This window comes from Pseudoliparis swirei, chromosome 10, assembly GCF_029220125.1.
Source record: "Pseudoliparis swirei isolate HS2019 ecotype Mariana Trench chromosome 10, NWPU_hadal_v1, whole genome shotgun sequence".
In the NCBI taxonomy this organism is placed as follows: Eukaryota; Metazoa; Chordata; class Actinopteri; order Perciformes; family Liparidae; genus Pseudoliparis; species Pseudoliparis swirei.
In genome coordinates this window covers 10,448,922-10,518,690 of record NC_079397.1, presented here as the reverse complement: position 1 = coordinate 10,518,690, position 69,769 = coordinate 10,448,922, and the positions used below count along the sequence as shown (strand labels likewise).

The 69,769-nt window shown below is 46.7% G+C and overlaps 4 protein-coding genes across 6 annotated transcripts; 2 read left to right on the top strand and 2 right to left on the bottom strand.

Annotated features, from left to right (window-relative positions):
• Positions 1-33,250: 33,250 nt before the first annotated feature.
• creld2 (cysteine-rich with EGF-like domains 2) lies at positions 33,251-37,005 on the bottom strand. The gene is made up of 10 exons (XM_056424883.1): positions 36,634-37,005; positions 36,389-36,471; positions 35,979-36,089; positions 35,798-35,889; positions 35,510-35,686; positions 35,283-35,381; positions 35,079-35,162; positions 34,857-34,952; positions 33,911-34,051; positions 33,251-33,638 (listed from the first exon to the last, which is right to left on the bottom strand). Exons 1-10 carry the CDS (start codon positions 36,775-36,777, stop codon positions 33,577-33,579), a joined length of 1,089 nt encoding a protein of 362 aa, XP_056280858.1. The 5' UTR covers positions 36,778-37,005; the 3' UTR covers positions 33,251-33,576.
• Positions 37,006-37,330: 325 nt separating this feature from the next.
• On the top strand, positions 37,331-41,675 carry alg12 (ALG12 alpha-1,6-mannosyltransferase). Its single transcript, XM_056425466.1, has 9 exons — positions 37,331-37,477; positions 37,883-38,015; positions 38,092-38,265; positions 39,114-39,308; positions 39,745-39,849; positions 39,953-40,175; positions 40,439-40,608; positions 40,929-41,004; positions 41,116-41,675. Exons 1-9 carry the CDS (start codon positions 37,331-37,333, stop codon positions 41,372-41,374), a joined length of 1,482 nt encoding a protein of 493 aa, XP_056281441.1. The 3' UTR covers positions 41,375-41,675.
• A 58-nt stretch (positions 41,676-41,733) lies between these two features.
• On the bottom strand, positions 41,734-49,401 carry zbed4 (zinc finger, BED-type containing 4). Of its 2 annotated transcripts, XM_056424397.1 has the most exons (3): positions 48,583-49,400; positions 46,286-46,527; positions 41,734-46,078 (listed from the first exon to the last, which is right to left on the bottom strand). In XM_056424397.1, exons 2-3 carry the CDS (start codon positions 46,325-46,327, stop codon positions 42,566-42,568), a joined length of 3,555 nt encoding a protein of 1,184 aa, XP_056280372.1. In that variant the 5' UTR covers positions 46,328-46,527; positions 48,583-49,400; the 3' UTR covers positions 41,734-42,565. The 2 variants fall into 2 exon arrangements, with proteins under 2 accessions (XP_056280372.1, XP_056280371.1); XM_056424396.1 differs by having other exon boundaries at positions 41,734-46,527; positions 48,583-49,401.
• A 67-nt stretch (positions 49,402-49,468) lies between these two features.
• Positions 49,469-62,532, top strand: LOC130200265 (bromodomain-containing protein 1-like). Of its 2 annotated transcripts, none has more exons than XM_056424395.1 (13): positions 49,469-49,908; positions 50,646-52,065; positions 52,529-52,685; positions 53,054-53,185; positions 53,279-53,407; positions 54,516-54,828; positions 54,922-55,278; positions 56,734-57,333; positions 57,661-57,802; positions 58,271-58,404; positions 58,938-59,047; positions 59,516-59,670; positions 60,704-62,532. In XM_056424395.1, exons 2-13 carry the CDS (start codon positions 50,663-50,665, stop codon positions 60,885-60,887), a joined length of 3,816 nt encoding a protein of 1,271 aa, XP_056280370.1. In that variant the 5' UTR covers positions 49,469-49,908; positions 50,646-50,662; the 3' UTR covers positions 60,888-62,532. The 2 variants fall into 2 exon arrangements, with proteins under 2 accessions (XP_056280370.1, XP_056280369.1); XM_056424394.1 differs by having other exon boundaries at positions 52,529-52,697.
• Positions 62,533-69,769: the final 7,237 nt, after the last annotated feature.

Here is a 69,769-nt window from a genome sequence, read left to right as displayed (position 1 = left end):
ATCACTCTGTAACTGTGTTTTAAAGGAGCTTGCATTTAAAATGTAGCTTGTTTCCAACTACATTTAAGATCAAAATTCACATCTTATGCATACTATGAATGTCAATTTAAATGTTGCTTTCAAGGAACATTAATACACTTGTTTATTTTTGTCTGGACTTCCATGAGGAGATCGTTAGCTCTCTCTTATCTGAATATGTATGTTCTACGATAGCCTCCTCTAATCAATCTCAAACTCATCATTCTTAGAAGCACCCCTGCGCCCCCCTTGAATGAAACAGAGCTATAAATGATTGTTGGTGTCGGCCGCGGTGCGTTGACAGCTACGTCCCCCGCTAATCCTCCATTGTCTTTGTGTCTCCGGGCTCTTTAACATGCAAATAACCGGCAACTTGTCTCCATCAGAATCCCTTCTGCTCAGAACCGAAGGTCTCATCCTCTCTCACCGTGACATCCCCATTAAAAACGGAGCGAGGCGAACCTCCACGCTGTTGTCTCTTTGAGTTGGAGTCTGATCCCACGTGGCTGGTTAACATCATCCATCACTGGCATTTCAGTCCGACCCCGTGAATGTGCCCCCCGCCCCCCCCACCCCACCCCCCTCTGTCGTGAAACTATTCTGAATCTAAAGATCAAAGACGGCCTCAAAGGAAACTTCCTGACTTTAAATTGATCGGAACATCTTAAACTGTGTTCATTTTGCTGTCATTTATATTTCAGCTCACTGGAAAACTATTTTTGTAATTGTTATTTAGTTACTTATTTGACTTTTTTTTCTGTGTGGAGCTAACCAACATTTAACGCAACAGCTATCGAGTCTGCACACTAAAAATAAAAGCTTGCCTCCTTTAAAATATAAAATCTACCTATCTGCATCTCTAAAACTCACTCGTTAACGCGTCGTATTTATATTTGTTGAAATCATACGAGGCCGCCTGTTTCCAGTGTGCATCCTAATCCAAGCCGATCAGCTGTTGCACTATTAACTCCAATTGGGACCGATTCCTTTGCTCACTAGTCCACAGAGTACATATTGGACCCGTTTCTCATAAGCCACACATCTTCTGAACATTTTTATTTCTTTGAACATACAAATCAGGAATAAATGGACTTTGTTGGAGGTCATTTTCAGTCTCAGCTGCACACTCTGACAACATCTGGCAACTAACTTTGGGCAACGCCTTCGCTAACCGATTATTGTAACGCTGAATATGACCGCCAGCTGTGTAAATATCTAACGTCAGCAAAAAAATAAAGATATTACGCAAATACAACACAATTAGTTTATAATTCAATTCAATTCAATTCAGTTTATTTGTATAGCCCAATTTCACAAATTACAAATTTGTCTCGGAGTGCTTTACAATCTGTACACATAGACATCCCTGCCCCAAAACCTCACATCGGACCAGGAAAAACTCCCAAATAACCCTTCAGGGGAAAAAGGAAGAAACCTGGAGGAGAGCAACAGAGGAGGATCCCTCTCCTAGGATGGACAGATGCAATAGATGTAATGTGTACAGAAGGACAGATTTAGAGTTAAAATACATTCAATGAATATGACAGAGTGTATGAATAGTTCATAGTAGGCATATTCCACGATGGAGACCTCCACGATCCATCAGGCAGATGGCGGTGGGGAGGAGGAGGGCGGAGTCTCAACAGGACAGTGGCGTAGTCATGAGCAGGAATTCCACGACCCAGACGATCCATCAGGCAGATAGGATCTATGCCGTCTCATAGGGTCCGATGACCCCATGAGACGTAAAGTCAAAAGGACTTCCGGGAGAAAGCAGAGTTAGTAGCGTGTGATCGAGCGATGAAAAATCACCCTTAAGGAGAGAAAAAGAGGAGATAGGTACTCAGTGCATCCTAAACGTCCCCGGCAGCTATAAGCCTATAGCAGCATATCAAGGGGCTGGACCAGGGCAAACCTGATTCAGCCCTAACTATAAGCTCTGTCAAAGAGGAAGGTCTTAAGTCTACTCTTAAACGAGGTGACTGTGTCTGCCTCCCGGACTGAAATTGGAAGCTGGTTCCATAAAAGAGGAGCTTGATAACCAAAGGCTCTGGCTCCCATTCTACTTTTAAGACTCTAGGAACTACAAGTAGTCCCGCATTTAGTGAGCGTAGCTCTCTAGTGGGGCAATATGGTACGACAAGCTCCTTAAGATATGATGGAGCATCACCAATCAAGGCTTTGTAGGTTAAGAGAAGAATTTTAAAAGTGATTCTTGATTTTACTGGGAGCCAGTGCAGAGCAGCTAGTGCAGGAGTGATGTGATCTCTTTTCTTAGTTTTAGTGAGAACACGAGCTGCAGCATTCTGGATCAACTGGAGGGACCTAAGAGATTTATTAGAGCAGCCTGCTAATAAGGAGTTACAGTAATCCAGTCTCAAGTCGAACGACAGCGTGAACCAATTTTTCTGCATCTTTTGAGACAAGATGTGCCTGATTTTGAAATATTACGTAGATGAAAGAATGCAGTCCTTGAGATTTGCTTTACGTGGGAGTTAAAGGACAAGTCCCGATCAAAGATAACGCCAAGATTCTTTACAGTGGTGTTGGATGCCAGGGCAATGCCGTCTACAGAATCCACATCACCAGATAATTGATCTCTGAGGTGCTCAGGGCCGATTAAAATTACTTCGGTTTTGTCTGAGTTTAACATCAAGAAGTTGCAGGTCATCCATGTTTTTATGTCTTTAAGACATGCTTGAATTTTACAGAGTTGGTTGCTCTCCTCTGGTTTTATCGATAAATATAGTTGAGTGTCATCTGCATAACAATGAAAGTTTATGGAGTGTTTCCTGATAATATTGCCCAAAGGAAGCATGTATAAGGTAAATAAAATTGGTCCAAGCACAGAACCTTGTGGAACTCCGTGATTAACGTTAGTGGTTATCGGCGTCATCGTTTACAAATACAAACTGAGATCGATCTGATAAATAGGATTTAAACCAAATTAGTGCCGTGCCTGAAATGCCAATCGACTGCTCCAGTCTCTGTAACAGGATGTCATGGTCAATGGTGTCGAATGCAGCACTAAGGTCTAACAAGACCAGGACAGAGAGGAGTCCTTTATCTGCTGCCATTAAGAGGTCATTTGTAATTTTCACCAGTGCCGCTCGGTGCTGTGGTGTTTTCTAAATCCTGATTGAAATTTCTCAAATAAACTATTATGATGTAGAAAGTCGCACAACTGATTTGCGACCACTTTCTCAAGGATCTTGGAGAGGAAGGGAGGTTAGAGATCGGTCTGTAGTTAGCCAATACCTCTGGATCCAGAGTGGGCTTCTTCAGGAGAGGTTTAATAACAGCCACCTTGAAGGAGTGTGGTACGTGGCCTGTTAGCAGAGACACATTGATAATATCTAATAGAGAGCCGCCAATTAAAGGCAAAACGTCTTTAAGCAGCCTCGTCGGGATGGGGTCCAAGAGACAGGTAGGCGTGTTCAAGTAGAAACCGTTGAAAATAATTGGTCACGGTTGATAGGAGAAGAACCCTCCAAATATACACCAGGGCATACAGCGGTTTCCAAGGCCATTCCACTTAAGGACAGATTGGCACTGGTTATGGGCAAGAGATTATTAATCTTGTCCCTAATAGTTAAAATCTTTTCATTAAAGAAGTTCATAAAGTCATTACCACTAAGGTTTATAGGAATGCTCGGCCCACAGAGCTGTGACTCTCTGTCAGCCTGGCTACAGTGCTGAAGGGAAACCTGCGGTTGATATTATATTTTTCTATTATTGATGAGTAATAGGCTGCTCTGGCATTACGGAGGGCCTTCTTATATGTTTTAAGACTATCTCGCCAAACTAAGCGGGATTCTTCGAGATTAGTTGAACGCCATATGCGTTCAAGCTTTCGTGACGTTTGCTTCAGTTTGCGGGTCTGAGGGTTATACCAGGGAGCAAACCTCCTCTTCCTCACTGTCTTCTTCTTCAGAGGATCTATCGAGTCCAGTGTCATTCTCAGAGAGCCTATGGCACTGTCAACAAGATGATCAATCTGGGACGGACTAAAGTTAGACCAGGAGTCCTCTGTTATATTGAGACGTGGTATCGAATCAAATACAGAAGGAATCGCTTTTTTAAATTTAGCTACAGCACTATCAGTTAGACATCTAGTGTAGAAACTTTTGACTAACGGAGTACACTCCGGTAGTATAAATTCAAAAGTTATGAGGTTGTGGTCTGACAGAAGAGGATTCTGTGGGAAGACGTTCAAATGCTCAATGTCAACGCCATAAGTAAGAACAAGATCAAGCGTGTGGCCAAAGCTGTGAGTGGGTTTCTGTACTCTCTGACAGAAGCCAATCGAGTCCAACAAGGAGATGAATGCAGCACTAAGGCAATCATTATCAACATCCACATGGATATTAAAATCTCCAACAATAATAACTTTATCGGTTTTAAGAACCAAACTTGATATAAATTCTGAGAATTCAGATATAAACTCTGAATATGGACCTGGTGGCGGTACAGAATCACAAATTGAATTGGCTGTAGTGTTTTCCAGGTTGGATGTGAAAGACTAAGAACAAGGCTTTCAAATGAGGTGTAGTGTAATTTTGGTTGAGGATTAATTAATAGGCTCGATTCAAAGATGGCTGCTACTCCACCTCCTCGACCGGTGCCTCGAGGAATGTGAGTATTAATATGACTTGGAGGAGTCGATTCATTCAGGCAGACATATTCTTCATGGCTCAGCCAGGTTTCAGTTAGGCAACATAAATCAATGTGATTATCTGATATTAAATCATTCAGTAACACAGCTTTAGATGACAGAGATCGAATATTTAGGAGACCACATTTAATAGACCTATTTTGTTGCACTGCTGAAATAATTGTGTTAACTTGTATAAGGTTATTGTGTACTCCTCTTCTGCTTACTTTTGATTTATTTAATTGAAGTGGCCGGGACAGACACAGTCTCTACTCTAAAGTCAAGGGTGGGTAACTGCTCGAATGGAAGAGCAGAGAAGGGTGTTAAACTACAACTCTGCTCGGTTCCTGATCTGAACCCTGGGTTGTCATAGATTAAGTCCGTGATCAACTTGGTCATATTCGCAGAAATGAGACGCTCCGTCCAACGTGGGATGAATGCCGCCTCCTCATCAGATCAGGTTTTCCCAGAAAGTCTTCCAGTTGTCTCGAGCCACATTATTCGCTGGGCACCACCTCGACAGCCAGCGGTTGAAAGCCGACATTCGGCTATACGATTCGTCTGTCTGCAAATTTGGGAGAGGCCAGAGAAAATTACGGTGTCCGACAACGTCTTGGCATAAGCACACGATTCCACATTAATTTTAGTGAGTTCCGGGCGGGCTCGGCGTCATTACCACCGGCGTGTATTACAATCTGACTGTATCTCCGCTTATCCTTAGCCAGCAGCTTCAAACAAGACTCCACGTCGCCCGCTCTGGCCCCGGGAGGCACCGACGGTGGTCCGTGGCTTCGCTATTTTCACGTTCCTGACTATAGAGCTCCCGATAACCAGGGTGTGTTCCTCAGCGGGTGTGTCGCTGAGCAGGGAAAACTGGTTAAACGTGAAGTGGTTGGTGCACAGCGGGCTTCTGTGTAGACTTACGACTCCTGCGAACAGTTACCCAACCATCCGCTGCACGGTTACCGCCGGGGCACAGCTAACAGCTGACTGTAGCTCCGCGCCGGCTACGGGAGAGGGCGGGCTAACTAGCATAGCTGTCTGAGCTTCGATAGCGCGGAGCCGTGCATCTAACCCACTTAGACCTGCCTCCAACCTAGCAAATAAACTACACTTGTTGCATGTATCGTTATCATTAAGGGAGGCAGGGGGATAACTATACATGAGACACACTGAGCAAGAGGGAGCGGGAGGGAGAGAAGAAGAAGTCATGCTCGCTGTTGAGCTGGCAACCAAAGCTTACCGGAAGAGTGAGATGATGCGTTCAGGAGCAGCTGGGAAAATCAGACAATCTGAGGAGGTCTGAGGAGAAGTCTGACCACGCCCACTTAGAAGACAGGAAGTGCAAACCGTTTAAAACTATTTGGGGAGCTCGTCACGAGTCCTCTTTGTTAAAGAGACTTTTTTTGTGGCATCCATCATCTAATCCGAGTCTTTGCAAGAAAACAAAGCGTGTTTCCCATGAAGCAAAACTTTTTCTTAAACATACATCCAGTCCCAGTGTAATTATGCAGCCTCTTTAAAATGTGTATCTGTGAAACCAGCATCAGTGGTGCGAGACTGTTCTGGTGAGGTGGCAAGTTGGAGGCGTAAGGAAACAACTCGGTCGGAGGTAGTTGTTACTTTGAGGAGTTGGGGGGGGGGGGGCGGGGCTTGCGATTTGCGTGCATTTTGAACGTAAACCCCTCGGCTGAAGGTCCAGAGCTTCTCCTCTCCCGGTGTTCTCTGAACTAAAAGCGCTGGAACGTCGCGGCCTGTCGGAGGTGACAGCTCGACAGACACAGAGGAAGATGCCAGATGGACTCTGGGGCTCGAGGGCCCCCAACGGGCACAGATGGGTGGGTGGTGGCACCCACACAGGCGGCACAGGCGCCAGCACCGAGACACGGAAACGAAGAGAGAGAGAGAGACAGAGAGACATCACACCACCAGCGATACTACACTTCGCACAACTTCAGTGTGTGTCTGTGTGTGTGTCCAATGTGTCTGACCCTTTGAAGACGGATATTGATATGCATGAGTTTGCATAAGGGCACGCTGAGGCATTCGCTGGTGTACACGCAGAGGGCTGCATGTCTCTGGGCTCTCAAACCAAAATACACTGCAGAAAACAAATGTATATACAGGACTGTCTCAGAAAATTAGAATATTGTGATAAAGTTCTTTATTTTCTGTAATGCAATTAAAAAAACAAAAATGTCATGCATTCTGGATTCATTACAAATCAACTGAAATATTGCAAGCCTTTTATTCTTTTAATATTGCTGATTATGTCTTACAGCTTAAGAAAACTCTAAAATCCTATCTCATAAAATTTGAATATTTCCTCAGACCAAGTAAAAAAAAGATTTATAACAGCAAAACAAAATCAAACATTTGAAAATGTGTTTCCAGGTGTTTCGAGTTAATTAGACGATTCAAGTGATTTGTTTAATACCCTACTAGTATACTTTTTCATGATATTCTAATATTTAGAGATAGGATATTTGAGTTTTCTTAAGCTGTAAGCCATAATCAGCAATATTAAAAGAATAAAAGGCTTGCAATATTTCAGTTGATTTGTAATGAATCCAGAATGCATGACATTTTTGTTTTTTTAATTGCATTACAGAAAATAAAGAACTTTATCACAATATTCTAATTTTCTGAGACAGTCCTGTATAATGAAATATATGTCAATGTGTTTCTCTCCATCAGCGCAGAGTCTCGGCTTTGCCGTGACTGTTTTTCACTTACTTCTTGTATCGTTGCTTGAGTAGAAAACTTGATTCATATCTTTATATTGTATCGCGAAGTATCTTTTTCTCTGCTAAAGAAGCAGGATTTGTCTCGTTAGCCGTTGCTTAACTGCACATCAAACGTTTTTTCATTAATATGGTGATTTTTCTAAATTATGGCTTCTTTTTGATTGGTGATAAAAGTGTAACTCGCGTAGATGTCCCACGTTGTTTTCAGGTGCGGTGAAACATCAACAGTAGTAGAGCCTGCAGGAGTCCTTCGCCTTCAGCAAAATGTTTACGCGCTTGCTGTTGCGTCGGTGTCTTTGTTGTTAGCCCTCGGGGGGGTTGCGGGATGCCTGACTGCCCACTCCGGAGGCCTCCTGCGCTCTGTTACCCAGAGCAGAGCCTCCGCCGGGACTTTCCACTGGCCTGGCTCAGCGTTCATTAAACACCGCGCCGCTGCCAGAGAGGAGAAGGCTACCTGTCTGCCGTCACCGAGCCGCCGTGAAGGAACCCATTGTTCTGTGTTCGGTGGCACACACACACACACACACACGCACACACACACACACACACACACTGTGTACGTGAGGGCAAGAGTGCGTTTCAGGATACTCAGAAATAAGCATGCGCAGGAAAATATACATAAGGTTGTACAAGGACATGACACACACACACACACATACACACACACACACACACACACACTGTGTACGTGAGGGCAAGAGTGCGTTTCAGGATACTCAGAAAGAAGCATGCGCAGGAAAATATACATAAGGTTGTACCAGGACATGACACACACACACACACACACAAAGTGTGGGGAGCATGAGTGCAGAGAGGAAAGAGATTGTAATCGTTACCGTCTCTTTAAGAGCTTGGAACGCGATCAAAGGCGTCGTCGACCTGTTATCTGTTCCTCCTGCGTTAAGACAACAGCATGTTGTGTAAATATTAGTCCAAACGCAACATCTCCCGGAGCACAACACACGGGTTGTTCTCCGTTCTCCGTTCGGCCGTTTGATCCGTTACGAGACACGTCCACGCTGAAATGGAGTCGACCAGAAAGAAACGATGTAATGAGAAAAGACCTTTTTCTTTTTCAGTTTGAGAGATGCTCTGTTCTCCCGACGAGAGCAACACTCGGAGGTATCGTCCAACGCCATTTCTGTCGTCTTCCCTTTCTGAGGATTTTTAATGTGGAATCAACCCACGAGCCTTTTTCGTCATGTTTCACTTGCTGTTTATGAAGATATTGATATATGTGTAGAGTACCGCCCTGGATCTGCTGTGTGGCTAAGATCTGAGAGCGACGTCTTTCCACGGGGTCGCTCTTCACGTCAAGGACTGAACGTCAGGTGACAACCCCTTTGAGGTCCCTGTCATGTGCACAGATTGTAAAGCACTCCGAGACAAATTTGTAATTTGTGAAATTGGGCGATACAAATAAACTGAATTGAATTGAATGTCAGTGGATGGTGTGTTTTAATATCTGCTGTTTTTAAACCTTTTGGATGGATCGCCATGACAGTCTGTCCAGTCGTGGTTCCCTCACATCTGCTCCGCTTTCATTCAATTTCAATTCTAGTCTATTTTGTTTGGCCCAATATCACAAATTACAAATGTGCCTCAGAGGGCTTAACAATCTGCACACATACGACATCCCTGACCTTTGACCTCACATCGGATCAGGAAAAACTCCCAAGAAATAGAAAAAAAACCTTTTCAGCCTTGAGCTTGCTCCGTTCGCCAATTTGATCCGATCTCTACATTCCGCCGTTCATCTGTGTGTCACCTCGGGTCCTTTCAAAAGCTTCGAGAGGGTTCAACGAGCTCAACGATGTCACACGCCGACGCACCGAGAGAGAAATGCTGCAGTGTGAACACGAACGTTATTGGAACCGTGGAGTTCGCCCGCGTTCACACGGTGACACTGATATGTTGTGCTAGTGAGAAGGCCTCGGCGTCTCGGTGGTTAACGCTGCGGACGCGCGGCGAGATGTTCACTCGCTGCTCGGGTTTCTGTCCCACAACCCAGAGACAGCCAGGTGAAGTGCAGCGGAGCGACGGCGGGGTGGCCGAGCAGACCGGTCCTCACCGCGCGGTGGGCTCGGCTCCGAGCCCCCCCGCGCCCTCATAACAAACAGGTGGAAGAGAGAGGAAGACCGAAGGTTCTCATGCGGTCGGGAGCGCTGCAGGACTCCCTGTCAGGCCGGCTCGGTTACAGGACCTTCGGCTCTCAAGCGCTTTCCTTGAAATCGAGTCCAAAAGCGAGTCGCTGGAGAGAAATGAATGAGTGACTTTTTACTCCAAGGTGTCCTTTTCGCTCCTCCGTGGGTCTCCGGTGTCAGCTGCTCTCGGTTTGCGTTCTTTGCGCACGGCACTGAGGACACGAGGGCCGTCAAAGGTCAGGAGGGAACCGGAGAAGTGCAACACTGGAATGTAGCGTTTTTATCCTCGTGTAAAGCTGCTCTAATCAACAGAGTTTCTTCTCATTCAGCACAGTTTAAATATCTTGTAGTCAAACTGTTACAGAAGTCAAGCGCCTGATATCGATGTGTGCCCAGTGCGGTAGAAGGTGTTCCTCGGCCCAGGACAGCACATTCAGTCCATGAACTGTGGGGTCGCGACCCCAACACAACGAGGCAAAAGGAGCTAAAATGCTCTAAGAGGAACTGGGCGCTCTACTTCTGTGTGCTGCTCCCTGGTCAGTGATCGCGTGCGCATTGCATATGATTGTTCGCTCAGCTGTTCACGGCACAAAATATTGATATTCATGTGCAGTTGTAATAGAATACAATCAAACACACTTGACAGGTGGAGCCAGAATGAGACTTACAGGTATCATCCCCTCCAGCGGGTTACTGGAAGAGAAGAGCAGTGTGTAGAGGCCTTCATTGCAAGAGGTATTTTTGTTATGACTCACAACTCTTGTATGGTACAATCAAGCTAAATTCATCACTTAGCTTCAAGCCCCGCTGAATTTGAAATCTTTGACGAGACAAGTCGTTTTCCTTCAAAATAAGACACCCCCCTCTCCGACCCAATTCTCATTGCAACACGGGTCGCATCAGAGCAATATAAAACAAATACACTTCCCCTTTTATTGTAACGGTGTGAATGTCACGAGGTGGAGGACAGACGCAGTTTATATAAGCGGCGGCTTTCGATTACAAGCTGTGAGAATGGAAGAGCACTCAGCCTCCCGGAGGCTGGAGCGTCTCCTCGAGGAGGATGATTAAAGGGCGAATGGCCGCCGCAGGTATGTAACAACCACTCGGGGTTGAGCGTCGCCCCCCTCACGCTACCAGGAATGTGTGGGAGGTGCACGGGAGTGGGGAGAAAAGTACCACTGTGTGGGCAACACGCTGCCCCGCCTCCAGCCACATTCAGGAGGTGGACCGTCGCCGCTGCACTTTCGCCGCTCGTCCAGCCCGGAGATCGTATCCCGGGAATAAGTGGGAGCCGAGAGGAGAGAATTACGGCCGTTGTTTCCGTTTTCTCAAGAAGTGGAACATGCCGGGGAAATGAAGATGAGAGCTTTTCATGTCGCCTGTAATAACCGAGTGCAGATTGCCTTGATGACTGAAGAACATCCACCTTTTAAGACAATCTGTCTTTGATTGATGGCCACACACGCCACTGTTCAGTTCACATCATATAGATCACAATAACGCCATCGTCTGTGAGTAGGAAGTGCACCTTGATGTCCCCTATTGGTTTGAGCGCGACAGTTTTGAGGCCTTGAGTTCTGCATTAACATATATTTTGTTTCATTTATTAATAACACCCTGTAAAAAGGCTCTTCTCATAGAATTTGATATGAACTCACTTCTTGTTGCAACCGGAGGCATCGCCCCCTTGTGGCCATTAGGAAGAATGCATGATTATCAATGATTAAGGCATTTACGCATTTCGCTTCACTTTTCCGAAAAACAGGGGATTTCTCCAACTCCGGTAGAGATTGGTTCTCCTCCAACCAACTCCAGTTTAATGGCACCTGCCTCGGATACACATTGCAACATCTGAAAAGGTGTGGACAGAGCGGGTTTGAGAAGGTGAACAAGCACTTTGTTGGACGCATATTTGATCAAAAAGTATCAAAATACAAAAATACCTGGTGGAAAACCATGCAAACACATCAAATTGGGCCCGGTTGGGGTTCAGACCTACAGCCTTCTTGTATCCTGGCTGCACTCAAACCCAATCCAACATGATCCAGCATATAGACATGATGCATACGTGTTGTTGTCTTCATGCGTGTGTGTGTGTGTGTGTGTGTGTGTGTGTGTGTGTGTGTGTGTGTGTGTGTGTGTGTGTGTGTGTAGGTGTGTGCGTGTGTGTGTGTGTGTGTGTGTGTATTGTTATGACCCAGTTAGCCGAGGCCCATGTTTCCAGATGGTTGTGTCACCGCTCTACTACTGGTCTCTCTCTCTCTCTCTCTCTCTCTCTCTCTGGCCGTAACTACCACCGATTCAACGTGTCCTATCTCATTTGTCTTTGCATGCCTCGCCCACTTTAAATCTCAAATAAACTTGATAGATATAAATAGTGTTTTAATCAGCGTAATAAAACGGACACTTTCAGAACCACTGCGAGTGGAAAGATGGGTCGAGAGTCGGTATCTCTGGAAAAGAAAATCAGCAACTAACTCCAGAATTTTAAAACACCTTTTGATATTGAGTCAAAAAATATCCAAAGCAAGTTTCCTTCAAGCATTTGGAATGAAATGTTTTGTTTTTTCATTATTGGTGTCAGAACCGCACTGATCTCCGTTGCCATACACACATCGCCTGCTTTGTTCCAGGTGGCTGTGTTCGCTCTAGGTGTGACTCAGCATTTTTGCATGTCAACATCCTCCTAGTAAATAAAGCAGCTCCTCGTGGAACAGTGTGACCCCAATGCAGTGCCAGCGCATTTCGTTCCTGTTTATCTGAATCCACTCCTATCTCACCTTTCACACGCTGTCCTCCTTTTTCACCTCTTATTGTGCATCATCTACTCTTTTTTTACTTCCTCCCTTTCTCCTTTCCTTTCCTTTCTCATTGTTCTGCACACAGGTTATGCGTGTCTCTTGTGTTTACTCGCGGCTCAAGTCTTCTATAATTCCTCCTTGTCATCCTCTTCCTCATCCACCTGCTTTCCCCCGACTCCCCTTCGCCCCTCCTCCCCCTTGTTTACCTGTAGCCCCGTAACCACGGCGATGGCCACGGTTGTCACAGTGATCGTGTTACAAGTAGGACAGCCAGTTCCGAGAGAGGGGAAACAAGGGATTCCCAATAATAAGCCACTATTGTTCCCAAAAGGCTCCTCCCCTCTCGTAACAGGACACCCGATACAAACTTGTACATGAAGGCACAAATATGTACACACACACACACACACACACACACACACACACAGTCACAACAACAACTACACAAACAGGTACAGTATCGTGTGTGCGCTCACGAGCTTCACATGCAGTACCAAGGAGGTCACAGGTAAATGTGATATCATATTTATTTAAGTAAAGCTTATTTAGGCTTAAAAAAGATTTTGAAAAAGAGGTCATATCTAGTTAGAACGTGCTGGATCCTGCATTACCAAAATGCAACTCACTCTCCCTGCCTATGAAATGTAGCCTGGACATCTGAGTGATATGAAGGGAGCAGAATCTGTGAGATTGGGACCTAGAAGCAGTTAACTTCACATGTGCAAGGGTATATAACTGACTTTTAAAAGCTCCCCCAGTGCAGCAGAAGTTAATGACATCCTGCGCAATCAAGGATTTATTTCCCCCCCCCAAGAAATACCAAGTCTGACTTGTCAACTTTTTTGTAGGACAGCCAAAACAAATGTTTGACTGAAGCGTGCTGCCGCAAAGGTGTAGAGGTCGTCTTATGAAACAAGAGGGCCGGCCGAGCGTGAATTCCCACCGGCGACCCCGGGTGTTACCGCAGGAAGCCGGGTCGCCACCGCTTTAGTCTCACAGGGAGCGAGTGCGATGCAGTGAGATGCTGCATCAGGACAACGTGGAGCTATACGTGCGAGCAGCCTGAATACGGCCTACTTTCTTCCTTTTTTTTCTTCTTTTTGTTGCAAACCTTGCTGTTTTTTGTTTTTTTTCAGTTTCACGCCACGTAAACGGAAAGTAGAGTCCGACCGTACTTTGAACAGTGACGCACACGTGGTGTGTGTGTGTAGGTGTGTGTGTGTGTGTGTGTGTTCAGCAAATCATCTTGGATCCATTGTGTATTTCTTTTCACAAGATAAGCTATCGAGAGGGGACTCGGTGAAGTGAAAGCCGGTGGATCAATACAACCATGAGTGTGATTCTTGCCTTCCGCTTGGTATAAAAATAAATTTCTTCAAACCACTTTTGAAGGAGAGAGAGACATACAAAAAACCTGGAGAGAGAGAGAGATGCTGATGCGGTAGTTCAGGTGGATGGCAAAGGTCCCATCGATGCTGCCAAGGACCAGAACTTTATTTTGTATCTTTATTTCTTTATGCAGATGAGGAAGCAAACAGCCCCATTAGCTTAGCGGCTAAGAGCGTTTTCGCGAGCGGCGTGGCGCCCGGGGCCGAGGATTGTTTCCGCTCTGAAGGCGTTCGCGCTTAAGAGTCCGGCATCACGACAGCATCACTTCACTGGGTTCACCAGCATTAAAAAACCCACTAATGCACATGTGTTGGGTATGAAAGCCGCCTCCCCGTCCGACCGCGCAGTGTGTTTGGGTTGTTTTCCGTGTCCGGTCACCGGCGCGCATGTTTGCCGTCTCTCTGTTTACTCCTGATTATCGGCGAGGACGCGATATGATGTCACCAGCACACCCAGTCTGTCAATACGAGAGGTTACGCATATCAAGAATGCCATCTGTTTTTGATTTTTGGTGTGTGTGTTTGATTTATTTTTGCAGCCTGTTACATCACTACCACACGGAAACACAGACTATTTTTCACTGCAGGGAAAGATCACACATTGTTGGCGATGTTCACACCGTTTATATGCATGTAAATATGACTTGTTTTGAATAGAAGAAGTCTGCAGTGGGATCACGGGAATAACTGGGAATGTACGATGCGTGCGATCACCTGACTACAGCAACATTAAAATGTCAGCGACAACTCAACAACATGCAAGACTCTTGAGTGACAGGTGACAGAAATACCTCACCGTGTCTGTGGAAGTTGGAACATGTCGGCGTTTCTAAAATGTTCACGCCGGTTCACACCACCACAATGTGTGACCGGCACTTTACACATATATCCTATGTTGAATATGTAAATGTGTTCCCAAGATGCCACGTTCTTTTGGGATGCAAAGTGACGTGTGAGTGTCAAATCAACTTTTAAAGGTCTAGTTTGGTACTTTTGGTAAATTAAATTAAATTCAGTTTGTTGTATATAGCCCAATATCACAAATTACAAATTTGCCTCAGAGGGCTTTACAATCTGGACACATACGACATCCCTGACCTTTGACCTCACATCGGATCAGGGAAAACTCCCAAAAAACCCTTTAACTGGGAAAAGAGGGCAGAAACCTTCAGGAGAGCAACAGAGGAGGATCCCTCTCCAGGATGGACAGAACAATAGATGTCATGTGACCAGAAGGAATCATTACAGAGTAACAACACATTCAATGAGTATGACAGAGTGTATGAATAGTTGGCAGTCGGCATGGACCACGATCCAGACCTCCATGATCCACCAGGCAGGTGGAGGTAGAGAGGAGGAGTGGGCGGGGCATCAGCAGGACCATGGCATCAGACCCAGCCAGGTCCAATGGACCCTATGAGACGTGAAGTCACAAGGACTCCGTGTATAATGCATGCATTCTCATTTTTGACAAGACTCCACAGACAGCAGAGCGCTGTTGACCGTGTCATCGGACTAAACGGGAAATAAAATATGCTTTTGTCCCACAATCCTCATCAACCCAAGCAATCACAACTTCCTAGGATGGTGGTGCATCACGACTTTGATGGAATCACCATCCTGGTCCAGATGATGTGGCACCGGGGGGGAACTTAAGTCACAATATGGGATTGTATTGATGTACCCTACAGCTGTGATTTCAGCTGTGAGGACAATATTAATGAAGAAGTCGGACAAAACCAGCGTTGAGTTCGTTTATTTGCTTTCCAGTCTCGAGTGAGTGACATCATCGCCGGTCCACCGTTGGTGACTTTGGTATGCAAAGAGCCATCTGTGCGGGCCGGGCTCGCCGAGCCTCCCGATGACGTCGCGGGGAGGCAAATATTGCGTGTGCCTGTGTTCATTTCTGTTGACGTTGGAGTGCCTCTCGCATTGTCCCATGTTCCCTTATCACCGTCAGGCAAGCACACACACACACACTCTAAAAAAAAAAAAGTTGAGTCAACTTAAAAAAGTGAGGCAACCAGCTGCAAAGCCTTTTTGAGTTCACTCAACTAAGGGCTAATGTGTTGTGTCAACTAATGATAAGAAGTTCACTCAAAGTTATATCTTAAGTTTGTCAAACGTAACATTACTATTCAGACGTACTTATGTATTTAAGTTAACACTACTTAAAATATTGCATTTGATAGTTACATCTACTCATGTACTTAAGTTCAGAACACTTAAAATATTTAATTGGAGAAACTTTAAATTGTGTGTTCTTGTAGATTAAAAACATACATCAACAGCACTTAACATTTTTTGTTGAGAAATGTTTTGTTGAGAGAACTTACTTTTAACGTAAAATGTTTTGTTACTAAATTTCACAGCCCATTATTTGAGTACACTAAACATTCTTTGCAACGTTGCCTTCATTTAAATTAATTAAAAATGTACACCGTTTTCTTTGGAAAAGTCAACAGTTAAAGAAAACAAACTTCTTCAAACACAAAATGTTTATTAACAATAACTAAACATTTGTTTGCATAACTATATGAATTCCAGGTGTCAACACTTGAACATAGACAGCAGAGGGTCAACATCCTTAAAAATCAAAATGGCTGCATAAAGAAAAAAAAGAAAAAAATCTGTTATGTGAATCCAAAATCAAGGCCTTGAAACAAGCTTTGGAACATGGTTGTGACACGTGTGTGTAGCCCCCCCCCCTAAAGCACCAATAAGCAACAAGTAGCTTATTCTGCGTCTCTGCTCTCCACGCTCCTCTAATCTCCTGTCTGTCCAGCCCCTTTATGGAGACAGACTCAGATAAACAACACAGATCATCATCAGCTGGACTGATTGGTAATCAGTCCAGCTGATGACAATCAGACACCGTTCCCTGAACCACACCCCCGCTCCACCCACTCTGCAGCCGAGCCTTAACACCGCCTCTTTTAAATTTTCATTTTTTTCCTTCCCATTCTGTAACAATACAATTTAAAAGTCAAAAGACATTTTTATGCAGATTTTAAAAACTAAAATATACCACTTTCATACAAGAGTCACCTCCTACACATTAGTATTATTGTATTTCAATCTTCATAGTCTGTTAAATTAAATAAATAAATAGAGCAAAATACAGGGAAACATTTGCTCTCACGGTACAGGCTCCCTTTAATTCAATAAGTGACAAAAACCTGAACTGGAGCAAATCTGCCATTAAACAATGGACAATATCCTTCCAAATCTAATCCATATCTAAATATAATAAACAAACAATGGTATCAAAAACCAATGTATTTTAAACGGGCTAAAGAAAATATTTTTTTATTATTTAAAATATAAGATTAAAGTAGTATATATATGTATTTACATATATGTATTTGTATATATATATATATATATATGTGTGTGTGTGTGTTTACTGACATACATGCGCAGTGGCCTTAGTTACCTCAGCAGATGCCCAAACCACTATATTAAGTTTTCTCAACTTAACATTTTAAGTGGATTCCTCTCTTTATTAATGAAATTGACATTTTGAGTTAGTTCAACTTTTTTCAAAGGCATTTGTTGACTCAACTTTAAAAAATGTGTTAGGACAACAAATTTGAAGTTGGGCTTTTTAGAGTGCACACACACACAAACACACAACGGCTTTAGCTCAGTGGGGTAAGAGGGCCGTCCTGCAACCGCAAGGTTGTGGGTTCGATCCCCGCTCTCCCCATTAGTTGCAAGTCGAAGTGTCCTTGAGCAAGGCACTGAACCCCCAGTTGCTTCCCGGGCGCTTCACCGCAGCCCACTGCTCCTTAATAACTAAGGATGGGTTAAATGCAGAGAACTAATTTCCAATTGGGGATTAATAAAAGTGTATATTCTATTCTATTCTATGCACTCAAGTAATATGCATGTGATATTCCACGTGAACTCTTAGCTTCACGCCAGGATGATTCCACGTGATGTGACAGCGTGGATCGTGATGGTTACTGAGGCGGAGAGGACAAAGAAGGAGGAAAAACACTGCTCAGCAACTTTAATGCAATAAAGATCTATATATATATATATATATATATTCAGAAGCTATATATATATATACACATGTATCTATGCTGTGAAGTCAGCCAATCACAGCCGGCCTAGCCGCTGAGGAGAATGCTTACCCAGCAGGCTTTGGGGGTTCGGTGGTCGGCCAGAGCACAAACGCAGGTCACAAGAAGCTTGAGGGGGAAAAAGGATATCTATTTAGAGCGCGTATGCACAGTCCTACATGCGTATGCATATATGCTTTTATCTGAATATCTAGCCTGTTCAGGTTTAATATATTTCTTTGAACATCACGCGCAGCCTGTCGTGATTCTCCTCGGAGAGGATTTAAAGTGCTTATTTAAGATGAGGTGTGGAGGTGAATATGGGAAAACATTGTGAAAAAAGAAAAAGCTTTTTTTATTTTCTAGCCGGTTAGATGATGTTGTTGTGTGACCTTGTTGTGGCCTTGGGAGAATACACCAAAACACCAGCAGCACCTTGGAAAACACCAATAACGTCTCCATTGTATGGCAAAGATTGTCGTTCAGGATATAATATCGACAACCTTTGCAGAAGCGCGACGCTCATACCACCGTCACTGTGCGCAGGCAGAAGCTTCCGGCTCAAGGTCACACCATTTGCAATTTAGAAACACACAAAAAAGACTTTTAGAGAGTCACTGAAAGACGCCCTCATGTGACTCCATTTATGTGACTGTGAGTGTGTGTGTGTGTGTGTGTGTGTGTGTGTGCGTACTGAAAACAAGATCGGGTTTCCTCGCGCGTATGCTCGGACGCTCTGACGTTTTAATGAGTCATGACCCGAGCGCTGCTCACGCTCACTAAAATGAGAGTTTTGGTTATCTGACCAGTGAACTGCTCAGCACTGCTTAATTATTCAAGACCTGGAAAAAAGGCTGAGGACCGCCATCCCCCCCCCCCCCCCTCTACACACACACACACACACACACACACTTGCTGTGCTTTGTTTCCAGGATGTGAAGTGGAAGAAAGCCCCCGTGTCGCCCCTGAGTGCGTGACACTGTGTCACTCACCGCCGCGGGACGATAATAATATCTTCCAGGCTTTTCCCCTAATCACACTCACTGCGTGCATCCGCATTCACCCCGTTGATGAATAACATTCATTGTCACAGGGGCAGGAGGTGTGCAGTCACACACACACACACACACACACACACAGGACAGTTCATCCGTTATTTCGCCCCCTAAACTTGAGTGTGATGTTTTGCTATTAAACGGATGACTTCACAAAGCATTGATTATATCATATTTCTGATCCTCTGGAGGCCCTTAGTATCCTAAATATGGTGGTCTTTATTGTTTCTGGGTCATATTCTCCTCTTGAATATTATTAAAATCAAATCTGGCAATATTCTAGATCCCTTGAAAAGACCATAATGGACAATTTATTTACCCAATTAACAAATTGCATGTGTAGCCAAAGCTTCTTCCTCTGGACCCCCGATTGTTGTCCAAAATCTATCAACACGTACACCAGCCACCGGCGGCTCTCGGGGACGTGAATGCAGGAACCGTTGAGTCAATCCACTTGGACTTTTGTTAAAATGTCGACCCGCTGCTTGAGTCCAGATATGAATTAATTCCACTGGACGCCTCAGGGATGCACGGAGGAGCACGATGCCCGGCCATAAGAAGAGGACCTTGAATGGCGGAGCTTGACGTCACTCTGTGAAGTGAGCTGCTTGTTCACCTGTGTGGCAGGCACCGAGGGGAGAAGTCATTGTACGCGCGCGCGTGTGTGTGTGTGTGTGTGTGTGTGTGTGTGCAGCTGCGCGTCATCCCCCTTTCCCCCGCAACACCTTTTGTTCCTTGGCTGTCACTTCTTGTAAGTGGAACACTTCCTCCATCACTTCATGGTCTCTCTCTCTCTCGCTCACTCAAGAAAGAAAAGTACAGACACTTATGTGGCCACGTAGTTTTTGTGGCCAGCTACACGTGTATGTGTGTGTGTGTGTGTGTGTGTGTGGCTGTCAGTAGGTGTGTGTGATCTTCTCTCTGCCCGTGGTGTGAACCTCTTTCTTCCTTTTGTTCTTTTTTGGCCCTTCCATCCAGACTCCCATCGTTGTGGTTAATTCATGGCTTTATTTATGAATAAAAACATGTTGTGCTTTGAAGACCAAGGCTCGGGCTCTGGCGTTGAGCCAAATGTTTCTTCTGTTTGAAAGAAATAAGCTGTATACGTTGAGCAACATACAACACCAGATGTTTCCATGTAGGGTACAAGGGGGAAGCTTCATAAATCATTTTCAAAATCAGGGTTTGGGAATTTTTGGACTGATCTCGACACCACCGTCATAAAAACACCAAATGAGGGAGGGTCTTAAAATGCTGACGCTGAAACGGGGACACAAAGACACTGGTCGAGCCCAACAATCACAGGCGCATCGCACGGCCCTCTGTGGCGCTGCACACACACACACACACACACACACATACACACACACGGGTAGCAACTCGTGTGTGAAGCAGAATTCAGTGGCCGGGTTCACCGAGGCCGTCCACTGTCCTCATTCACACACAACAAATGCACAAACCCCCTGAACCCCCCGGCCATGTAAACAGGCCGGCGTGTCAGGAATGCCCACGTGCATCGACAGACGTGTTTTGTGCCACTGGTGGCATTTGTTTGGTTTGATTAGCCGGCAGCGGGGTCTTTTTGTGATTGTCTGTGCCGGCTGAAAGAACCTATGAGCATCAGCAACATCCTGCCTGCTGTCAGCGGTGGATACGGGATGCATTCCTTCAACATGGCGGCATTGTCATCTCCTTTAACACCAGAGAGAACAGGAGGAGAAGGAGTTGTACAAATCCTCCTGTAACTAATCCGCCTTTTTTTCTTATTTTCATCCGGGATTTAATTACATTACATTTAGCTGATGCTTTTATCCAAAGCGACTTCCAATCCTGTTACATTCATACACCGTAGACACAGGGAGCAATTCAGGGTTAAGTGTCTTGCTCAAGGACACATCGACTCGGGCGGGGATTGAATCTCCAACCCCCTGATAGAAAGACTGACCTTCTACCCACTGACCCATAGCCACCCACTAATTGAAATCAATAACAGATAACGACAGGTCAAAGACCACCGGACTGACAGCCGGGGGTGCCGTGCGCTGAGTGCGATGCAGGGGTCTTTTGGGGAGAGACCTGAACTCACCCCACGGTTTCCCACCAGCGCGATGCATTTAATTCAACCCAGAAGGGACCACATGTAACCCCCCCCCCCCCCACACACACACACACACACATGAGTAGCACGCAGGCTCTGCCTATTAGCATCCAACTCTGAGCTGCAGAGAATTAAAGGTTTTATGAAGGAGCGATTGTTCAGATTGCTGTTTGCATCAAAGTTGATCGTCAAACACTCTGGGGGGGGGGGGGGGGGGGGGGGTATGACAGCATGAACCTTGTATTTCCCTCTTGAGCAATAGTGCCAACACAACAAGGCTATTGAGCTGCTCTGTGTGTGTGTGATGTGGCCAGGTGGGGAACAGAGGCACCTCACAGTGTTACACGTTGGACAACACGCGCGTTGTTTCACCGACACCCCCCAGGCGTGAGAGACGAGGAAGTGGATCGATGGGAAGGCAAGACCGACCGAGGGGGGGGCATTTAACTCTCTCTCCGTGTCTTTTTCCAACATACTTGCTCTCTCTCTCAGCCGGGTTGTGTCCGATGTGGAGGTACTGGTTGATTGGAGAGTTCTCCCCCACCCCACCCCAACACCCCATCTCGAGTAGGCCCTCCCGCATCCAGACAGAGTCGCCTGTGTCCGGCGGAGGAGCAAGGTGACGCCAGCGGTCCACACTGCGCCTGTTGTTGAAACCTGCACGTTTAGAGTGGGGGCAAGGGGTAAAAAGAGGGGGTGGGGAGGTTAGACATGGTGGTGTTTGGCACGGGGGGGGGGGGGGGGGGAAGAGGCATGGAAGCAATATTGAAAACATGGTCGTAGGAGGAGGGCATGAGTGAGGGAGAGATAGTGAAAGCATGGATTACGGAACATGTGTGTGTGTTTGTGTATGTTTGTGTGTGTGTGTTCGTGGCAGAAGTTACATCTGTTCCCACTCCCCCCCCCCCCCCCCCCACACACACACCTTCAACCCGCTTTTCTTTCCTCCCCTGCTTGTAAATGGTAGCATTCTGCCAGCCTTGTGGGGTTTAGGGGTGCTGGGGGTTCGCTGCTTGGCGGGAGATGAGGCGAGATGCATTCGATAAACAGGCGAATCCCGTTCTCTGGCAACCTCCGGTGGTGTAACCGGCTCCTTGACGGGGTGAGAGTTCGGCAAATTCTCCTCGTCGGCGTTCAAAGTGGAGACGAGTGCAGATGTGACCTTTAGGGCGGGAGAGTTTAACGGGTTTAACGTCCACTCGTTGTGCCAAACAAACAAACAAACAGCAGCAGTTTGTTGATAGTATGAAAAGGAGTGGATGGCGTTGTGTTAGCATTATGAACGTTAGCATCGTCTGTTTTATGCATGAGCATGAAGGGTGGAAGGAGCATTTCGGAGGATCTATTGGCGGAAATGGAATATCGTACATGTTTTTTAAAGTGAATAACAAAGTATAAATCATATAAAGTTTGCGTTAGCTTATAAAATGAGCCGTGAAATGAGCCCAGAATGGACAAACCGTGTATTGGCTGGAGATGAGGCCTTTTACGGGAGAAGTTTCCGTTGATTGCATTCTGCAAAGTCGCCTCTAGATGGCGCCAAATCCGTCACGCTGCACCTTTAAGTGATAATTATCACGAGAGGGGTCCTGTTTTTTCGATAATTTTTAAAATCTTGGCATACGGATAACATTGTAATATTAATAACAGCGATGTGCACACTGTTAGAGCTCGAGTGTCTTGTCCTGGTTCACAAATAAGCATCCATTTTACAGTGGCTCAGCTAACCCAGCAAAACTATTAAGTCCATCTTACTGGTCATGATCTCAGACTTTTCATATCAGAAGTCCTCCTACGGGGGTCAAAACTACGACTCGCACTCGTACTTCTAGTGGTAATCTTTGTGTAACGAATCCAGTCACTGTGTCCCTCTGTTTAAGTTTCAAGCTTGTAGTTTGAAACAGGCCTTTCGTTACATAATTCCTGCTCTGGTAGTAGTCCATCTGGTAGTACTCCTTTGGCACATGCAAACGTGCGAGTGTGTATATGTGCGAGCGAGTGTATCGGCTTCATCGGCTCTCAATGCGATCGATTAAATCACATTTTCAGAATGTAATTGAGTCATTTCTATTTTTTCCCACCTGACGATTGGAATAGAAGGAGAGCGCACCAACGGCATCCTTGTTGCCAATATGCAAGCGTTCCTGTAGGAGTGTAAACATGTGTGTGTGTGTGTGTGTGTGTGTGTGTGTGTGCGTGGGCACCGGCAGGCTGGTGAGTGGGCTGCTCACTGCCATCCATTCTCTCTGCAATCAGAGACACTTCCACTGCGTTTGCTAAACAAGAGCCATTCACAGCCGTCCTTAAAGACTCCCAGAAACAGGAAGTAGGCCAAGGCGGAGCGGCCATTGCTTGGCCACGGAACACCGACTCGGTTCCAGCGTGACGTGAACCTCTGCCAGATCGAGCCGCGCAGTCATTTGCTCACACGCCTAATTTACTTTCCTTTTTTTTCTCTCTCTCCGATGGGATGAAACACCGGAAGCCCCTTGTTGTCTTACCTCTCTTCTCTAACCAGTGACAGCAGGTTAAAGAACGGGGGGAGGGGAAGGGGGGGGAACCTGTAAAAGCCTGCAGATCAAAGGCTGTGTCATGTCCCCGTCATTTAACCTCCGACTCGTCTGCAGGGACCACCCTCCATGCACGTGCAGGCCCGGCTGGTACATCCTGCAAAGACTCAAGAAAAGACCGTGGAGTGGTCTCCCACGGTGTGGAAACACATCCCCCCCCCCTCCCCCTCACCAACCCCGAAAAAAAAGGAGACACTCGAGGGTATCTTCTAAAACAAGACAACATCATGGGAAGTCCCCGTGTGAGGAGCGATGTCTCTGAGCAGGTCTGCCGTTAAACTCAAAGATCCAGGTCCCGAAGAAGCAGTAAAACCACCTGGAGGGGAACTCTCTGCTGTCTACAGCTGTGTCCAGCCTTCGAATCCTCGTGTGTCCAGATGTTTCTGGGCGGTGCATGTGTGGGCTACACTGCAGCGCGACTGACTGGCTGAAGGTCGCCCCCTGGTGGCCAGAGGCGTAACAACAGGAACATTCACTAAAAGTGCTGTACTTAAGTACACACTTGATGCACTCACCATTTTATGTTAGTTTATACTTCACAACATTTAAAAGAGAAATATGAACAGCTGTAGCTACTAGTTACTTTGACTGTCAACACATTGATGCATTCATAAAATAATATTAAATGAGATAAGATAAGATCAAATATGCCGTTATTGATCTCAAGAGGGGACATCTGACAGTTGCAGCAGCACAAGCAAGGAAATGAGTACAGATCATTTGTTTATTATAAATAAAAATGCAATTTTCGAATGTATATATAAGAATTTAACATTGAAATTGTCGCATTATCAGTGCTTTTATTTTATAGAAAAAGTCAATTTCGCTGATTACACTTTGGTGCTTTTTCGAAGCGAAACCTTTTTAGATTTGTGCAAGTGGAGTATTTTAACATTGCATGTATTAAGTTTAGGGAATGCTTCTTCCAAAACTGGGCAGTGTCTCATGGGGGTGGACAAAATGACAGAGACACCTCGGAGAAACAGAAAGAAACATAGTAATTTGTATCAACTGTGTTTAGTGTTTAGTGTGCCAATCCCAAACATTGTTATTAAATAGGCAATACGCGTCTTACTAAAGGGTAAAATGGGTAGGAGAGTTCTGGGAGCTAAAGGTCAGACTCTCTCCTCGTCTACGACCTTAAATGTAGGAAGTGAGCGGCTTCAGTGGGGAACGAGTGGCCACCGGCCCATCAGCTCCACACGGCAGACATATATCCAAAAGTGCTGAGCTGACAGATGGGTGGCAAGGCTTAGCTGACCCAGCAGTGCTGCACTCCCCCCCCCCCCTCCCTCCACTCGGTCTGACTACAGACTCATCAGCACAGCCTTCAATATACAAAATGCACGGGCCATGACGTCAAACTTCAAAACTAGAGTATGTGCCGTTTTAAAAGCAAGGGGCTTGTTTTTACCCCGAGGTCGTCGAGCTGAACGTGACTCCCCCCCCCCCCTTCACCCTTTGCTCTGACCGATAGTAGCCCAGTCGGTTGCATAACTTCCACCAGTGGGAGTCGGTCAGCGTGGCTGAGCTGCTGAGCCCTCCTGTGATCACGCCCCCCCCCCCCACACACACACACACACATACACCAATCCAGAACGAAGCCATATGAGCTGATAGCAGCCAGGAAATGAGTTCCATGGAGAAATGACACAGAAGCCTGGGCCTGTTTCATATCCAGTCAATTAGAATAAGTGGGTAAAATGGACTTGATGCCTGTTGTCATGCTTAGCTTTCATGTGGCCGTGTGGCTTTGAAGGTCCACGAGAGACTCATGTCCTCTCTTATTACGTCGCAATGAAACACATCCACTGAACTACCCAATAAAAAAACGCTGCCCGAGCTGGATCAAGATGTGAGGAGCTTTTGATAAACCAGTCGGCGTAGAAGGCTGGATTTGGTGCAGCTGACACAATTCTGATTGAAAAAGTACCGTGACTGGCATTTAAGAATCGACAATGTCGCTAATTGAGCACTTAGGCTTTGAGAGTGAAGTTATATATACACACGTGTAGTCATTTGCAAGCCGTCATCGTCAGCCAGAAGCCAGTCTGTCACAGTCTCCAACAGTTATTCTGCTATTTTCAAAAGAACCTTCCACTTTTGTACCAATGTTATTTCTCGCTTTTTCCCCCTAATTTACATTTACACAATTAAATGTGCACGTCAAGCTGGAGCAGATGAAAAGATAGAGAGAAAAATGAAGCGGAGGCCTTTGAGTTGGATCTCAACGAGGTTCTGGAGAGCTATCTGGACGTCGAGGTGGGGCTCAAACTCAAAAGCTACAGAGGGAATTGGGCGAGGTGAAGGAAGACCTCTGAAATCAGGAGGAGGAGGCTGAGAAGATGCTCGAGGGATCCCAGGCTTCCCATCAAGCCCAGCTGGAGGAACCGAGAGCTGAGAACAGGAAGCAGAACACAGGCAGAAGATCTGCTGGAGGCTTTCAGCGGGAGAAGACCACCAGCCAGGAGGAGACCGAGAAACCAGAGCCTCCCGCTTGGCTCAATAACGGTGAGGCCTTGGCTGCTCTGAAGGAGGCCGAGCCAGGAGCTGAGGATCAGAAGTCTCCAGTGGCAGGAGGTCAAGTCATCCCTCCTTCAGGCTACAGGAAGGCCTCAAACACACTGCTGGAAAAGGTGCAACATGAGGTCCCAGATGTAAGGTGTCCAGGACCAGATCGACAAGAAGAACAAGAAGAAGAAGAAGAAGAAGAGTCGGCCTCATTAATATTCAGTTACAGTTAACAGTGTGGAAAGGAGACGGTGGACCATAGGATCACACACACACACACACACACCTGAGATTAGACAGAAGCAGGGCTACAAAGCCATTTGCACCCTATAGCCTCGACTCAACTGATTTTACATGTTGGTCAAAATATATATATTTTTTGTCTGGTTCGACTTGTTCATCATAAGCAAATTATTTGAAATGAAAAACATCGTAATATTTCTCTCTGCAACATTTCTGACGAGTCAAACGTAGCTTAAGAACTGAAGGCCGGATGGTTTATTTGCTGTCACAGGTCCTTTCAGAGACATCTGCAATTCAAGGTTTTATGGGATTGTTTTTTTCATATTATAATATGTGAAAACACAAGGCAGAGAAACAAATACATGAGAATGAACAGTCAAAAGTGATGAGTTGAACCCTCGGGGGCCTGAAGGCCTCTTTGGTAATCCATGCACGCAGGTCATAATGGAGCAGGACCCATTTCAATACATTTAAATAGTACCAACATTTTATATATTCCTTTTCTTTAATGCAGCATTTACGTGCTTCTTAGTCACGCGGTGGTCCAGGCTCTTTACTCAAGCGGTAAAGAGAAAAAAGAGATTAAGGGACGTGCCTGTCGGGTAAAATGAGAGAGAAAGAAAGCCAAACAGAGTACAGAGGAGAAGGAGAAAGAGAAACAACTGAAACCATGTCACACGCGATGTTGGAAGACATGTTGCTCTCTATTGTGGTCAAGAACCTACAAAGTCATATATTAGGAAAATGGCTAAGATAATGGCTTTGTATTAAGAGTTATCAAGACAACCCCCCCCCCCCCCTTCTAAACACCACCACCTCGTCCATTCTCCTCCACGTCTGTTTACACCCTCCGGTGTCAACACCGCCTGAGCGCCATGGCAACACAGACCGCTAAGAGGAATCGGGCCCCCGGATTCAACCAGGTTTTTTTTTTTTTTACAACTGGCTAAGGAGAAAGAGGTTTTGGAAGTCATTTGAAGTCGGGTCCAACTGTGGGAGAGAAATATGCCTTTGATGTGGCCAGCCAGCTCGTGTTTTATGTTTCTGCAGGTGTTTAAAAAAAAGAAGGTCTAGTCAGAGGAAAAGATCACGTTTTACAACCCTGGTGTGAAAAAGGGTCATGCTATCACCCCTACACGATGACTAATACAGCTTTTATTTAAGCTTTTACACTTCGGAAATAGATTTTTAGATATAGGGGTATGACAACATTCTGACATGAATTTAACCTGAGGCAATAAGTCTATGGTTGGACTCACATAATCTGTTAAGCATCAACATCTGGACATATGAAGAATTCATGGCTCCCAAAGCTGGTCAGCGACTGTTCATCAGTGTTTGTTTTGCATTGTTTCACAGAACACAGTTTGTGTGACTTGTTTTGGGGAATGTGCTTCGGCTTAACTTCATTTCATCGGGATTCACAGGATCTTTTATCCAAGTGGGGAGTCTGCAGCAGTCGACGGGACATGTGAGGTTATCCGTTACCCCACCTGCGGGTGTCAAGGCCCACATCTTCCCAAGAGGTCGTGGGGCGGTGACCCAAGAGTCAGTCTGAAGTCATAAAGCACACTTGGGGCCAGGTCGCCGCCTCTCGTCCTGATATATATCTTGGTTTGTTTTGTAGACACCTTGCTTTAGATTTTTTCCGACGGAGACCTTTTCTCAGTAGACTCGCTCCAAGACGAAATTGCACTGGAAGAATGTTACTCGACAAAGCTGATCGTAGCCCACGTGTGTTAAATGAGTGCAATGACCAATGCGCAGCAGAGACGGGATTTATTCAGCTGCTGTTTCTCTTTTGACTTTCCCATTTTAACACCATTTAAAAAAAAGAAGAAGATTTTTTAGGAGGGAGGACTGCGGCATTCTCATGAGAGGAAGATCAAAGTCGCTCTAACTGTCTCTTCTCATTCCTGATGGGCGTAAGAGACCAGAGGCCAGACGAGGCCGTCGCACTTGAGATTAGCACACACACACACACACATGCCAAATCTCATCATACTGTCATGCAGGCGTACACACATATGCGCTTTCTTTGAGATCAAACACAGGTGGGTAACATCAATCCATCCTACCTGTCTGTGAAATCTCTGTACCGCCGCAGACAGCGTGTCATCTAGCACCGCGCCCCTCGCTGCCCCCCCCCCTCACCTGAGGAGTCGTGAGTGAGTAGTAGTGGTAGTAGTAGGATAGTAGTGAGTAGTGGTGGTGGTAGTAGTAGTGGTGGTGGTGGTAGGTGGTGGAGTGGTAGTACAGTGGTGGTATAGTAGTGGTGGTGGTGGTGGTGGTGGGTGGTGGTAGTAGTGGTAGTGGTGGTGGTGGTGGTGGTGGTGGAGTAGTGGTAGTGGTGGTAGTGGTGGTAGTGGTGGTGGTGTAGTGGTAGTGGTAGTAGTGGTAGTGGTAGTGGTAGTGGTAGTGGTAGTAGTAGTAGTAGTAGTACAGTAGTAGTAGTAGTAGTAGTGGTAGTAGTAGCAGTAGTAGTAGTAGTAGTAGTAGTAGTAGTAGTAGTAGTAGTAGTAGTAGTAATAGGAGTGCATTTTAGCCGACAATAGCACATTCACTCCCATATATACAGCAATAACCTCTGAAAGTACACAAAATGTGAGGCTTTCATCAAGAAGTAACAACTTCTACTTTCCACATAACATGCTGAATAATGAAAACTGTTTGAACAGAATGGGTTCCAGGTAGAAAACACCGGTGTTGTTTAATGTTTGGCTAAAACATTATTTGTCCGCCGCCTTCAGTGCCGCTTCGCTTGACCACCGGGCCGAGAAAGAAATAGTCGTCGGGGTAAATAATTCAGAATCGCATTACGTTTCCCTGTTTTGCTCCTCTCGAAAGTCGATTGAAAGAGTCGTCGACGAGATCATCGATCCAAAAAATGCATTCAGTGAAACAGCCGTAATCCACTTCAACACAGAGCGAGAACAACATGAAAATGATGTCATTTCTCACAGCACCTTTCGAATTATGATGAATCTTTCATAGTTTCATCTTGCAATCTCTGCAAGATGATTTTATGCAGGTGGCACGTGAAAAATACTCATCAACCCAGTGTGTAACTTATACAGCTGCACTCATCAAAGTGACAGCAGTCGTTTTAGTGACAACCCCACGCAGGATTATCAACCGACACAAAGCACTTTAGCATCTTTCAGCTCATTGTTTTGGTTTTCTGGCCGGGTATGTCACCGTTTTTCCATAGTGGAAAAATTGGCAACTAGGAGCCAGATGTTTAACTCAAAGGTTGGTGGAGACCAAAACAGAGCTAAAGGGAGCAGCTTCATAGGGTGCCATGAAATGGAATTGAAGCTGAATGCTTGTGTTGCTTCATGTCTGTTCGTACTCATTCTGACTTCATCAAACTCAATGCTTGGTCAGTGGCCCTCAGCTTCCAACGGGGATGCTCTGGGCACCCCTCTGGCATCAGGTTGGGAGATGTCAGGGAGGTTGTGTCAACATACCCTCGTGACATGCACAGGAAGTACGACAAAATAAGTCAACGTTGACTGTTAGTTGCATTTATGACCCGGACAACAGTCTCCTGAGTTAAAGTCCTGTGTTTGTTGTTTGTTCCTACTGCGTTAATTTCACGTGTCTATTTTAACATTTCATATGTGGTTAGCAGGTCCATCTTTCAATCAGGGGATTGGTGGTTCAATCCCCGCCCTAGTCGATATGTCCTTGAGCAAGACACTTGACCCTGAATTGCTCCCTGTAGCTGTGTCTACGGTGTACGAATGTTACATGATCGTAAATCGCTTTGGATAAAAGGAAAACTAGGAAATGGTTTCTCTACGGATAAAGAGGCATGGACCCAGACTACAGACACAGGAGAACATTCCTGCCCACTGCTATGAGACTTTATAATAAATCCCCTCTGACCAGATCCTCCTCAAATTGAACATCAATAAACCTTGCACCGCTGTCACTTTATACTATCGATACACTGTATATACACTTTCATTTATATTTTCATTTTAACGTTTTCATTTCTTTTATTATTTTAATTCTTAAATGTAATATGGCCTGCTATTTTGTTTTAATTTAATGTATATTTGTAAACATGTTTACTGCAGCTTCAAAAAAAAATCCCCCTGGGAATGAATGAAGTAATATCTAATCTAATATCCGATATATAAAAGAAATGTGTTCTTATTTGGGTTCATCTGAGTCGCAGGGGTCACACAGACTGCAAGTCCCTGCGTCCCCCTCCTTAACCTCAGGCTACACATGCAGCACCCAAATGTTCTCGATAATGCTTTTACTTCCAGCCAAAGTCTGCGCTTTCTTCAGCATCTTTGTCGCAGGAACGCCACCGCGTCTCCGAAAGAATTCCCAAGCGCCACCGTGAGAATCTGTTTTTAAGCTGCGCTCTGGTTTTGCCCGCCAGAGTTTCCAATTTGTCTGGCTTAATTGTTGCCGGTTGAGCATCAAGCTGGGGGAAAGGAATCATAGAGGGCAGCGAGTTTAAGGAGTGCCCGACATCAGAGGCGGTGCAGGCCACTGACAGCTGAACAAAAGCACATGGTGCCACATCTGGCTTCTGGTTTAGCATGCAGTTTCCCTCAGCGTACCTCAGCACTATGATTATCTCAGTCCCACCGCCTTTTCATGGAACAAAGAGGATTGTTGTCTAAGGATAGGCTTGGGAAACAACAGCCCTGACATTTCACCGCTGATGAACGAGGATCAGAGTCACCATTTCGAGGGCAGGGTCTCCCGGCCTGCTAGAAAAGAAGCACAGATGATAAGGAGATTATTGTGCTATCAGTATAGTATAATCTTAGACTCTGCTTGCTCCTGGGTTTCCCCAGTAACCCGGTCGGTGTCCTCGTTGTCACCCCGCTCCAGCTGGACCATGTGCTGCACAGCTGAGAATTACTGGCAGAAGAAAACCACCACAAAGTCGAAAGGAAAGAGCAGGGTGCCCCTCGCAGCCGCAGAGTATTCGTGCACTTCGCCGCTCCAGTGTGTGAACACACAGACACCATCCTCTCGGCGCACGTTTTTATGGGATTCACCACGCCGCACGGAAGGGGAGGCCATTATGTGGGATAAACAATATTCAAACAACAGCCAGTGGTTTGAAGAGCCGTCCCAGAAAAGGTCACGAGTTCAAGATATTGAAAGCTTTATGCAAGATTCACATGAACTATAATCTATCTCGATAATAAAGTTGATGTTGTCATTTTGGAAATGATGAGAACATGTGTGTTAATAAATCAAATGTTAAGTTATTCTGGCAAGTAGAAGAAAGAAAGTAGTAGAAGTTTTTTATTTCTAGCTACCACGTTGACATATAATCATTATATTCTCCACAGCCCGCTCATATATAACTTGTTTTTATTGTCAAAGTATACATTGTGGTAAAATGTATATTTCAAAATTCTAAAATCTAAAAGTCATACAAAGCAAAGTTAAAGTCAGAATGGAAAATAAAATCAATTTTTTAACATTTTCTCATGAAATAATTCATGATCGTTTTCCTTTAACTTAATTTAAAGTACTGAAAGAAAACATAAAATACTCTAAACTGGGCATTCAGAGTGAATTACTAGACGAAACAGCCCCACTCTCTGGCTTAGGCTGATCAGTCATATTATTTTAACTCCAGGTTGAATCGCCAAATCGCTGCTGCTGCTGCATTGCTTGGTTCGTGGAGCAAATGTGAAGAAAAAGCCATGTGGATGTGTCGTGATTACTCCCAGTGAACCCAGCCACTCAGCTCAAGCCTACTGGGACATTATCACAAACCTTTCCTGGTTGAACGATTTCTATCGCTGAGGCGGTAAAAGTGGAGTCGATATCATTTGCCAAGCCACGAAGCATCACGTCATAACATTTCTCTTCTGTCAGAAGGCTAAATTCACCGATATGGGGGTTGTATCATCAATAGTAGGTTCACTGACTCATGTATGAGTCATGCTGACTCATGCTTTCTCTGCTATACTCTGGCCCTCGTCTTCTCTTATAAAGACAACCCCTTTCTACCTTGAGCTACTTATGACACAGGTATTCTTGGTGGTCATTTTTCTGCGTTGGCACCCTTGTTACATTGTTACTTTAATTGTGTTAATAAAAAGGTCATAAACAAAGGGTTTGGTTTTTTTAGGGGGAAGGGAAGGGTCATTTGGTTATTTGCTATCTTTCTTTGTTGATAAACACATTTTTGTACATAGCGACTGAATTAATTATATTCCAGCCAAAAAAAGATGGCGGTTGTGAGCAGGTCTTTGGTTTATTGGGGCCTGTCCATCTGATGAAGCCTTTCCGGAGAGGAGTTAACATCCAGAGGTGAAAAGTGGAAGGGTGGCTCGGGGGGTCTCTGCTCCCTCACCACCAGCCCAAACAGGTCCTAACTGTCTGGCTGCTCCTGCACCTTGGCAAGCGAGTCCAAAAAGCTGACATCATCCCACAGGAAGCCGGGAAGCCTTTATTGCGAGGTGAGACCCGGGTTAGAAAAATATGCTTTGATCCAAATGTGTGTGTGGGGGGGGGGGGGGGGGGCCACAGGAAGGTCTCTCCAAAAAGGCCTCCTAACACCCGAGTGGTGGCGGTGCTGCAGACTTTTAAGTCGGGTGATAGAATGGCTTTTGTGAGGTTCAGGCCACCTGCGAAAACTGAACTATACTCCAAGACTGAGGATATTAAAAAATGTAGGCGTGAAGATATCCAATATGCGATATGATTCCCTACGATGAAACATACTCCAATACGACCATGCATCAACATGGCTATTAGACATGTTGATGAGTTTGTAGACCAATTTAAAGAAGGCATCCATATTCTACATGGCAACACTGCCACCATGTGGTTATCTTGGATCACTGCAACACAACTTTCCCCTGATGAATTAATCCATTTGCACTACACAAAACAAAAGACACAAATTGTACACGAAAAATATACACACCCTTGTCGACGAGGGATTACCTTACATTCTTTTTACTTCACCTTTATTGAATCTTTGATTTTAAAACCATACAACAGATAAAGACAAATAAGTGGTAGTTTGTGCACACCAGGGAAAAGCAACAATAACCAGCAACCTGAGAGCATCAAATGTCTCTTTTATTGTCCTTTAATCCATGATCCACTGCTGGAGAAAAACTTCCTTGGCCAGCGTTCGTTGGTTCTAAGTGCATCTGGTACATTAAGTGCATGTAGTCGACGTTTAAAAAAAAAAATGGGCGGCTTCAGATGTGCAGATTTAATCCATCGCACTACACAAAACTGTTCTTCCTGATCCGTCTCGGTGTTTCCAATCAAAGCTCCTCGTGTGGACCGTCGGTGGTCGTCCCGGACGCTTCAGACTCCTCCTCTTTTTCTGATGAGAATCAAAAGCATGAAGAAATAACAACACATAATGTTACAGAAATAACAATACATCATGTGAAATATTTACAGTCTCACATGTTTCCCTTTAAAATTAATATTATAGTGAATCTTAACCAGAATGCACCAAAGAAAAGTGTCATTACTGTTTGGTTTGTGTCAATGCGTAAATAGCCTTTAAATGACACAGCATACTTACAAAAGAAAGGCTCCAGCTAAATTAAACAACCTGACACTACACCTAAAAGCAACACTCATCCTCACCCGGATGTAGGGTGGGGACACACTCTCCTTCCTGTTCCTCATAACCACTCGAGCAGGAGCACACATGGCTGCCTTGAGTGTTGACACACTGCTCGTGCTCCTCGGTGCATACCGGCTCTGGCTGGGAACACTCATCAATATCTGGAAAAAAAACACAACGCAAAGCTGATACACCGACCCGACTGAAACGAAGCTCTCTCTCTTCTGACGGCGTCGTCCATCCCCCTCAGGCAGACAGCTGGGCGCCATCAGAAGAGATGGTTGAATCCTCTAAATGCCCAGGAACGGAATACCTCCTTTAGCTTTGGGTACACCGGACTGCCCAATATGAGTGAAGAAAACGGGAGATGATGTCATCCCACAATTCCTAGAGGCACAACAGACTCATGACTATAACATCTGCCTTTGCGGCACGTTTCCCCCCCCCCCACCCCCAAAGTCTTCTTTTCCTGACCGCGTGACGTTTTCCATCGAGGGAGAGGAAAAGTGGTTAGAACCTCACATAGGGTCAATTTCTTTTTTATTTTTGACTGCAAATAATGTGATGCAGACAAAAAAGACTCCGTCTCAGACTAATAGGAAAAGAAAGCGACACTTTCTACTGTCTAGATACACTGCAGAAATCCCCAGTAAGAAGGAATAAGAAGTCCGGCGTGATTCCACCAGTTACAGGTCTTATTCTCTGAGCCACAGGGATAACCAATTCACATGTTCCTCCAGTTAGTTAAAACAGGCGATGTAGTTTATCTCGGTGTGATCAAATATCAGCATCCCGGTGCCGTACATTATTAGAACATATAAGATTGTTTGAATGATAATGTACCGTTTTGGATTGTCCATTTTCTAGTTGAATAATTATAGAATGTTGTAACAGGCGAGCAATTTAGAGTCAGTCAGTCGTGTCGGGGTCTGAAATCCTTCAAGTAGCAAATTATTTACATTATACCTGTGCAGGTGCCCTCTGCGTCCTCGTACCCGCCGGCACAAGCCCGGCACTTATCAGCGCCGGCCCCGGTGCACCCGGAGCACACGCTGTCACAAGCTGCGAAGGACAAAAAGGGATTTTTAATATACGATAGCAGAAACACACATTACACGAGCTATACTGTCATTATGCGGCGGCTATTGCTGCAGACAAAATGTGCGAAAAAAGAGGGAACGGAATTACCCGCGCAGGAGTAAGAGCCGTCCGTGTTCACGCAGTACTGCTCTTCTCCACACGGCGAAGCCTCTGCGGAGCACTCGTTTACATCTGTAAAAGCACGGGATGCAGTGAGGGAGACAGCGGTGGACACGGAACACACTTTTTTTTTTGCTTCCCGTTTTTTTCTCGCACACTATACGCCGACTTTTTTTTACTGGTCCTCGTTACCAACGCAAGCCTCCTGGTCATCGTCCTCCCAGCCGTCTTTGCACTCATCACAGTCCTGACTGGTCGCCCCCGTGCAGGTTTTGCAGGAAGTGTGGCACGCTGCAAGAGAACACGTTTTCAACACTCGCTCGTTTTCCTTTTGTGTGTGAATAAAGCTAAACGATGGCGTCAAATGACAACTAGAGCCGGCGGCCCGCTTGTTCGCCTGATCCGTGTCGGCGGTGTACCTGTGCACAGGGAGAAGGTGTCGTTCCTCACTTCGTTGAAGTAGCCGCCGATGCAGTCGAGGCAGGAGTCCCCCTCATAGGCGGCGTCACAGCTGCACTTTCCATCGCCGCCGCGAGTCCCGTTGCCATCGCACTGTCCATTTCCGTGACACGGCCACTCAGAGCCTCCCACACAGGCTTTGAGGAATAAAACATGAAACACAATATTCAACAATGTATTTTTGCATCAGGTTCTTGTGTTTACTCGTTTAGTGAGTTACTTTTGAGTGAAAGCATATCCAGTCTCACCCTTGCAGTCCGGTCCAAACGTTCCATTTGGACAGCACGTTCTGATGGCGTCAATGCAGAACCATTTATGCAGATCGGGGTGTTTTGTTTTCCTGCATTGCAACAAGAAAGAAAAAAAGAGGTGAGATTTTACACATTTCCAACCAACATGCCAGATTGGGGCCGATATTTACACTCACACCTCTTGAACCACCAAGTCTCAAAATGGTCTTCGTGCTCCTCTAACATGCGGTTGCACTCGAAGCTGCTGCTGTCACACACACCCTCCAGGATCTCCATCAGACGGATCTCGCTGTAGAAGTAAAGGGTGGAGATGAGCATGGGCTGATCCGACGTGAGGTCCTGGGACAGTGATGTCGTATGTGTACATATTGTTAAGCCCTCTGAGGCAAATTTGTAATTTGTGATAATGGGCTGTATAAAATAAACTGAATTTAAATGCATATTGCTCATCTACGACTTTGATAACACATTGTGCTCGGCGCCACCGCCAGCAGCTCTGGTGCAAAGCAAACACTGCTCTGGTGACCGGCTCTGGTGACCGGCTCCCGTGGCAGGGTGACCCAGCCTGGGGAGGATGAACCGCCTCACCTCGTCTCATATTTAGCCAGCGTTCTCTCCTCCCAGGCTGTATTGCCGCCTCCAAAGTTCTGATTTGCCGTTCTTTCAAAGCCCTGAAATACATATAATACCATTTGTACAGAAGGAAACGGGGGAAGGTTGTAAATAAAGACATTTCATAGCATTTGGAAGCATTTTTTTTTAAAAGCTCACAAAATCAAAGCAAGATGATGACTATGAAACAAACAAGGAGAGGCTTAGTGATGATGCCTTACCTTGTTGAAGTTATCAGTGACTTGCTGACAGGTATTGCAGGCGCTTTTTAAATCCTTCTTGGCGCTGGTGACTTGAAAAAGTAAAATAACAGTGACACAGGACAGCAGCCGCAGGAGCTGCAGCTGGGGACCGGCGGGCAGCATCTCAGCCGATCAATGGGGACACCGTTTCATAGCAGGACACACACACGTTTAAGCTAACGCGCAAGCAGGCGTTGGACTAATATTAACGCGCTGTAAGTTTCGGACACGTGTAGATGAGCCGCTCCTGACATTAAATAGAAGTTAGCGTTGTCTATGCCAAACGCTGTATCTAGTATTTACATGCCGGTTGTGGAGAAAAAACGATGAGGCTCTACACTTCCGCGTCAGCCTCTTGGTCGAATTGTGGCTTTCGCTGATTGGCTCAGATTGCCCGTCAAACAAACGTTCGACCAATCACAAGCCGCCACGCGCGGGCCAACCGGCTCCTTACAGTCAGACGTCTCCTCCCATGCGAGTCCGTTTTTACTTTTAGTTGTAGAACCTATATATAATTTGATTCAACCTATCGGGTGACGTTTTAGTGAAAATTTCCAAGCAATATCTCTATCTCATTACCAAAAATAAATTATATATACATTTGTTCCCGATATGACGAAAATGTTGTGCAGTTCGCTTCCGGTCCAGCCCGGAAGTAATAACACATTCAGCTGTCATGGTTGCTTTAGGTCTGCCACTGCTGCTTTTATTAATAACTGGGTCTCTTTTGCATTTAATTATTTGTCCGTTCACTAAAGTTGAGGAAAGCTTTAATTTACAAGCGGTACACGACATTCTGTACCACAGAACTAACTTTGACAAGGTAAGTCGAGCAGGTGTAGTCTGTTGCATCTCTTGATGCTGGCACTAGGTGTGCTAACAAGCTAACTGTGCACAGCACCAGTGTATGAAAACACATTGTTTTTAACACGGCTGGCAAACAGTTACCGTGTATTTGAGAGCTCTGCAGTTGTGTCAGTTGTTTGCATGTACAATGAATCACCAAGAGGGCACATTGAATTGTTTTCCCAAAAATGCATACCTGATGAAAGCTATTATTAAGGATAAATAATACAACATAGAAATGTGAACCTCTACAGCTCCATGACAACGAGGCACACTCACTCAGCTGATGGAGACCACGTGATGCGATTGAGAGCTCCAGATCAACCATATTCAGGTCTGGCTGTATTGATTGTTTGACGCCAGAGCTCTTGCTGTCTTTCAGTACGACCATCATGACTTCCCTGGTGTGGTGCCAAGGACGTTCCTTGGCCCCCTATTTCTCTCCGTGCTCTGCTCCCCTGTTGCGGTTCTGTCCTCTCTACTGGATGCACCGAAATTCTACACCCAGCTGGCAGGTAAACCTGTCAAATCCAACCTCCTTGCTTTGAAGCGGTCCAAACAAATGCGTCCTCTCTGTGTCGCTCTCCGCAGTCCGAGCTTCCCTGGGAGCGTGTGTCGTCGGCGCCCTGTGGCACATGCAGCAGGAGGCGAGGAGGCAGTTTGGCTCCACGGTCGCGGGGCTCTTCTGTCTGACGTGTGCTTCTCAGTTTCACCTCATGTTCTACAGCACCAGGACGCTCCCGAACGTGTTCGCACTGCCACTCGGTGAGCTGCTGCGCATGGTTTCACCGTCTTCGGCGGCCAGATGCACTGTTTTTACCTTCGCATTGAAAATGCGGAAGGTTATGTTTTGATCGCTGTGTATTTATTTATTTATTTATTTGTATGCGTGTTATTCGCAAAACTCAAGAAGTATTGAACCGAATCGCATGAAATTTGGTGGGATGATTGTTTATTATCCGGGGACCAGTTGATGAGATTTTGGGATCGATCGGGTCAAAGGTCATGAACAGGTCAAAATCTTTCACAGAACTCACAAAGTATTGAACCGAATCGCATGATATTTGGTGGGATGATTGTTTATTATCCGGGGACCAGTTGATTAGATTTTGGGATCAATCGGGTCAAAGGTCAAGGTCATGGAAAGGTCAAACTCTTTTTTTACCATAGCACGATACATTTTTGTCCAATTGGCATGCAACTAATGCCAAAATGTTCATAATTCAATGCCCAATCTTGTGATATGCGAAGGTATGCGCTCTACCGAGTGCCCATTCTAGTTTATTTATTTATTTGTATGCGTGTTACTCGCATAACTCAAAAAGTATTAAACCGAATCGCATGAAATGTGGTGGGATGATTGGTTATTATCCGGGGACCATTTGATTCGATTTTGGGATCGATCGGGTCAAAGGTCAAGGTCAAGGTCATGAAAAGGTCAACATCTTCTTTTTACCATATCGCGGCCAATTTTTATCCAATTGGCATGCAACTAATGCCAACATGTTCATAATTCAATGCCCAATCTTGTGATATGCGAAGGTATGCGCTCTACCGAGTGCCCGTTCTAGTTTTCTTCTGTTTTCCTCAACAAGTGAGCTCTTCTCCTTCAGTTCTGGTGGCGTTCACATCGTGGATGGCTCAGAAATACGGCCGGTTCGTCAGCCTCTCCGCTTTAGTCATCATCGTGTTCCGGTCCGAGCTCTGCATCTTCCTGGGTCTCATGTTACTCATGTCAATGTTGAGCAGGAAGCTGGGACTGCTGCAGCTGCTTTCCTATGCTGTTCCTGCTGGGATCGCATCACTGGGTGAGTCGTGGAATGTACAGTACTTTACTATTACTACTTTTCGTTTTAACTCATTGTAATAATTCATTCATTCAAAAAAAATTAAAATTGCATTTTTCCTTTTTTTTTTTTTTTTTTTTTTTTTCATCTTTTTTTTTTTTTTTTTCTTTGAATGAAATTGTTTGAATATATATATATCTTATCTTTCTCACTGTACATCTGACTGACTGCTTTATTTTAACTGTTTGTTTTCACGACATGTTTTGTTTTGTGTATGTATTGTATTTTGTCCTTTCTGTGGACCCCAGGAAGATTAGCGGTCGCTAAGGCGTCAGCTAATGGGGATCCAATAAATATGCAATAAACAGTATATGAATAGTCTATACTCGATACATAATAAATTGCCCCTGCTGACCAATCAGGTTTTGATTTCCTGTGTTTGTTTCGTTTTGTCCAGCTTTGACAGTGGCCATTGACAGCATCTTTTGGAGGAAGTTGTTGTGGCCTGAAGGTCAGGTGTTGTGGTTCAACACTGTTCTCAACAAAAGTTCCAACTGGGGAATATCCTTTTTGATTTACTCGAGGACACCCACTTTAACACTTTGAGTCATGAAGGGATTGATCTCCACCCCGCAGTTCTCCTTGACTCCCGTCTCCCCGGTACACCGCTCCTTTCCTCTGGTACTTCTACTCCGCCGTGCCCCGCGGCCTGGGCGGCACGCTGCTGTTCCTCCCCCTCGGCCTGCTTGACCGGCGGATGAGGCTGCTGCTGCTGCCCACCGCGGGCTTCATCCTCATCTACTCGCTCCTGCCTCACAAGGAGCTGCGCTTCATCATATACACGTTCCCTGTGCTCAGCTTGGTGGCTGCCCGGGGCTGTTCTTTCATGCAAGTGGGAACATATTAACCCCCAAAAGTGCTTTGCATTCAAAAGTGCAGGATAGGAAATGTACAATTTGTTCACCAACAGCAGCGTCGGGCAGATTCCAACACAAACCACACAGTTTTATTTCGAAACCCTCGGAATTAATTTGAGAATGCTGACTTGGTGGCGTGTTGTTGTTGAGCAGCTATTTTCCAGATATTGCTCCTTGTGATCACGTCCTGTGTGCGAGATGGAGATGCCGCTCGCTCATTCTTTTGTGCTTTAGTTTGTGCAACTATCAGAAGTCCTGGATGTACAAACTGGGCTCTGCGGTGGTGGTCGGCCATCTTTTAACCAACGCAGCGTACTCCAGTATCAGTCTCTACGTTTCCCACCACAACTACCCAGGGGGCCGAGGAATGCAGGAGCTTCACAGGCTGTTGCCAGTCACAGCAGGTTGGGATCACTTTCAGCACTTTTGTTTTTTATTTGCAGGGTGCTGCTACAGCACTTAATTCGGAGCTGATAACTGAAAAATAATCATATGTGCATATAGTATGAACAGTTTGGGGTAGTTATGAAATTGCATTTGGTTTATTTTAAGGATCTCCATTCGCTGATAAAAAAGCTTATCAACTACAACATTATTTAGTGTGAATATAATAATTGTGGATGCGAGAAAATATCTTATTTTACTTTCTTAGTAATAACTGTATACCGACATCAATCATTGAATCCATGCGTCTCACGTTGTGACGATGCCTTTGTCCCCTCAGATGTCTTTGTTCATATCGACCCCTATTCTGCTGAAACGGGAGTCTCCCGCTTCTTAGAGCAAAACAGAAACTGGAGGTTATTGTATTTTCCTTCTTTTTTTTCCAAATGTAAAATCTGTCAAAGCAGTGTGCCCAGTATTACTTTGGCATTGCAATAATTTGTATTTGTATTTATTTTGTTAAACAGATACGACAAACGTGAGGACCTGACACTCAAGAATCTTGACATGAACAAGTACACACACCTTCTGATGGAGGCTAATGTCACCAGGATGCAACTGCTCCAGGACACCCATCAGCCTCTGGCCTTCATCGAAGGCTACAGCCACATTGCCTTCGACATATTTCACGTCCCGCCCGTCAGCGTGCGGCTCGCAAGAAGAGCTGTGCTCATGGAGAGAACGACTGCAGCCGGACAGCAGAGAGAGCGACTTCCGGGAATCTGAGTGGCCAAAACAAGAGCCCTCAAAGGTTCTCATGGCGTCAGAAAAACAAGTTCTACCACCCGTCACATGGACTGCCGACATGTGCGATCCGTGTAGATAAATGTTGCAGTGAACCGTCGGACATCTGTTCTCATGTTAAACGTGGTTCTCTCTCCTCCTGCTGCACTGTGTGCGTCACAGAACGCGTGTCACGTTTTCTTGCAGATATGAAAACTATATTCTGTAGATAGCATTGTTTTGTTTCAACAGGCTGTTATTTGCATATTTTGTTGACGTATTTTATAAATGAATACAGCTGAAACTGAGGGCATTAGATTCATATTGGATCCATGGTACAGTATTAAATCAAACCTCTGCGATATTGCATAAGGAAAACCTTTATTTAAAAATGACCACAAAATTTGCATGGTTCGAGTCTCGATGGCAAAACATTTATCAAATTAGGTTCAGAAGTCATTTCATATAAAAAATGTACAGGACATCATTTTTACTCAAACCCATAATTTAATCCCCTGGACATAAACTTAAAATTGTGCTTAAGAGACAAAATGTATATTCCAAACAAACTGCTTACTCTGAAAATACAGCAATATTATACAGGATCTTATTAAAAACATTTCAGCAAGTAAAAAACAAACATTTCTAAATCTCCTAAATGACAGTACCATGAGCCACAATTTCACAATGAAAATTAAATAACATTAACTTAAAACATCTTTCAGTCACAGCATTTATTTTTGGGCCATGTTTTCATTCAGAAAACAACTCCGCATCCATCTTTAATACACAATAATCAAAAAGTGTCCTGACGTGATCTGTGTAATTCAACAAAAATATGTACAGCATTTTGACCTGAAGTAGTTTTGGATAAGGCACAAGGAGAGAGTAGACACAGGAAAAAAAAAAAAACATCAATTAACAAGCAAACACATTATCACCAACCCCTACAGCTAGAAAAACCCTCCCTCCCTGATACACTTTTGTCTGAGACGTTTCATCACAACAGCTCCAAAGTGTTTGAACAGTAGTACACGGAACAGAATAAAACAAATCCTCTAAATCTGGCCTTCGCAGTGAGAATCAAATCAGTGTATAAATCGCTATTTTGTACATTTCTTTTGCCCGCCCCATTTCACAGCTATGCAACTTGGTCCTCGACAAAGGGGTTTCAAGTTAGTGCTCCACAGAAAATCAGTACTGAAAATAAATCAACGGGAGGTTGACCTTGAGGAACAGCAGACCCTCCATGTTCTCCAGTGAAGGCCGCTGTTGATTCAGGGCACAGTTGACGCCGGCTGTGCTGAACAGCGTCTCCGCCGGGACGATGCTGGGCGGGCAGCCCACGTAACGGGCGGCTACTTTGGCGAGATCGGGCCACGGGAACTTTTTCAGGTTCCAGTAGTCGAGGGGGTCACAGCTTTGATCGAGTATCTCTTCCTCGAGGTACTCCAGCACGGCCAGCTCGGAGGACTTTGGCTTCTCCTCGTGTTTTATCTTTTGCCGGATGTCGGCCATGAGGGACCAGAGGTCGTCTTTGTTTGGGCGGGCCTCGCCGCCGCCGCAGCCGTTGTGCAGCGGCGGCGGCGCCGGCTTCGCGGCCGCTGAGGTAGAAGAGGACGCGTCCAGCTCCCCGATCAGCTCCTGTTTGCACCGCTCCGCCTCCTCCTCCGTGAACAGCGACGTCTTGTACCGCGGGTCCAGCATGGTCGCCCAGGTGTACCGCGGGTCGTGCAGCGTCGCCGACATCCGGCTCACCATGGCCTCCTTCAGAGACACCAGCATGGTGTCGATGCCCACGGTCTCGTCGAACAGCAGGTCGATCTTGCGGTTGAGGATGTGAACCAGCGGGATCACTTGGCCCAGCGTGGCGGTGCGGTCGCTCATCTCCCGGCAGGCGACCTCGAACGGCTTCAGCGCGTTGCACACCGACAGCATCACCTCCCACTGGTCGCCGCTGATCACCTCCCGGAAGTTGCACTCGATGGACATCTCGTCGACGGCCTTCTTCTGCTCCACCAGCCGCTCCAGCATGAAGAGGGAGGTCGTCCACTTGGACGGCACGTCCTGAACCAGCGGGTTCTCCGGCAGCCGGTGGAGCCCCTGGAGCTCCGCCAGCTTCTCCTGGGCCTGCGCCGAGCGGTGCACGCGCTCGCAGAGCTTCCGCGCGATGCTCAGGAGGTTCTGGACCATCCGCTGGCTCTTTATGGCTTCGCCGACGATGAGGTCGACGGTGTGCCCGAAGCACGGCACAGTGACGTGGCTGTAGTCCTCCAAGGTGCTGCTGATGGCGGCGCTGTCGGTGACCGTGAAGCCCCTCTTCAGCCCCGACGACGTGATCCAGGAATCCCACAGGTGCTCCAGCTGCTTGGGGATGTCGTGCATGTCGTGATCGCAGTCGATTTGGGAGACGCTCAGGAGAGCGGAGCAGTGGAAGTCCTGACCCTGGGGCCGGACGCTCGACTCGTACGTCGCCCAGTGGGCAGTGAGGGTCAGGTATTCCCTCGTCTGGCTACTCACCCAAATACTCGTGGTGAAGTGGACGACCCCGCTCTCCGCTTCCTTCAGGTGGGTCAGCACGACGTCCTTCACCCTCGCGTACATCTCCGGTATGGCAGTGCTGGTGAAGTACGAAGACGGCGGGAGAGAATACTGAGGCTGGAGGTACTCGAGGAGCCGGCTCAGACCGGCGTTCTCCACCACGGCGGATGGCTGGAGATCCAGTGCGAGCATTTCTGCGACGAGTTTGGTGATTTTTTTGGCGACCGGGTGGCGCTCGTCGAACCGCTCGCGGTTCTGTCCCGCGGTGAAAACCGAAGTGTCCATGAGCTCCTGCTTGACGCGGATTCCAGCGGACTGCGCGTCACCTGAGATAGCATTGTTGCTTTCGAGAACATGTCCGTGAAACCTCTGCATGTGCCGGAAGAGGCAGCTCGTGCCGAGGTTCGTGGTCTTTTTGCCTCTGCTAATAGTGCGGCCGCAGTGCAAACAGACCACCTTCGTGGGGTCGGTGGGCGAAATGGAGAAATGGTTCCACAGTTTTGATGTCTTTTTACTGAAAGCGGGCAGTGTGTGTGGCTTTTTCTTACCAACGGAGCTCTCGGTTTCTTTGGTTGAAACTGCGTCTGTCACGGGGAGATTGGCGTAGGGATAAGGGGAGGGGGAGTCCTTCTCGTCGAGGCCTTTTTGGTTTTTGAGGACGTCCGGGTGGCGTCTCATCAGATGCCTCATCAGACAGCTCGTACCAAAGTCGCCCCGCTTCCCCCGGCTGATGACGCACGGACAGTAGCGGCACAGTGCTTTTAACTGGTCGACTGGCGACACGATGAAGTGGTGCCACACTTCGGATTTCACCCGCTTCATGATCTTCTTGTTTTGCTGGAAAACCAAATGGTCCTGATTGAGGCTCGAGCCCTCGGAGAGGTGGCACGGGGAGAAGGTGGCGAGCGTGTCCTCCCCCTGAGTTTGGAAGGAGAGATTGAGAGAGGTGTCCTGCCCTGAGAGATTCATCGCCTCGTCACGTTCCTCTTTTATACCCAGGCTCTCCTCCATGCTTTGGGGCAATTCATCCGATATGGTGTCGGGGGAGGACGGAAGAAGGGAAAATTCTTTTTTCACTTCCAGTGGCTCGTGTAGTTGTGCGCGGGACAGTAGTGAGGGCGGGTTGGTGTAGGGTGGGGGAATGTGGTTGCCCTGTCCGTTTTCCTCAATGACGACCTCTTTGTGCGCCCTCCACATGTGACGAATGAGACAGCTCGTCCCGAGATCCTTCCCGTTTTTGCCCCGACTGAATTCGTTCATGCAATGGATGCACACGGCTTTGGAATTGTCCGCGGGCGACAGGTAGAAGTGCTTCCACACCGCCGATCTCCGGCGGGAACTCGAGCTTTTCGGGGTCCCGTGGAGGCGCTCGGGCCCGCCGTCGGACAGCTCTTCGAGGCTGTTCATGTCATTGGAATGTGAGGACGAGAGCGTGCCGCAAATGGTGTCGCTGTTGGCGTACGGTTCCGGATTTGGTTCGACTTTGGGGAACACTTCTTTGGATGACGGGTCCGTATTTTCAGCCGAGGAGGTGGACGGTGAGGCGGAAGACATGACGCTGTTTGTCAAGTCTCCATTTTTTGGCGAGCTCGGGGATGGAGGCATCAACGACGAGGACAGGGAGCCGGTCAGATTGGAGACGTCCGCTCCGTCTTGTAAAAGCACAGTGGGGTGGGCCCTTCGCACGTGCCTCATCAAACAGCTGGTGCTGAGGTCTTTCTCGTTCTTGCCCCGGCTGAACTCTTTCATGCAGTATAAACAGATTGCTTTGGTGCTGTCTCGCGGCGAGATGCAGAAATGATTCCACGCGGGGGACTTTTTCCTCGGGTTGACGTTACTCCTCATAGATGACAGAAGGCTCTGAGTGACAGCGTCCATGGCAACATCATAAAGGGTGCTTGTGTATCCACTTAGTAAATTACTATAGTCGTCGCCATCTCTCGTTACAAACGGGCCAACAGAGCTGCCAAACCCGAGCCCATCATCGTCCGGGGTTTCCTCCTCCTCGTCCAACCCATTTGCATCCCTGGGCTCCTCTTTGATATGCAGGGTTCCTTCGGTCCCGTTTTCATAACTTTCGTTCTCCGGGTTTCCCTCGGTATCAGTGTTTAGGCATTTGTTTGAAGGGGGGGAAGAAGTTGGATCAGTCTCACTTTCTTTGTCATCCTGAGGAGATAAAGGGAGAGAAGGGGGAGAAGGGTGAGAGTCTTTATCCAGTGTTAGCGAGGAGATAGCGGGTGACGTTTCTTCCGCAGTCTCACGTGGGTTGATGCTGTAGGATTTAAAAACATAGCCATCTTGGCCCTCAATTTTGAGGCAGGTCCCTTTGGCCTCTCTTTTTTTACTTTCCATGGGGCCATTGGGTTCACTGACCATATCCTCACTCATGTGAGACAGCTCTTCCTCCCCATCCATGGCAGCAGCCAAAGGGTTTTGGTAGAATAGTCAGGTCTGCGTTGTCAAATGTGATCAGTGTTTTCAGGTGTAGTCATCGGCGCTGCAGCTCTCATGCAGGTGTCGTCAATAGCGGATGGCTGTCCGGGACACAGGGTGCCTGCTTGTCCCTCTCCATTTATGACTGAAGTAGTCCCACCTCCCCCCACACACACACCAACCTACAGAGAGGGGGAGAGAGAGAACATATATCAAAGTGTTTTCTTAAGAGATGAAATACTCAAAGGGGTAGTACAGGCATGTTCCGCAATAACACGTATATAACATTATATTTTCTTATTAACCGATTGAACGGGCGCTTTGTGCAAGGCTCAGCTGTTAGAATAGTGCAGGGAGATAAAAGTCCAGCTTGAAAATCAAGCTTAACAAAACGCCAGTTTTTGAATCGCCCTTTGTAAACATTGGTGTGGTTCTAAACACTTAAATGTCAAAATTGGCAAATACCGCCCAAACGCAGCCTTAAATTCAGCCTTCAGGGCCCTCCCAGGACCAGACTCACAGCTTGCATATGCTAATCGTCGGATTCCTATCTAAACTCCCTCAACAGCCCTGTTGCTCAATGCTTTCTGGATCTCAAAGGCCTGTACTAAGTCGTTACACTCGTTCAAACTGAATCCTAATATTTTACTGCTATGTATTAGAGTGAATCATACCCACCACTGCAATATCTACACTACTTAAAATGTTAATTTAATTAACAGCTTTAGAACCTTATCTATTCTGTAATGGCAGTAACGTTTATTTAAAATATATAAATATATATTTAAATCACATTTAACTGTATTACTACTTCATGGTACATTAGATCTATGGACAACTGAAACAAAGCACTGAGATCAGCTTTGCGGTGTGGTTGAAGAAGAACCTAGTGACTCCGGTTTGTGGAGACAGTCTACTATTTTTGCCACCGAGCTAAAGTTACTGCGCCCGAACACTACTATCTGGAATAGCCAATCTACCTCTCAATATAATGCAATACAATCAAACAGCGCCACAGTCTACAGCCTCCAATGTGACCATTGAGTTGAATCAACAGCTCTCTTTAAAAACATTAAAAACTGAGCATTATCATTATTCAAGTAGTCAGTATTGCAGGGCGGTTCCATTAGACTGCATTGTGGGAGTATGTAATACATTGCTAAGGAGGTGTGCTTTCTCCCTGTACCTTGATCAGGTCTAATGTGTACTGTGAAAAAAGCAGTGATCATAAATAGCCAATGCCGTCCAGATCGAGTTATAAACAGACATTATTTTACAATAAGCGAGGGGCTACATTGAGACAGAGGTCCTGTTTGTTTTTGTTGTTCATGTACAATACACGACCGAGTGCTCAGTGTCCGTGCAGGACTCAAACACTGATAATATTATATATAATTAAGGTTTTCCCCCAGACGCATTCTATCTCGTATTAATAAGTGGTCAGGCACATCATGACTCATTCATCCTTATTCTAACCTCACAAATGTGCCCAATATTACCTATTGTATTGTTTATTATTAAAAGATTATTTAATTTGAAGGGAATTTGGAATGATAAAAACACAGCCAGCGTTGGGACGCTTTCCTGTGTGACGAAAACACTTTTCCGGGTTTGATTGACTCGTCAGGAAGATGCGAGAGGGCAGCAGGAAGAAGACAAATAGCCCCAAACCTTTGCTAGCTTTCTACATCTTCACACAACACGCCAACTTTAGACCAAACCGAGCGACGTCGTATACTAACCGGCTCTCGTCTCGCCTCCATTGTACAGAAACACGACCCCTGAAAACGACCCTCGGACCACTTATTTAGTCTCACAACGAAACCATGTCGCCAGTTACGCTAAAAACCATTAGTAAACACCACGGTGGCTATCGCTGGTGCTAACTGGGTTAGCGCCGAAGCTGATAAACACGCTAAAAAAATAAACAATAAACGGGGTCCGTCTCTTCTGCCGCATCGATGAGACGGACACGCGACACGTTACGACTTCACCAACGGTCCGTTTAACATAGTCAACAATTCGGACCACAACGCGGATGCTAGCTGGTTAGCTGCCAGCTAGGCCACACACACACACACACACACACGGGACGCACTAGCTAACCTGGCGAGGCAGAACCCAGCCGTGGCAACACACGAACCACACGGGATCCGACTCAGACCGGCGGTTCGCCACGACGTCCCGGCCACATTAAACCCCCCTCGCGGACGCCTCCGCGCGCCCGTGGTACTCACCGTGAAGTGCGGCGGTGGGATCGCTGTGTTTTCGGCTCCCAACCGGTTAAATATGACACATTTGATTGATCCGGAGGGGGGGTTCACTTTGTTGCTTTTGTCTCCTGGCTCGCTCGCAGTTCACGTTCGGCCGAAGCAGCTCCACACAGCGTCGGACGGAAGGAACATGTTTTAATGATGTCATCGGGCGCAGGGTCCTCGGAAGGGGGTGTCCTGATGCGTTTGAGCGACATGTCACGTCCCGTCGTGCATTAACGTTACTTTAATTGACATGACCGTTTAGAAGTAACGCTGTGTTGTGATGATCATACTAATAGTGACCCTCGTGAAAATATAGTCATCTATGTAGTTATTGGACAGTTGCTAATCTAAATAGTATTTTTAATTTAAGACGAACACAAATAAAGTTGATCTAAACACACAACACTACCTTTTTTTAAATTACCCGCAAATAAGCTTGTTGGTAAAGTAACTTACTACGGAATCATTACTTTTTAATTACGATTATTGCCACCGTGCGTTGCATTCACGGTCCCTCTGGAACAACAGCTCGGACTTAGGGGTTAAACTAAATGAGTTGATCACGGCAATCACTGCTCTCATGTTAAAAGGACAGCGTTTGTCAATTGGTGGTGGGGGGCATACGAGCGAGGGTCCTGACTGTAACTAACGTTAGAGGACATATGCTGAATCAACTGCCGAGAGCATGACAGCGAGAAACACACACCGTGTTTGAAACCCACAAGATCCACAAAACACACCGACACAGGTCTCCGCTTTCCCCCTCGGTTCGCGCTTTGTTTGGGACCTTTTTTTGGTCTGCGTAGGAATCGACACAAACCCCCCCCCCCCCTCACCCAAAAAAAAAGAAATAGAAAAAAAGAAACTCATTGATCGTGTGACAGATGGGCTTTTGTGTGAAATCCACGACTCACCACCGACATGACCTCCAGCGTCACACGTAGAGTTGTGCGTACGGGTGGGAGTTGTCTGGTGAAACGCATTGTTGTGTTGGGGGATGAGCCGCTAGAGCTGCGCGAGCTGTTCGCTCCTGGTCGGCTGTGGCTAGCGAGCGACTCCAGCCTCCGAGTGGCCCACAAAGGCACCGCCAGTCGCATGCTCCGTTTAGATTTCAACGTCGAAACCCCCACGGGCCCTTTTTTTTTTGATTTGTAAAAGTCCCTGAACAGACCCCAGTATCGCCCGTTGGATGAGAACACTGTGTACGGAATTAGAGCCACTTAGCAGGCCGTGTCGCCATTGCTTTGTACGGCGACTGGCTGGCTACCGTCTTCCTCAGCTAGCAAAGCTGCTCTACAATCCGAGGTATGTTAATGTTTTATTGTTTTCGTTGCTCTTATGCGCTTCTTTCCCCTCCTCCTGTACTTTAAACGGGGACCACGAGAATACGCTCAATGCGCGCTGCAACAATGATTAGCACACGTTGTGTTTTTGACGCCATTTGCTCTGTTTTTCTCTCTCTCTTGCTGCGGAGGTAGGTGGTGGTGGCTAGCGCCTGGTGCTAGTTAGCGGGCTCGGCTAATGTTATTGTTAGCAACTTGGGCATAACTGACTGCGGGCCGCTATCGGAGAGGATATGGGCGAGCGCTAACTCCTGCGCGGTCGTGTTGAAAGTGCCCCGTGTGGCCGTCTCCCACCGCACTCGAATGCACCATGGGCACACAGCTGTAACGTCCAGCTGGCCGCTAACGGTACATGTCAACATAGTTTGTAACATTGAGTTTTCTTCCCTCGTGATGCTCTCGCAGTCAGCTGGTCGACTTTAACGTTATTAGAGCATAATCACACAATGTGAAACTCTTCATAGCATTCCTTGCAATTATATTTACATATATAACATGTGTTATCTCATTTGCAGGTTTACACACTATTTGTATTACATTATCTTGTGCTGTAAAACTGTAAATGCATTATCAATGATACTGCTGTTAGAAGGTGTTGTACTGTGCACGGTGGGAGTCTCCGGCGATCATGAAAGAAAGCGTGCGTTACGCCACAGGATGCGAATGGTTATGACTTCTCCCCGCCCCGTGTCTCCTCAGCAACACGGAGCGCCAAGATGAAGAAGAAAGCTCGGCAGCACCGGGTCGCGGTGCCGCAGAGGCCCCCGTCTCCCATCAAGCTGTCGCCCAACAAGCAGATGCTGACGTACGCCCAGGCGCAGCGCATGGTGGAGTTCGATGTCGACGGCCGCCTCCATCGGGTCAGCATATACGACCAGCTGGACGTGATCTCGGATGACGATCCCATGATGCAGGAGATGATGGAGTGCACCAGCAATAAGGAGAATGCTGAGAAGCCGCAGCAACAGGTCCTCCTGCGGTCAGTCAGACTAAAAAACAGCCAGGAGAAGAGAAACGCTGCCCTGGGCATCGCTGTTCAGGGAGAGGGAGGCGGACATCAGGCCGCCACCAACGCCGCTCCAAAGCTTCAAGAGCCCAAATTTCGTGCGGTGGAATACAACCTCCCAGCAGTTCCGAAGCGCTCCGCCGCCTTTTACAAATACACGGAGAAGACGGAGGAAGAGCTGGACGAGGAAACGGAGTACGACATGGACGAGGAGGATTACGCCTGGCTGGATTTGGTGAACGAGAAGCGGCGGAGCGAAGGGGTCAGTCAGGTCTCGAACAACGTCTTCGAGTTCCTGGTCGACCGCTTCGAGAAAGAGCTGCACTTGGAGAGCCTGGACAAAAGCGGCGAAAAGCAAGCGCCCGTCGACGAGGACGCCGTCTGCTGCATCTGCGCGGACGGAGAGTGTCACAACGGCAACGCCATCCTGTTCTGCGACATGTGCAACGTGGCCGTGCACCAGGAGTGCTACGGCGTGCCCTACATCCCCGGGGGCCAGTGGCTGTGCAGACACTGCCTCCAGGGGCCCGCGCAGCCCGCCGACTGCATCCTGTGTCCCAACAAGGGCGGAGCGGTGAAGAAGACGGACGACGACCGCTGGGGCCACGTGGTGTGCGCCCTCTGGGTGCCCGAGGTCGGCTTCTCCAACACCACCTTCATCGAGCCCATCGACGGCGTCCGCCACATTCCTCCCGCCCGCTGGAAGCTCACCTGCTACCTCTGCAAGGAGAAAGGTGTCGGGGCGTGCATCCAGTGCCACAGAGCCAACTGTTACACCGCCTTCCACGTCAGCTGCGCCCAAAAGGCGGGCCTCTTCATGAAGATGGAGCCGATCAAGGACGTGACGGACGCCGGGGAGCCCACGTTCTCGGTGAAGAAGACGGCCTTCTGTGGGGCTCACACGCCCAACGGGTGTGTGCGGAGGCCTCTCGCGATCTACGGTGACGGCAAACCCCGAAATGGACTGTGTCAGAAAGGGGTAAGAGGGCGAGGCGTTCGCAAAGGACAGGCCAAAGGAAAGAAGAAGAAGAAGAAGAAGAGCAAGAAGCCCGAGCCAGAACCTGAAAGCGAAGCTGCGACTCCCGCTACTGTGCCTTCGTTTCCTGCTCACAGGTACGCTTGAACTGTGTTCATCGTGGAGTGTCCACTTCCTGTGTCCTCAACATTCCTCATGTGTTGGGTCAGTTGGGGCACATTCATTTACATTTACTTCTGAGGCTTGCTGCTGGGAGTGCGAGTGGCCTCAGAGGGAGGGCTCCTCTGCCTTCCTCACGGACGCTGACGGGGCACGCGGTTGTTGATGTACAAACATTGGCTGCTGCAGGTGTTGAGTAACGATAGCTTTGGGGTGAAGGGAGTCTGCTCGCATGCTTTTTGTCCGTCTTGAGTGCCGTGAAATAGTTTGAGGATTGTTTTCTACCACAACCCCTGTTCCCGTAGTCTAAAAAAAATATACTCAGGCTTCCATATTCGAGCCAGTAGCCCTGGAGGTGTGCTGCTTGTTTGCCGTCTCTCTCCCCGGCGATATCCTTCTAATACTCGTCTCCATGCCCCCCCCCCCCCCCCCCCCCCCCAGGTTACACACCATCCTGAACCAGGTGTCGGTTCAGAAGAAGAAAGCGTTCGTGGAACTGGTCCTGAAATACTGGACGTTAAAGAGGCAGTCCAGGAATGGGCTCCCCCTCATCAGACGCCTTCAGACCAGCATGCAGTCTCAGAAGAATGCGCAACCGGTTTGTTCATCTGTCAGTCCCCCGCAGAAGGCTTCCAGTCTTTCCGTTTGCCTTTTCACGAAATGTACCCGTCGCTTTTAAAAAGTGAAAAAATGTCGTCTTTCTTGCCGCCGGCCAGTAAATGCTACCACACATTCTGGGAATCCTCCGATGTTTCGCCTCGTGTGCTTTTCAACACGCGCTGCCGTCAACAAGGTGGAGGACAGTGCCGTGTGTTCACAATGCCGCTTCAGCTAAATCTGTGTGCCTTAAAGAAATAGACGGCCGCATTGTGAGGGGGAAAACAAATAAAACAATGTACCTCTTGCGAATCCTCGTCCATTCTATGCTTTTAACGTATGCATTTCTTGTTCCAACGTGTCCTCCAGCGGCAGTGCGGGGAGGAGAGCCGGGCCCTGAAGGATCAGTTGAAGGAGTGGCACCGTCTCCGACACGACCTGGAGAGAGCCCGGCTGCTGCTGGAACTGATCCGCAAGAGGGAGAAGCTCAAGAGGGAAGAGGTAGGAGCGGAGCGGCCGACGGGCAGCCTTCTGATTCAACCCGTGGTCAGATCTGATCTCCTAACCCCCCCCCCCCCCCGTGCTGTGTTCCAGATCAGACTGCAGGAGACCCTCCTCGAGATACGGCTGAGTCCCTTCAGTATTTTACTGAGAGCTCTGTTGGACCAGCTGCAGACAAAAGACCAAGCCAAGATCTTCACCCAGCCGGTGGATGTCAATGAGGTGAACTTCAGCAGAAGCATGAACACAAGTTCCGGAATTCGTCCACACATAATCTATTACGTTGTTGTTTTCTCCTTTGTTTGCCACTGATTGCTCATAACCATGTACCAATGAAAGAAGATGCTGTCACAATTCTTTTTTTTAATTCTTTCTTTTTCTGTAGGGTTGATTTTGCTTTCTTGCTGCTCCGTGAATGTATATCATCTCAGTCTGTTGTGCTGGTATTTTATTTATTGTGTGCAATAGTGGACCGTTGTCGTGTTGTAGCTCGAGGCTCCACAATGTGAACACGGATAGTGTTGCAAAAAAAGAGCCCATTCTGGCTCGACAGGTTTTTTTTTCTTCTCCTCCCGCCATTGTGTTTGCGACTCAGAAATGTCAGGCGAGACTCAACTTTGTCGAGTGGCTTTTTAAGAGGCGTACGGTACAGAGTGCACCACCCAGAGACTTCCCGTGTGGCTGGTTGATATAACAGGTTGAACGCCCGCCGATGGGGAAAAAACCTGCGTCTGTTTTACCTGTGTGATTACTGCTTCAGAAATGTTGTCGCATTTGAACACCTTTTTGTTGTTGTTGTTAACCAAAGCAAATAATCACGGCCTCTGCTTTTCCCATACATTGCCACACGTGTTTATAATCTACGCCGGAGCACACCAGCAAGACGACAGACGGCAGACAACTGCGGCGACAGTGTCGAGCAATGTGACTTTCTGCCGAGGGGAATGAGTAACTTGAGATCAGGGTCCACTGGCAGATGGTCACGCCCGAAATGGGTGCAGGGTCGGGTGACGGTCACGCCCGGCTAGCTCAGTCGGTAGAGTATGAGACTCTTAATCTCAGGGTCGTGGGTTCGAGCCCCACGTTGGGTGCACCTTTTGACTCGGGTCAATTTGGAAAAATTCGGAACGGTATCGATGTTGAGTTCTTTTTTTAGACGGGTTGTCGTGTTGTAAAAGATAATAAGCCCAAGTATGATCTACTACGAATGGCTTTATAATGTTGTGGTATATATTTGCCAAGAATCTTCAGTTGACATTCAGCATACACGCTTCATTTTTAGTTTTAACCCTAAGTTATGAACTAAATCATCATTTGCTGTTTCCTGTAGGTGCCCGACTACCTCGACCACATCAAGCGCCCAATGGACTTCTCCGCCATGCGGCAGCGCATCGACACGCAGGCCTACAACAACTTCGAGCAGTTCGAGAACGACTTCAACCTCATCGTTGACAACTGCATGAAGTACAACTCGAAGGACACCTACTTCTACCGGGCCGCCGTCCGCCTCCGAGACCAGGGCGGGTCCCTGCTCAGGAAGGCCCGGCGAGACGTGGAGAAAATCGGCTTCGACGCGGAGAGCGGCGTGCATCTGCCCGAGGCGCCGGAAATCAAAGCGCCCGCGTGCTTCTCGTGGGACGACGGTAAGGGCCCCGTTTGCGTTTGCGTCGTTGCGATCCGACGAGAACGCGTCCGCGGGACGGGTTGTTGCGAAACCACTTATTTTCTCTCCTCAGTGGACCGCCTGCTCACGCCGGCCAACCGGGAGCACCTGTCGCTGGACAAGCAGCTGCAGCAGCTCCTGGAGAAGTTTGACCTGACCTGCGCCATGAAGTCCAGCCCCTCCCGCAGCAAGCGCCTCAAGCTGCTCAAGAAGACCATCAACGACGTGCGCAACGAGATGAGCCTGAAGAGAGCCCTGCCCTCGGGCCACCATCATCACCACCACCACCATCATCATCACCACCACCACCACCACCATTCGACTCCCTCCACATCAGCGTTGTCTCCGGCGGCGTCCTCGCACCCGCAGCTGAGTAAAGAACCGAAAGAAGAGCGATCGAAGCCCAATGGACATTTCCAAGATGACGAGGGTATGTTGTTGCTTTGGCTAGTTTTTATTATTATTTTTTTTTTAAAGAATATTTGCTGTGCATTGGGACTTAAAGACAGTCACATGTCCTTAATATCCTCATGCTCAGGTCAGAGGTTAGCCCCTCCCTCTAACCCAAAACATAGCTTAACAGAGTCACATGCCTTTTTCAAACCCGTGTGTCTGAAACACGGTAGTATCGCCGTCTTCGCTGTTCTTGGTAATACATACTTGCTTCCCTCCTCATCTCGGATTCTTTTAAAGCGATTTGAAGTGAAGAGAATGGCGATTGAGTGATTCTCAGACTTCTGTAACGCATTATCTCTACGAACCCTGCACTGTTTGTGTTGAGGTGAGCGTCTGTCTGTTTCTGCACATGTTTCTGGTATTTGGGAAAGTGGCAGTTGTGAGAATAAATCTTTATTCCCCAAATAGATTAGAATCAAGAAAGAGTTAAAAAAAGAAGGAAAACTTCTTAAATACAAAGGTAACTGATAAAACCTTTTCATTTGTATTGGATGATTAGTGCTGATATTGTTTCCTAATGTGCAATAATATTGTTCAGTGACTACGGCACACTGAATATTTGTTGCACTATGACTTAATGTCCTTTTGACGGAGGATTTGTCTAAAGAATCCAGAGTTCATTGCCAGAGGACCAACAACAGCTCCTCCTCGGTCATTCACACAGTCCAAAAAATAACAGATCGTTCAACTGAAAATAGTTCAGAAGGCTGACGGGAAAAAAACGACCCCCGAATGTGAGCGCATCAAGAACCTCAGAACCAACATTGTACTGAACCCTACAAGGTCACTGCACCCGCTGAGTCGCATGAAGTCTGGTGAAGATTGCTGGTGGGGGCGGGGGGAAGAAAGGGAAAAAGTTTATTTTACTCATTTTTGATTCATAAAAGTGCCTCTCTGTTCTGCTCGATCATGCCTTGTTTTACTTTTAAGATAAACATAAAAGCCATATGATAACGTGCCGTGTCGGCATATCTCCTGAGACAAGGACAGAGTGCGGGTGTTGCTCTACTGTCGGTAACGGCGTTATACTCGGGTCATATGTTTTTGTCCTCGTCATAGCTGGACTTTTATTGGTGTTCTTCCCCAAAAATATTGCGGCAAAAAAAAGAAGTAATTGTGTTATTCTGCTTTAACACTAAAAAAACAACAACATTGTTTTCTATTTCTACGGCACCGTGAGGAAATAGTAATGAGGTTGAAAGAGAAAGGGAGAAAAATACATTAACATGAATAATAAAACGGGAAAAAAGAGACAACAAAGGGTCAAAGGAAACTAATTGTGGGGCCGTAACATCCCAAATGTGCCGTTGCATGAATAATATGTGTTGCGCTTAATGTCAGCAGTTTGAATGATTGATGTCGGCTGCGGAGTCAAAATGACAACGATAAGCAGTTTGTCCGTGTGCCTCTTTGCTCCTCCTCTTCCCAGGAGACACGTCTCTTCCTCCGAAGCTGGAGCCTTCGGACTCCATCCCCCCGCTCAACCACTCGGACATAGACCCCGGGCCCCCCACCCTCAAACCGATCGGCGCCGCCCCCGACCGCGAGGACAAGCGTCCGGGCAAGTTGGCGAGGTGCGACGGCGAGGCGCCGGCGCCGCTCTCCTCCGCTCCTCGCCTCAACGGCCACACCCGCGACCTCCCGCCCTCGCTGCTGGTGGCCACGTCGACGCTCGCGGCGCCCGCGCGCACGGTCAACCGCCGGACGGCCGTGCTCTTCCGCAAGTCGAAGGGCGCAAGCCCCCACAAGCCGCCGCCCCCGCCGAGGTGCGGGGACGAGGGAGGCGACCGAAAAGAGGGCCAGGAGGCGCAGGAGGAGGAAGCCGAAGACGGCGCGCAGCTGGGCGCCAAGTCCTTCCTGTCGGTGGTCATACCGCAGCTGGAGACGCTGCTCCACAGCAAGAAGAGGAAGCACAGCGGCAGCAGGGGCAGCGAGGAGGAGGAGGAGGAGGAGGAGGGAGGAGAGGGAGAGCGCGAAGAGGATGAGGAGGAGGAGGAGGGAGAGTCCCCTGTGAAACGGCTTGACACTGGTAAGAACAAGTGTAAACAGACGGAGAAATTCACAATATTTCTGAGTTTTTTTCTCTTTTCTTCTTCCCTTTGAGCCGCCATATGGCAGAATATGAACGCCATTTCTTCTACGCTCTAATTAAATTTAGTACGCCGGTGTTCTGCTGTGAAATTGACAGTTGAAACGTGGCAATTGGGCGTCAAAACGGCACAACAGACACGCGACTTCCATTTTATTTCATTTTATCCGAGGCCGATGCCGACGCATTAACGGTTGAGTGTCTCGATGGGGTTTGAATCTGTTTAAAAAAAAAATATTTTTTAAATCTTTTGACTCCTGTTGCCAGGCTTGTTGAGCGGTTTTCTGGAGGTGGAAGAGGAGAAGGAGCTGCTGGAGTCCGGTCGAGCCAGTCGGCCCGTGGATCCGCGGAGACGCTGTGCCTCCGAGTCCTCCATCTCCTCGTGTAGCAGTCTGCCCGGCAGTACCAGGTAACCAGCGCCGGCCCGGCCCGGTGGTTTTCATTTAGCTTTGAGGGTATTTGAATTCAACAGTGTGGTTAGAAGTCTAACCGAGTTAAAGCTGACTGAGGAGTCTATTTTTTTTAAAAGCTGTCCATTTTGAAAACCTCCAACTGGCCTTTGTCAAGATAATATAATAAATACAATGCTCCATTTTGATCACGACACTGAAGCAAATAACAAAAGGGCGGGAAAAAAATCCCCCCTCCCCCAGATTCAATATAATGTAAAAGTTTAATTAGATAGGAAATTAGAATGACATCATGAAAATGTAGCAGAAGGATAGATAGAAGGAATATCTGACCACTATCCTATGTCCTCGGTCATGATTTACCAATATGAAAATGGTATTGAAAAATGCATAGATATAGAAATAAATAAAGCTGTCAGTCTGTGTGCTCTAACGTTGACTGTGTGTGTATGTGTCCCTTCTCTCAGCACCGTTCTCAGTCTTCCAAAATGTGGGAAAGGCAAACCCGCCTTGGTCCGGAGGAACACCGTGGACGATAAGAGCGAATTGATCGCCTGCATCGAAAACGGGAATTTTGCAAAAGCCGCTCGAATCGCTGCCGGTAAGCGGGTCGAATGAACGCCGCACACGTGTGTGAGTGTGTGTGTGTGTGTGTGTGTGAGAGGTGTTGGGCTTAAAGTGATGGACACAAATAACCCACATTTATGCTCCATTTTGAATAAATGCACAGGCTGTAAATATATATTTTCTCTACTGAACTGAAGAATTGTCCCGTTGCTATTTGTTCCTAAAAGTTAAAGTTGATAAAACTTGCAAACACCTGGTACATATATAAAAAAAAAAACAGGGTTGGAAATTCCCAGCAGCCGCCAACGTCTTGAGACTCTTGGCACGGCCCGGTGAAACACCGCGTCGGCAGCTGGAGCCGCTTCCCTCCATCTCTAAAATTCACATTTGGCCAATAAAAAGCCCAAAGTGGCCGGTGTATTTGAATAACCGTCGTTCACCGATGGCTCTTGGCAAAGTGAATTTTCCCACCCCGGTGCTGATTTGCGCCTCCTGCGCTCATTTGTAAATGTGCCTCTGTGTTCCGACCCACACGTGACTTGTTTGGTGTTCTCCCCGCTTCCATAGAGGTTGGCAACAGCAATATCTGGATGCCCGCTAGTGCTGCAACAGTTGCGTTGGAACCCCTGAAGCTCGTCTGGGCCAAGTGTAGCGGATACCCGTCCTACCCCGCCCTGGTGAGTGTTTGTTGGAGAGAACGCATCTCAGCAACTCACTGACTTTGACTCATTTCACCACATTGGAACATAATGACCACACTCTTGTCCCGCCGACAGCGACAGTTCACTACAGCTGTCCGTTCAGGTGTCCAGTGGACTGTCTGGGGGGGGGGGGAGAAATGTCCTGTTTATCCTTTAGGTGGCAGCATTTCACCATTAAACAGTTACATTTGACCTCTGAGTAAAAGGACAAGTGAGGAAGAGAATCCTATTGCCACAAGCTGTGTGTGTGTGTGTGTGTGTCTGTGTGTATGTGCATGTACACAGCAAAGACATCTTTCATGCTTGAGTGATTCTGTGGGTGGGTCGCTGTATCTATGTATATTTTCCACGCCTCTGCATTCATGAGTATCATCAATCTGTGTGTAACGCCCCCTGTCGCCGCTCCCACTCTGTGTGTGTGTGTGTGTGTGTGTGTGCGTATAGATCGTCGACCCTCACATGCCGCGCGTTGGCTGCCAGCACAACGGGGTCTCCATCCCCATGCCCCCCATGGACGTGCTGCGCATCGGGGAACAGATGCAGTACAAAGCCGAAGAGCAACTCTACCTCGTCCTCTTCTTCGACAACAAGCGCAGCTGGTGAGTGACCGGAGTGATTTCAGCTGGAGGTGAAGCCGTCAGTCAGCCAATCGGCAGCTTGACGGTACTGTAGCATCCGGGTCACCAAGGGGATTCAAAATAGTGAACTTTATAAATTAACAGTATGAAAAGAGATTTTAGTTTTTGTCTTTTACCTTCGATCAGTCGGTTAAAGGCTCCTTAGTTGTTGTTGTTTCGTCTCAGGGGGGAAAAAAACAAACATCCATCCCAAACACCACCTCACACTCAAATGTAGCAGCTTCAGTAGCAATAGTTAGTTAATAGTTCGTTAATACTTTTGTTATTATTATTAACACAAAGAACCGAGATTGAAATGTTAACTGAATTCTATAATATTATTATGAATTTAACTTTTGGGATGATGTTACGAATAAACAAGCGTAGGAAGACATCGAGGCTTCCAGAACATGCTCGACGGCCCTTAGCGTGGTCGTCATTGTTCTCTCACCTCCAAAAAAAAGACAGGGTTCGCACGGTCATGGAAAACCTGGAGAAGTCATGGAATTTGAAAATGGTTATTTCCAGGCCTGGAAAAGTCCTTGAAAAAAAGACAATCCCAAAAGTTTTGGAAAAGTCATGGAAATGTGTTATATTCACATGTTCATTTACACAGTTTGAAGAATAAATATTTATATAAATATGTATTCTTTTAATCAAACTATTGTGTCTCATTTATTTGTGTCATTTAAGGTGATACTTGTGTATACACCGAGATTTCACGTAATGTTTGGTCATGGAGATTTGGTTTATAGTCTCGGAAAGGTCATGGAAAGGTCATGAAAATCCATTGGTCAACATGTGTATGACTCCTGAAAAGAAAAACGACACGTATGAGAATAAACACGACTCATCCGTAGCTTTGTGTCCAAATCAAACTCGGTGAATTGTATTTAATCCCAGACATTTCCCTGAGCAATGAGGCCTTCTCTAATCACGGGAAGAAGAAAAAGCCCACTCCGCCCTCCGCAGCTGTTTGGTTGACATGGAAGTCTTTTCTTTCCTCCGCCCTCAGGCAGTGGCTTCCTAGATCCAAGATGGTCCCTCTGGGAATGGACAAGACCATCGACAAAATCAAGATGATGGAGGGACGCACCTCCAGCATCCGCAAGGCGGTCCAGATCGCCTACAGCCGCGCCATGAACCACCTGAGCATCGTGCAGGACGAGCCCGTCAGCGACCTCAGCGACGTGGACTGATGACGCCCGCTGACTCTCTCTCTCTCTCTCTCTCTCTCTCTTACACACACACACACACACACACACACACACACACACACCTTTACCTCTCCTGTACCAAATACCCTCTTCTCCCCCGAACTCTCTCCGTTTCTGCACTGAGACTCAAATGTTTACTGGAGCACACCCGCCGCCGTACCAGGTGGTGTCTCTTCCTCCTCCTCCTCCTCCTCCTCCTCCTCACACACCCACCCTCCTACCATTGTGCCGATGGGATACGGCTGCTGCTGAAATGAATGTGTCTATCTTATCCTATCCTCCGCCACCACTGGACCCCCCCCCCCCACCCCCTCCTCCTCCATCTCCCTTTCCCCCGACTCCGCCAATCCCAACTGTCATTTCAAGGCGAAGACCCTCCCCCCCCCGTTCCCCCGTCGGGGATTGATTCCGTACATCGGGGCAGCCTTACCGACCTCGCCTGCGGCGTCAGGACTTTGTAGTGAGACGAGAGCGTCACACGGGCCGTTAACATTTTTTCGACTGTGACTGATCGGTCGGTTAATTTTGGGCGGGCAGCCAATCATCATTTCAAGTTATTACAAAAAAAACCATCTAGTCGCTGGTAAATGAGCTACATGAAAGGATTCTCAGTTGAAGCCTTTAATTAAATGACCTCACCTCTCGGTCACATTTCCATACTGGTCATCTCCATTTCCAAATACCTTCCTTTTTGTATTTAAAGTGTAAATAATCTGTACAGATGCCTGACACTAACTTATTTTGTAGTTTTGACATAAATGGTTACTGTACAGGAGTTTTCTTAGAATTTATACTCGATGCATTCTCGGCACTAACATGCGAGTGCTATTTTGACAGTGATGTATGATAAAGGAGAATAAAAGTGCAAATGCCTTAGTGTTAAGGAGATTAGGGCTAAAATGTCATATTTCGGAAAAGGATGAAAGTATTCTTCTTTTTTTTAAGTTATTGAAGTTTATAATCGTAAGCTTCCATTTGGCATTAACCCGTTTTGTATTCAAAAATAGTTTTCGTATATTTTTGTTCATATATATATTTATATGATTTGAAGTCTCTGAAGCTCATACAGGCAGTCTGACGTCGTGGACCCAGAACGTATATATATTGTTCTCAAGAAACCAAAAAAGTTGCTACCCCAGAAGTTTATTTTTATTTTTTATTTCTTATTCTTTTGTTGATTCATTTCTCGTGTGATTTGTGAAATTGTTGCCAAAAAAAAACAAGAAAAAAAAAGGAAAGTGTATTTTTATGTGATACATTTTGACTATTACTTGGGTTGCTGTCGTCGTGGGCGACGGGCCTGCGGTAACTTATTGTAAAGCATTACTTTATATCCAAGGAAAGACGTGCGAACCGATTGTGGTAAAGTGGCACATTTTGTGGTGGATACTTGCCTTCTTTTTAATAACCTTTTCTAGCTTTTTTTAAATTTGTTGTTGTCCTTCAACACATTTAATTTTATACTATTGCCTATTTCTTTCTGGGTAGCATTAAGACGTTTTTATATATATTTCATTTTGTACCTAACTGTTGTTTATTTTAATTTTTTAATCAGGTCTTATAAAATATTGCTGCGGCTTATTTTGTTTTTGTTTTCTAGCAGAAAAATAAAAGACACGAATAAGAACACCTGCTCTCGTTTGTTTATGTCGTGTCTCACAGTGACGCTGTACACCGCTTATTTAATTATTCACCTTTTTGTTTCAGGCATTCACAAACTCTAAACGGCGACATTAACGGAGCTAAAACATTTAAATTAAATTAATTCTGAAAATCTGATATTTTCCCCGAGCCTTACCTGTGGTACGAGAGGGACTCTGCTCCTCCTCAATGTCACTCACGAGCACCAAACCTCCTTCACGGTTGGCCGACTCCAACTCAGCCCACTTCCCGCCATATGGCGCCGCACGCTGCTCATCTACTCGGCCGATGATTGGCCACTTATGGAGAAAATTGTGTCCAGCAGGTTGCCAGCCTTTTAAATGGGGGGAGGGGGGGGAGGGGTTGCTGCATTCCAGCAAATTTCACATAAAGTTTTGAAGATAACGGGAAGGTGCAGGAGAGGAAAGAGTCGACTCATCTTTAAAAAAAGTTTAATTCAGAATCAGTTTACAAAACTTTTAAAACTGTCAAATTTATATTCTCAGGTTCCGGTCCCACCGTTCTCTCCTCTACGATCACAGTGATACCTTCTCTAAGTCACAAGCGACTCTGGGTCAGTGGTTAGCAAGTATGTTGTTAAACCAGGGGGTTGGCGGTTCAATCCCCACCCTTGTTGATGTGTCCTTGAGCAAAACACTTAACCCTGAATTGCTCCCGGTGTATGAATGCAAAATGTAAAGTGTCTATGAGCACCTTAAAAAGTGCTATATAAATTAAATGCATTATTATTAAGCCTAATCCGCCCAATCAGCGATTTAGGACTTCAATTAAGTTGTTTTTATTGGACAAGATTCACGACAGATTCACGACTTCCCTTTCCGTCTTCCCCTTCCTCCGTTGTTAACTTCCTGGAACTACGAGCCTTCGTTTTTTGCACACCTTTTAAAAGCTAATTTTATTGCTAATTAAAACTCCCACCTCGTTTTTGTCAATGCTTAATTATTGATGCGCTCGTGGCACACGCCTGTCATTTTAGCCGTGGTTCAGTGCAGTGCCGCAGGACATCATACATTTGGGAGTAAGTAAAATCCCGTTTCAATCACACCTGCTTTGTCTCATGCTAACGAAGGATTTCAAGCGTGAATGCTAACGGTAGCAGCCTGCAGGCAGACACCGGAACTTTCCCCTCATGAATTGAAGATGGCAGTGCCCTCTCTGTGTTAGTTATTGGGGCAATGCTGCAGGGAAACCAGAGAGTACGGCCTATTTACTAGTCTTGAATAGTTAAGAGTTAAGTTTGGAGGGAAAGGGTCCAAGCTCACCTGAAAACATGACAAAGGGGAACTATATAGGCTACACCTTTAAAAAAATAAAGCTAACTGAAAAGTAACATGTACAAAATAATTATAGCTAAGTAAAAAGCACAATGTGTCTAAAATGAAGTGGAAGTGTGAAAGTACAGCTCGTGTCCCTCACACAAGTGTGACGTCAGTTTACCGGAAGTGGCGGTGTGTGTCCACAGGGGGGCGCTGTGGCTCCACACAACACCTCCCTCCATGCTGCCGGAGACGTCGCTCACTAACCCGGAGTACCTGAACGTCCACCTGCTCACACACACGCATACATATATATATATATATATACACACACACACACACCGTTTCCCATCCTTGGGTTCAAATGCAGTGATTAGAGAGAATGTCAATTAATGCAAAATCATTTTAAAAGTTGAAATCAGCTAGAAGTCTGCTAATGACAATCACAGATCCGTCTCTCCTCCCCTTAATTCCCCCTAATTGTTTTTGTTCCCCCCCCACCCCAGAGAGTGGGCATACAATTCTGCTCTTAAGTTTTGTTATTTGTTTATATGCTAATATTCAGACGGAAGTTAGCTAACAGAAAAAGAAAGAAAAAAAGCACGTCTGAGATGCAAATTTGAGATGCAAGCTGTTGAAATATGCATTTTACTTAAGCCAATCCATCGTTTGTTATTTCAAGCCACTGACATTCAGAGAGGTAAAGTAGCGTTATGGGGATTAAATGAGCCGGTAATGGCCCCGCGATACACAAAGCCACCTTCAAACCACATTGAAAGACATCTCCCATCTTTATAAACAATCGGGGCTAATGTAGTCGCGCGCGCAGACTCCGACTCCATCCCTCTCTCCTCCCTTCGTCTGCCTGTCTCCACCAGATACTAATTGCGTGGGGAGGTAAACACGGCAGTCAAGTGGAGAGGACGGCGAGTCAAGCGTGAATATCAATCTCCCCACATCAGTGTCATCGGATGACTTTGACGGAGTTGAGGTGAGCTCATTAGAGCGGTGGAGCGGGGTGCCACGGGCCCCAATAACATCCAGGTGGAGGCCTCTGAAAGTATGGAAGCCTGTAGAGCTCACCAGCTGAGAGGTGTGTGTGCGTGCATGCGCGTGTGTGTGTGTGTGTGTGTGTGTGTGTGTGTGTGTGACAGGGCCGTAGACGTATAATCCCCCCACCTTGCACTCAGGTGTCACCAGGGTTCATGGAGGAAATGTCACACGCAAATACACTCGCTGCGGGCATTCACGAGTAAGAGTGTGTGTGTGTGTGTGTGTGTGTGTGTGTGTGTGTGCTTGTGCGTGTTCCATATCCATGCATGCAATTATTAGGAACTGTGGCTCCCGCGTCAGGAGGTGACAGCAATAGTTGCCTGTGTTGCACGCTGGTGTCAGACCTGGCAACTAATTCCTGATAACTTTCTTTCTCCCTGAGTTGTTCTTAGATTTTTTTGGCTCTTTTATATATTTTTACACCTTTCTCACCGGAGGCAGAATGAAAGCCATGAGGCGGCTTTTATTTTGCACCTGAGTCATTGTTGGTTCTCTGACAACAAACCCAGAGCAGAGTTGAAGAAGAAAAAGTTTAAATAATTCTCCTTGTGCAGATTCTGAAATATCCGCGGTCACGGAATATCTTTGAGTTTGGGGAATTTTGGTGGGACGAAAAACAGAAAATGAAAGATGTCGACTGGGAATTTGGAAAGTTGCAAGAAAGAATTGGGGAAAGGAACATTTTTATTCTGTCTCCCTGTTACGAGTTGTTTAAATCGACGAGATTCAAACGCATGGCGGACCAGTCTGTGAATCGTGGGGTTTGGAGACGAGAGCATGTTGTCACATGGAATTAAAGACAGTAAATAGTTCCCTGCAAGCACAAAAAGTCTTTAAAATATGGAAAAAAACTCGTCTTTGTTGTGACTTAAAGTCGAGAGGTGTGTGAGGTGACTCGTAAAGGAAACACACTCTGACCCCTGACCCCACCCTCCTGCATTGAACATCGTGCCATTTCACACAAAAAACATTATCCTCCACAGCTCCCTTTACACCTCTCTTTTTCACTCTCCTCGCCCCACTCTCTCTCTCTCCCCCCCCCCCCCCCTCTCTCTCACTCTTTCTCTCTCAGCGGGTCCCTGATAGGCCCAATCTCCAGTGGCTATGTTCAAAACACTGGGCCAGAATAGCACAGGCCCGAGGTAGATAAATATTTATGGGGTGCGTTTACTCCTCACCACAGAGGAGAAGTATAAATAGTGTGTTTCCAAGGTGAGCAAAACAAACAACTTCAAAGGAATTTAAATGCAGTTTGTAAATTGTCTCCCACAGTCACATGTTTCTGCAGAGATTACCGTTAGATTGTTAATGAAGGATTCACGCCCGTTGCCAGCTGACCTGATTATTGTGTGTTTTCTAGCGGAAACTGGGGGGGGTGAGAGAGAGAGTAAAGTCAAACATGTGCCGTAACAGTCGCTCAGGCTTTTTTGGGGGGGGGGGCATTCAGACCAGTGGCCATTGATCGGAGTGGACCGCGATCAGAAAGAGCGTCGCTAATGGACGAGAAGAAAGGGACGGTGGGCGCGGGTAGGAGCCGAGAAGAGAGAGAAAGAAAAAAAGAATCATCAATGGTCAATGTTGTCATTTATTTGGGGTCGAAACACACGGCACAGGCGTTCACTCAGTCCGCCTCACTGTAACCATGTGATCAAGTAGCCGCCGCTGCATCATGGGAGCGTTACACCTCTCTGCGTCACATTCAGGAGCTCCGCCCACAGGCGGCCGCCCGTCACATGCGCCATCATCAAACGCAGCCAATTATCCGCTAATGTCACGATTCAGCTGTGGTGGCGTGTGTGTGTGTGTGTGTGTCAGGGAGTGGCATGGTTGGTTGGTTGCTTGGTTGGGGGGACCAGCAGGTCTCAGAGCGCAGAGCTTTGATGTGAGAGATAATTACTTGTGTCGGATAATTAGCAAAAGTCCAGAATAAAAGTAAATCGACAAACTGTCGCTGGTTTTAGAGGCAGCTGAGCGAAGTCAACGCCAACCTCTGACCGATCTGTCGGCCCCAGCTTCGACGAGGACAGAAAAGACGACGGTCAGAAAAGACCTCTTGTTCTGTTGTGTCATTTTGAGAAAAAATGTTATCTTATAATTGGGTTTCTGACATACATAGTCCTCTGATAAGAGCAGACATTTAAAATGTATACATTTACGTTGCAAATTTCAGACAAAATGCTCACAAAAGATAACGGCAAATAAATAATTAATAGTGTGAATGAGGTTAAATAATGGATCACTGAAATGCTAAGCTACGTTTGAGATGATGTCATCGGTGTGTTTGTGCACAGAATGACTCGCTGAGAGCTTATCTTGGTCCCAATTCTGACTTTTCTTTTTATCAAGATTGCTAGTTGAATTAAAACATTTAGATTAAAAAGAATATATCAATATTTGTAGTATTGGTAAACCTCTACTATTGGTCAGGCTACATATAATATAAAAAGCTATATGACTGTCGCCTGGATTTAGCAACCCGCCCCCTTTTGAAGAAGAACCAAACAGTCAGTCAAATTGTTTCATTATTTTAATAATCATATTTTATTATTTTAACCGTGCACCTCTATTTCCTATCAATTTAATTTCCCTATTTAAAAATCTAAATGTTACAAAGCCTCCTCGACGCCTCAATCCTCAGCTGGCTTCCTTGCCCCCCCCCCCCACCCCCCTGTTTGAGCAGGTTTAAACATGGCGACACCCCAGAGTGAGGTTTAGTGTCTTAAGTGGCTTCATCCCAGCACTCGTGGAGGAGAGCCCCCCCCCCCTCCTTGCCTGTTCTCATCACCACTCTGCCTCGTTCCAAGGACACTGTTGTGATTGACGGGGCTTAATGTGGATCTTGCCAGAATTGGAATTTGATCCTGGGGGCTCTTACCATCCACTCCATAGAACAAACACAAACAGGACGACCTCTTCTGGAGCGTGATCTGTGTCGCCGGGCTGATTGTGCTGCCCGTGTTTTTACCAGGGATGGCCGGGGATGGAGAGAGAGGGGGGGGGGGGGATTCATGTGTCTGAGTGAAAGGCAGGCTGGGAAAAAAAAGAGCGCAGGTGCGACTGCGAGAGCTTATTTTGATGCTTGCGTATTGTATTTTCTGTACAGGTGTGTGTCGGGGGCATACGTGTCCACGTTTGGCCGCCCTGTTTATGCCTGAGGAGATGGGGGGGGGGGGGATTGTAGACGCACCTGCTGCCTGCCACAGCGCTATAATGTCCCCTTCGCAGAATTTACCTGAATAATCGCACTCTACCCCTGCTGGCTCCTCGCGCCTCAAAGCGCTGATGAGATGAAACCAAACAATGATTTGTGGCGGGCTCGTAAGGAGCGCCACGGACCCCGCAAGGTTCGGTGGTCGACTCCCGGTTTGCGTAACAGGCGAAAACTGTGCCGCCTCGGGTACATCGAGGCCCCCGGAGTCCGAGGCGCTCTCCACCGACCTTTAGGTAGCCGAGTGTCGTCTCCCACAGATCTGAGGCAGGAACGTCCTTATCGCCATTCCAGGCTCATCCCTTTCGGCTGAAGACTGACGTCGCTCCTTATCTCGCTCCTGTTTTCTGAGGCCGGGGAAGCGAACGCAGACCGAGCCGGATTCCTATTACGGGCGGAGGAGGAAACAATGGGTTTCTATCTGGGCTCCGTGTGGAGGCGGGGCCCTGTTCATCCGGTCATACGCGTGTGTGGATGTGCACAAACAAACGCGGTTTGTACCTGGTGTCTGTGTCTCCGTTATCAGTTATAAATTACAAAACGCTTCATAAATATTTGACACGGCGTTTATTAGCTTCTCCAGGAGTCAATGTTTCATTGCACAAATCACCTGGAATAATTAAGTGACCTTAGTTTGGCTCGCCAGGTCTAGTTCCCGTTTCCCACCGTTAATTTATAAAATAGAGCTGGACGTCGGGCCTAACAACACCATTAATGCTTAAATAATAACCAAACCTGACCTAAGGACAAAGTCAGGTCGGGATGCAGCTTTTCACACCCCGAGAACATCTAACTCAGATTTACTTTTAAGAGCCGAGGTCAATTTAATCTGAAGCTCTCTATTCCACAGAAACCAACAGGAGAAAGAAAGTTCTTTGTTTACTCAGAAATGGTCAAAGGCAAAGTATGCAGCCAACAAAGCGTCTCGCTTTTTAAAGTTAACAAAAAGCAAACCACTTTTAATTGGAATAAAACAACCTAGTTGGGCAATTGTTTCTATTTTTTTTATATCGTCCAATCGTGGGCCAAGGGGGCGGCGGCGTGGGTCAGCTTTAATAATAATAGAATGATAGGCAATTATGCAATTGTTAAAAAGAGTTATAAAATTGCACACAATCTAACAGCACCATCAATTACATTCATAAGGCCCCCCCCCCCACACACACACCCACACACCCCCCTCACATTTTCTCTGAGGGCGATGACATCGCAGACTGTGATGACAGACATTTAGAGCTTCATTTTAAAATCTCCATTAAGCTTCGAGTGTAAAAAAAGATGACATTTGATTCTATAAATAACTTATCTGGTGGAGAACGGAGCAAAGATCCAGCGAGCCGTCCCCTGTGGGGGCCTCAGATCCACGGAGAACCGGTTTGTAATTAAGGATTCCAAATGCTCTCGTCACTCGTGCTGATTAACGGGGCCCAGCGGGCGCACACGGGTTCACAGCAGGGCACGGGTTCTAGACATCGTGTTCATAACATCTGAGTCCTGACAGTATGTTTAAAAACGTCAAATTATCGTTAAACAATCCGATCTCGAGGTGTAACATTTTGTCAATTACGTGACCGAACGCTCCTTAACTGTCATAATTCATTGCTTTAGATTAAAGTCTCACAAAGTCACAGCTATCCGCTTGACAAATGGGAATATTGGCTGGTTTTCTTTGTCTTCTGTTCTTG

What these genes read in the sequence shown, in the direction of transcription:
- zbed4 (XM_056424396.1), bottom strand. Translation starts at nt 46,327, where the DNA reads ATGGATGGGGAGGAAGAGCTGTCTCACATGAGTGAGGATATGGTCAGT.
- LOC130200265 (XM_056424394.1), top strand. Translation starts at nt 50,663, where the DNA reads ATGAAGAAGAAAGCTCGGCAGCACCGGGTCGCGGTGCCGCAGAGGCCC. An exon ending in CCTTCGTTTCCTGCTCACAG is followed by an intron (nt 52,066 to 52,528) that starts GTACGCTTGAAC and finishes CCCCCCCCCCAG; the next exon opens with GTTACACACCATCCTGAACC. An exon ending in GTGCTTCTCGTGGGACGACG is followed by an intron (nt 54,829 to 54,921) that starts GTAAGGGCCCCG and finishes TTCTCTCCTCAG; the next exon opens with TGGACCGCCTGCTCACGCCG.
- creld2 (XM_056424883.1), bottom strand. Translation starts at nt 36,777, where the DNA reads ATGCTGCCCGCCGGTCCCCAGCTGCAGCTCCTGCGGCTGCTGTCCTGT. An exon ending in CTGGCTAAATATGAGACGAG is followed by an intron (nt 36,090 to 36,388) that starts GTGAGGCGGTTC and finishes TTACTTCTACAG; the next exon opens with CGAGATCCGTCTGATGGAGA. An exon ending in CGCAGAGGGCACCTGCACAG is followed by an intron (nt 34,052 to 34,856) that starts GTATAATGTAAA and finishes TTTTTTTTCCAG; the next exon opens with ATATTGATGAGTGTTCCCAG.
- alg12 (XM_056425466.1), top strand. Translation starts at nt 37,331, where the DNA reads ATGGTTGCTTTAGGTCTGCCACTGCTGCTTTTATTAATAACTGGGTCT. An exon ending in ATTCTACACCCAGCTGGCAG is followed by an intron (nt 38,016 to 38,091) that starts GTAAACCTGTCA and finishes CGCTCTCCGCAG; the next exon opens with TCCGAGCTTCCCTGGGAGCG. An exon ending in GCCCGGGGCTGTTCTTTCAT is followed by an intron (nt 40,176 to 40,438) that starts GCAAGTGGGAAC and finishes TTTGTGCTTTAG; the next exon opens with TTTGTGCAACTATCAGAAGT.